The sequence below is a fragment of the Phoenix dactylifera genome, chromosome 14, assembly GCF_051530095.1.
Source record: "Phoenix dactylifera cultivar Ajwa chromosome 14, Ajwa_hap1_PhDact_Kaust_v1.1, whole genome shotgun sequence".
Classification (NCBI taxonomy): Eukaryota; Viridiplantae; Streptophyta; class Magnoliopsida; order Arecales; family Arecaceae; genus Phoenix; species Phoenix dactylifera.
Window position 1 is genome coordinate 25865772 of NC_143203.1, and position 72089 is coordinate 25937860.

General features: G+C 38.9%; 4 protein-coding genes across 5 annotated transcripts; 1 reads left to right on the forward strand and 3 right to left on the reverse strand.

Annotated features, from left to right (window-relative positions):
• The first annotated feature begins 618 nt into the window (after window positions 1-618).
• Window positions 619-5825, forward strand: LOC103718137 (pyruvate decarboxylase 1-like). Its single transcript, XM_039132421.2, has 6 exons — window positions 619-1247; window positions 1400-1563; window positions 3776-4426; window positions 4525-4642; window positions 4741-4929; window positions 5047-5825. Exons 1-6 carry the CDS (start codon window positions 726-728, stop codon window positions 5215-5217), a joined length of 1815 nt encoding a protein of 604 aa, XP_038988349.1. The 5' UTR covers window positions 619-725; the 3' UTR covers window positions 5218-5825.
• Window positions 5826-9067: 3242 nt separating this feature from the next.
• On the reverse strand, window positions 9068-13318 carry LOC103718111 (transcription factor bHLH51-like). Its single transcript, XM_039132423.3, has 2 exons — window positions 12600-13318; window positions 9068-9923 (listed from the first exon to the last, which is right to left on the reverse strand). Exons 1-2 carry the CDS (start codon window positions 12864-12866, stop codon window positions 9447-9449), a joined length of 744 nt encoding a protein of 247 aa, XP_038988351.1. The 5' UTR covers window positions 12867-13318; the 3' UTR covers window positions 9068-9446.
• Window positions 13319-17860: 4542 nt separating this feature from the next.
• Window positions 17861-26199, reverse strand: LOC103718110 (ERBB-3 BINDING PROTEIN 1). Of its 2 annotated transcripts, none has more exons than XM_008806782.4 (10): window positions 25977-26199; window positions 25787-25896; window positions 25545-25629; window positions 25275-25424; window positions 25034-25187; window positions 19549-19764; window positions 19274-19410; window positions 19073-19164; window positions 18625-18807; window positions 17861-18253 (listed from the first exon to the last, which is right to left on the reverse strand). In XM_008806782.4, exons 2-10 carry the CDS (start codon window positions 25875-25877, stop codon window positions 18171-18173), a joined length of 1191 nt encoding a protein of 396 aa, XP_008805004.1. In that variant the 5' UTR covers window positions 25878-25896; window positions 25977-26199; the 3' UTR covers window positions 17861-18170. The 2 variants fall into 2 exon arrangements, with proteins under 2 accessions (XP_008805004.1, XP_088567238.1); XM_088711112.1 differs by having other exon boundaries at window positions 25787-25881; window positions 25977-26172.
• Window positions 26200-41728: 15529 nt separating this feature from the next.
• On the reverse strand, window positions 41729-59745 carry LOC103718112 (clathrin heavy chain 1-like). Its single transcript, XM_008806786.5, has 30 exons — window positions 59434-59745; window positions 58851-59055; window positions 55815-55903; window positions 55628-55706; window positions 55377-55504; window positions 52129-52227; window positions 51914-52022; window positions 51392-51471; window positions 51079-51306; window positions 50927-50992; window positions 49887-50003; window positions 49368-49565; window positions 49113-49229; window positions 48892-48951; window positions 48618-48704; window positions 48320-48403; window positions 48100-48234; window positions 47951-48013; window positions 47772-47876; window positions 47582-47694; window positions 47224-47476; window positions 46926-47062; window positions 46558-46836; window positions 45439-46441; window positions 44828-45313; window positions 44510-44680; window positions 44246-44431; window positions 42636-42758; window positions 42415-42525; window positions 41729-42328 (listed from the first exon to the last, which is right to left on the reverse strand). Exons 1-30 carry the CDS (start codon window positions 59476-59478, stop codon window positions 42164-42166), a joined length of 5121 nt encoding a protein of 1706 aa, XP_008805008.2. The 5' UTR covers window positions 59479-59745; the 3' UTR covers window positions 41729-42163.
• Window positions 59746-72089: the final 12344 nt, after the last annotated feature.

Consider the following 72089-nt stretch of genomic DNA (forward strand, 5'->3'; position numbering starts at 1 on the left):
TCGTAGGAGGTGTCTCTCCCCGTCTTCTTCTGCACTCCGACAGCTTTCTTGACTCCTCCGACGTGGTCACCCTCTGGCAAGATTTGAACCACAACAATTATATATATTATATAGATATGTTATATTATATATAGTAACATATCATATAATATAATATTATTATATAATGTATTATATTATTAATATATTATATTCAAATATAATATACTCTAATGAAATATATTGTAATATACTATACTATTATATTATATTATATATTATTATTATAATAAAATATTATAAACCTAATATAATATACTATACATAATAATTATGTTATTTTATGCTATATTATTATTAGTATCATTATTTATTATTATTATATTATAGAGTTAGGGGTATTTTAGAAATAAAATAAAAGATTATTTTTTTGACTCCCCGGTCCAAAATTGATTTACCCATCTTCTTGATAGATGAGATTTTTTCTCTATTTCATAATAAATACTATTTTGGGAAAAATAACTTACTCATGTTAAAAAGTTATAAGATTATGGATAAATTAGACAATTGATTAACTTTTCGATAATATTTACCGATCAAAAAACGGGCTATAAATGGATACCTTGCCTTCGTTCCATCTCCAGTCACTCGTCCAAGCCTGAAAGACTCTTCAGAAAACTTCTACTCTTGTTTCTATAAGCAAAACAACCGCTCCCAATTAAAGCTCCCGCCCTTTACTTCCTCCGATGGACACCTCGATCGGAACCGTGGACGGGGTCGCCAAGCCCGTGTGCAACGACGTGGGCTCCCTCCCCGCTGCTGCCTGCCACCCCACCAGCCCCGCCGCCGCTCCCATGTGCGCCGCTGAAGCCACCCTCGGCCGCCACCTCGCCCGCCGCCTCGTCCAGGTGGGCGTCAACGACGTCTTCTCCGTCCCCGGCGACTTCAACCTCACCCTCCTCGACCACCTCCTCGCCGAGCCCGGCCTCAACCTCGTCGGGTGCTGCAACGAGCTCAACGCCGGCTACGCCGCAGACGGCTACGCTCGCTCCCGCGGCGTCGGCGCCTGCGTCGTCACCTTCACCGTCGGCGGTCTCAGCGTCCTCAACGCCATCGCCGGCGCATACAGCGAGAACCTCCCCGTTATTTGCATCGTCGGCGGCCCCAACTCCAACGACTACGGCACCAACCGCATCCTTCATCACACCATCGGCCTCCCCGACTTCTCCCAGGAGCACCGCTGCTTCCAGACTGTCACCGGTTACCAGGTAAACGACCAACGCTACGCTCTCATCTCTCGATTTGAGTCCTTTTCTCCCTTCAAGGTTGAATCTTGGGTCCTTTTCTCGCTTAAAGATTGAATCTTGGGTCCTTATCTCGCTTAAACATTGAATCTTGAGGCTCTTCTGTGTGTTCATAGGCGGTGGTGACTAACCTGGAGAATGCCCACGAGCTGATCGACACCGCGATCTCCACTGCTTTAAGGGAAAGCAAACCCGTATATATTAGCATCAGTTGCAATCTGCCGGCCATTCCTCATCCCACCTTCAGCCGGGAGCCCGTTCCGTTCTTCCTCGCTCCCAGGTACGGGTTGAAACGGCCTCCTCTGTTTCTTCTCTATTTTTTTTTTTTTTTGGTAAATGCGGCAATTTATATAGCTCTAACTTGAGTACATCCTGCCAAATCACGAGAAAGCAAAGAGTACAAAGAAGAAGGAATATCTCCTATAGATGTCCATAGAAAATCTCCGGAGTGCCGGGCGACGAAAGAGGCGACCCAGTCTGCTGCTCTGTTCGCCTCCCGAAATACATGTGCTGCCTGCAGACCACCCATCTCCTGAACCAGCCTGCGAGAGTCTCTGATGAGAGGATGGCCATCACCATACCTGTCCACGCCTTGGACCCAGTCAATCACCACCGCAGAGTCCCCCTCGAGATACACCCTCTCAGCTCCGAGGGACCTCCTCGCATATAACAACCCCTCCCATGCAGCCCGAAGCTCTGCTCCTACAACAGTAATCCCCTGCGTGCGCCGACCCCCGGCTGCTACCAGCCTACCAGAAGAATCTCTGATCACGAATCCAACACCACCAGATGCACCATCCATCGACATACTACCATCGAAGTTCACTTTGAGATGACCAAGGGGTGGGGGTACCCAAGAAACATAGGCGAACCTGGGCGCTACAACAGCGGAGAGAGTGCCCCAGATGTCCCTGGCCATCTCAGTAGAGAACAACGTGGTAACTGCAGTAGCCTCCCTAGCCTGCGCTACAGCTCTATCCGCCACCATCCTCGGCGACAACCTCCTACCATCAAATATGCCGGCATTCCTGTCCAACCAAATATGATAGGCCAGGTATGCCCTGAGGATCCCCCCTCCCAAAATCTGGGGCTCCGCATAGAAACTCTCAGCAGATGGATCAAATCCTGTGTCGACTCCATCACCTGGGGTAAGGGTGCAGGTGAACTACTCCAAATCTCCCTCGCCCTAGGACACTGCAGAAGGGCATGATCGATGGTCTCCTCAATCTCCATGCACACCTGACAAAACTGGGTAACCCGTACTCCTCGCCGAGCTAGCACGCTTCTGGTCGGTAGGCACCCCCATGCCATCTTCCAGATGAAAAGCGCCACTCGCGGGTGAACCCGCATCCTCCAGATCCATCCTCCCTCAATCTGTCGGGCTGGCTCCCTACTGCACAAAACATGAAGATTCCTAGCTCGTACCCGCGTCCGGCCTGATGGCATCCATACTAGCCTGTCAGGCTCCTTCCGGGCTGGTACCGGAAGAGCCAAAACCAACTCTGCCAACTGCTCCCCAAGAACCTCCCGAATCAGCCCAGCCCTCCACTGACCCCCCAACAGGGTCCAGCAAGTCACAAACTCTGTATCCACTCAACCTCGCCGAATCCACCATGGTCGGCAAATAACTGATCGGCAACTCAGTCACCCAGCAGTCCTCCAAAACATCAATAGATCGCCCGTCCCCAATGGCCCATCTGATCTCCGGAAACACCAACATGGCTCTGGCACACATCTCCCTCCAGACCGGTGAATGGTGACTGCCAGCTCGTGTCCCAGGCAGCAATGGACCATACTTGGCCCTCATCAGCGAGAACCACATACTGTCGGGCTCTAGCATGAATCTGGCTACGTGACGTGCCGCTAGAGCCTCCCGTCTCACCACCAAAGACTGCAACCCCAAACCCCCCAATCTAGTCGACTGACACACAACCTCCCATGCTAATAAGTGAATACCTCAGGACCGCCACTGGAATGAAAGAGTTGGAGAGAAAGTAAGTGGGAATCAAAGAGAGAACTGACCGAACCAAGGTGATCCTCCCCATCATCGATAATGTGTGCATTTGCCATCCCTCCAGTCTATGTCTGATACTAAGCTCCAGAGAGGAACAATCCCTGCTACGTAGCCGCCGACCTGAGAGTGGAATCCCCAAGTATCTCAATGTGCCCTCCTGCTCACCCACCCCCAAAATCCCCAGAATAGAATTCTTCACTGCCAATGTTTCTTCTCTATTTCATTGAATCTCCGGAGTGCTTCAAAAATCGGTTCTTTATTTAAATCTCTGTTTCTATATGTTATTTTGTTTATATAAGTACGTTTTTAGTACTGGAATCATTAGAGCGAACAGAACCTATGTAGTGCTTTCTAGATAGTTTCTGAGATCACATCATCATTTAAAAATCGTTTCTTTTTCTTCCTTGGTGAATTTAAACAAGCTGCTCAATGGAATATATGTAGTTTTTAGTGTTCTGTGACTCGTTATCGTCAGCAGATTGAGCAACAAGTTAGGTCTAGAGGCGGCTGTCGAAGCCACGGCGGAGTTCCTGAACAAGGCGGTGAAACCGGTCTTGATCGGAGGCCCCAAGATCAGGGTGGCCAAGGCTTGCGAGGCCTTTGTGGAGCTGGCGGATGCTTGTGGTTACCCCATAGCTGTGCTTCCGTCAGCCAAGGGACTCGTGCCGGAGCACCACCCCCACTTCATTGGAACCTACTGGGGTGCCGTTAGCACCGCCTTCTGCGCTGAGATCGTGGAGTCGGCCGACGCTTACCTCTTTGCAGGGCCCATCTTCAATGAGTTCACCACGGTCGGCTACTCCCTCCCCCTCAAGAAGGAGAAGTCCGTTATCGTGCAGCCTGACCGTGTGGTGTTTGCCAATGGGCCTGCTTTTGGGTGTGTCCTGATGAAGGACCTCCTCCGGGAGCTCGCCAAGCGGCTCAATCGCAACACAGCTGCCTACGATAGCTACCGCCGGATCTTCGTGCCCGATGGAGTCCCGCTTGAATGCAAGCCCAAGGAGCCTTTGAAGGTGAACGTGCTCTTCAAGCACATCCAGAATATGCTTACGCGCGACACTGCTGTGATCGCGGAGACCGGCGATTCGTGGTTTAACTGCCAGAAGCTTAAACTGCCACAGGGTTGCGGGTAAGGCCTTCGTCCGAAACTCAGATGCTTTCCACATATAGCAGTTCTCTGATCATTCTGTGTTGTTTGATGGTTAAGAACTAGTTGGTATGTTTCAGATATGAGTTCCAACTGCAATATGGTTCTATTGGATGGTCTGTGGGAGCGACTCTGGGGTATGCCCAAGCAGCAAAGGATAAGCGTGTCCTTGCCTGCATTGGTGATGGAAGCTTTCAGGTATCATCTGAGTCAGATCATGCACGAAAATCTTAAAATATTGTGTGTTCTTCCGAAGAAGTACAACTCTGATGACTTGATCCTCTCGTTCAATTCAGATGACTGCTCAAGATATTTCAACGATGATGCGGTGCGAGCAGAACAGCATCATTTTCCTAATAAACAATGGGGGATACACCATCGAGGCGGCGATCCATGATGGGCCTTACAATGTCATCAAGAACTGGAACTACACTGCGCTGGCGGACGCTATCCACAATGGCGAGGGCAAATGCTGGACGACGAAGGTACGTAGGAGTCTATTTATAATGCCAGAAACTCAGTACATGGCCATGCAAAAAGGCTTTAGTTAGATGTTTACATTTGCGAAGTATTAACCAGAAGGTATTGATATCTTGATGTAGGTTCGATGCGAGGAGGAGCTTAAGGAGGCGATTCAGACAGCACTGGGGCCGAAAGAGAACTGCTTGTGCTTCATAGAGGTTATTGTGCACAAGGATGATACCAGCAAAGAGTTGCTGGAGTGGACTTCGAGGGTTACTGCTGCTAGCGGTAAGCCACGAAATCCCCAGTGATCTCGATCTAAGGACATGAGCGCAGCCACATACAATTGCCTGTGTCGTCGCTTAGACCTGGTTGAACGCTGAGTTCTGGGCCTTCTTCTCCGTCTTCTCCGTGCCGTTCATGTGGTTCTTGGCTTTGCTCATTTCCACCGAGTCCTCCTCCCCGGTGGCTGCTCTCTTGTGGTTCCTGTAGATGGCGTACAAGTATGGCACCTGCACGAGTAAAAACCATTAGGGTTAAATTTAATTAAGCAGGGCTTGTGTGACTTCGAGGCATGGTTCAACATTTTTTTTTCCTTCTTCGACAATACTTACATTCACATATTGCCAACGGTGCATATTTATATTAGTTATATATGTGCACAGCTGTGCAAGCCACCAATCACAACCACTCATTTTTATAGTGGTGCATCAAGATATATGCCTAATGAAGGAGGCCTACAGAAATGAGCGGTTATGATTGGTGGAGTCTATGGCCATATGGTGTATACAATGTAGCATAACTTTTCACTCCTTACTCTGTGCAGTAAAAAATTATTGGTTGGATCAGGTTCACTAGCTCAGCAGCAGCAGATCAATCCAACTACGGAGTAACATGTGCAAACATGCTTGTTTTGCTTCATTTTTTTTCTCCTCTTTCTTCTTCTCGCCATAATTTCAAGTGCTGCTTCAAGGTGATCGGATGGGATGAACTTCTTGGCGAGCGTCATAAAGCACTTCCCGTCAATAATTTTTGAATTGTTTTATTACAATCACTTGGCCCGGTTATGTTAGTGAACCTTTGATGGTGGACCACTACAGAGAGAAAGAGAAAAAGAGGAAGAAGAAGGGAAGGAGAAGGAAGAAGAGGTTATAGAAATGCAGGAAGAAGAGAAGAGGAGGAGAACGAAGAAGAAGAACAAGGAGACTAAGATTTTTTCATTCAACCATCAATTGCCTCATACATGAGAGGGGTGGTCTTTATATAGATCTTACATCTTGACCAAGTCAAGTTATCAATTCATCAAATCAATTAATTGACACTGACTAAACTTGGACCCTTACCAAAATTGGTACACTAAATTGACCCAATTACATAAACCCAATTGACTAGTCTAATAACAAAACAACTGACCAAATTCATTTGACTAAGACAAAAGCAAATAATGCAATAAAAGAAAATGATTCGGATTCAAATAGACCCAATCCGGGTCTGACACAATCTAGGGGCTCAGAATCATCTGAATGAAGGTCTCTGATGTCCCCATCAACCTCCAAATAGTAATTGTTTTAAAATGGACTTACGCATTATAACCAATTGGTTTTAAACCTTTCGCCGCCTCTACCGTTGAAACAAGGGTAAAAAAATACAATCCAAACTGATACCGCTTGGATCGATTTGCAATCCAATGAAAGTGAGAAAAAAGATAAAAATAATTTCTTTGCAAGGAGGAAGATAACTTTCATTCAAAACCTGGATGCCTCCTCATTACAATTCATTACTATTTATAGGCAAGTCATGGGTAACATAAAAAGACAAAGGAAAATGAAAGGTCAAGAGTTGCTTTAATACGGGTAACTCAGAAAATAAAAGGTCAAAAGTTACCTTGATTAGGTAACTCACACAATAAAAGATATCAAAATTAAAATCAAATTCTCTTAGAGAATTTAAAAGATCAAAAGACATCTGACTCTTAAAATATCTATAACTTTCCAACCATAATGCTGATTTTAATGTTCTTAGACTTGTTGGAAAAAAGAGAAAGAGACCTAGAACTTTCATTTTAATAACTTTTCCAAATTCAGCCATTTAATACCCTGTAAAATGGCATGCAAATTGTATGGCGCACCTGCATCACAAACTTGGACTCAACAACCATTCATTATAGATTCCGTGGGATCATCTCTTCTTTTTGAAGGGAGCTAAAAATTTCAACACCCCAACATGCCACGCCGTTAACTAGGCGCCTTTAGTTCCATTGCCCGTTGGTGTGGTAAAGGATGCCGTTCATCCGCGCCTCTGCGACCCAATGGGGAATCCTCTGATTGTTCTTGGTTTCATGCTTATGAATCAATGTATGTACGTATTAGATAAAACATTTCATAATTTAGATTCAGAAATTCGAAAACCAATGTTCTAAGAGCAAAGGTTTCTAATATATGTTTTTGTCTGTTTTTCATTAACTATGAGGACCTTCTTGACAGATCCAACTTTGTTCTTTACATTTCAGGGATATTTTTTCATAGTTTTGTTATACCACGAATAATTATTTAAATTGTTTGGTCACAATTTCTAGAATAACTGTAGTCTGAGTGCTTTCGTTCATCAAAAGAAAAGATGGATATAAATAGTGGCATTGTGCTGGAAATACTATTTTTATTACAATAATTATACTCGGTATAACCATGTTATTGGCTCTACTCTTAAAACATTGATGGTTCGGGAGCATAAAACTTAATCCGAGGTTTATTTGTAACTTTCTTCAAGAACTACAATAGACAATTATCCAAATTATGAAATTATTGAAAAGAAGGAAGGGTGCCAACCCACCCAAATTAATTAAAGAACAGAGGAGACAGAATATTCAAATAATTAGATATTTAAAAGCAATTTAAAAGGTAGGTATAAGTTTTTAATGACTAGATCTAATAGAGGCATTTTGGAAATTTAAATATACTACCTACAAGTTGAATTAAAAGTTCTTTTTTAAAAAAAAATACCCATCACATATTGTTGGGATTCCTTAAGTTCTTTTGGCCGCGCAGAATCAAGGACTTCTAGTTTGACTCACATAAAGCAAGTAGGTGTTTTGGAAATTTCAAGTTTTGCAGTACACATACATACTAATCACATGAACCTTTACTTCCATTGCAACACCATCTTTGTGATTTTACAGTTATTGCATTCCCATCCAAGTGATATATTTTCCTTGTTAATTGGTTACAAATGTTTCCCGAAATTCTTCCAACCAACATTTTTATAAACCCAATATTCTCTCTTCCATGTATAACCATCCTAGCCATTTTAATGAGCAGAAACATCTAGAAATTAGTAAATATTGCATCCTTCATCTCGTCAAGCCAAAGCTCTCTTACCTCAAACCCTTCTTTTTTTGGAGATTAAAACCATTATATCATCTCAAGCCATATCATAATTGATCTAGGCCATCCATGGGGAATCCTCTATAACTTAGGAGTACTAAACACACTAGCCATCATCACTCCAGATATACTATTTGGCTGGGGGAGAGGGAGTTGCCCGGTGTGCTCCGAAAAGTGTTATTTTTTGACTTTTTTGTTTGTATCCGCACTCGGCCTGTATGATACATCCGTCTTAGCCAAAAAAAAAAAAAAAAAAAATACTGGCCATCCCATTCCATTTCCACAATTCCTTTGCTGTTCTCCTCTTTTACAACTTCCAAATTCTAGCCCTGGCCTCTTCCATTCTGTTTAACTCATCATACCACCTATTAGCCTCAGCTAGCTCCTTTTGAAGCCTTTGAAGAGAAGAAAGACCCACAGATACTACCTTCCTTAGCTGTAGACCTTCAAAATGACAAGTTTTAAGGAAGAATATATTTCATAAGTTGGATTCTACCATGAGTAAATCAATATCATTGCATCTATACATAGTGAGGGATATCTGGAAATCAATACCAACACATCTATCTATATGAAAGAATACAGGTGAGCGTATGGAGTACAAACAAAGGGTTCTGCTAGATGATTAACAGTTTTACATGTGAAGCCAGAGCACTTTTCAAGTTCTAGTATCATACATTAAGTACATCGCATTCAATGAAAAGAATTGAAGTTGGCATGACAAGAAAAAGCTTAGATTTACAAATGTAACACCAAATCACATGAAGAATCAGGAAGAAAATAGATAACAAGCATTGCTTTTTCTTTCATAGATAAATGTTTTATGAAAGATAAATCGATGGCATCGTCGATTCTCTAAGGGTGGATGATTTTTTCTGATATGAGGAATCCACCATATTTCCAAAAGCAAAAACATTTTTAGCTGAGAAACATTCAATATTAAAGATAAACTGTTAAACTTCCAGAAAATTTGGCACTTTCGCTTCAAGCTCACTGTCTTCTTTGAATTATTCAGAGAAATTAAGAAAGAGGCAGTTATATATATGCACATACACATGATCTTTGGCCTAAAGCGCTTCTCATGACTCTCAGTAAGCAACTTTTCTAACAAAATATGATGACCAAGGAAACAAGCAAGCAAACGAAATGCAGGATATATCCTATAAGGATATATTGGAGGAAGGGAATCGTGGTTGCAAAAGCCTCTGCCTCTTACTTATAAAGGCATTGGAGGGAACCATGTCAACGGAGGCTACTCTGTCCAAAGCTTCTTTAATGGACTCCTTGAGAGAGTTCAAGCACACACTTCCGGTGCTATCCTTCCGACATAGCAGGAAGACATTCCGAATTCTTCCCCCCAAAGATGACGAGTCTACTCTAATCGTCCTCAGTCTCAGCCTACGGAATGCTTCAATGAGCTCTGCAAACAAGTCTGGCCGGTCGTCGCAGCAAAGAGAAGCCTTTATGTAGAGGTTATCATCATTCAAAGAAAATGTGTTCTGATAGCCAGCATCACTTTCCACGGTCACCACATTTGCTTCTGTTGGGATCATCGAAATCGTGCTAGCATCAACTGCCTTTCTCTTCAGATCTTTTACATGCTCGATCACTCGTCCTAGAAGAGATGCCTTGTCCATCTGCAATCACATAGTTTGAGATTAGATGACGCTGTCCATTTAGCAGCCTCAAAGAATTCTATGATAAACAACCATTCATTGGAAGATCTAATGGCAAGCTCCAATAGTTTCAGTATAATTTGAACTTTTTCAGAAAAAAAAAATATACAAAATAATTCAAACATTCTTTTATCTATCTAGTACATTTGGAGCCACGATTGTGGGGGTGACTTTGGAGTCTCATGTCAAACAGTAGAAGCATTGAGTTTGGATTTTATATGGTACGTATTTCATGCATAGCTGCTATATCATCCATCTTGAAAATAGATGATTGTTGCTCTTATCATATAGCACCATGTTGAGTATCCAATGTGATGCTCTCTATCTCTATTTCTGAGATGAGCAACGGTTTCTGAGGTGCATAACATGATGGTGGTTATCCAGGCATGTAAAGCTCTTCGTGGCGCAAAACTTGCACCGCGGAGGATCCCAACTCTAGAGAATTGGTATGTGAATTCTGTGGTGCCCATGGATAGTTAAATGAGTCATGTCAATATAGGAGCAAGAAGCATATATTTCCATTTACAGCGTTTTACATTGTCCCTTCATATTTACTTTGATACAGAAGGTATAATGCTTCACCCCGTCCTCCACTTGAGTGATGTAAAGTAGTAAGTCCTTGGAGGTGTTTAATTTAGATATTTTATCATCATTTTCTAAAAACAATTGATGGTATTTCAAATGTTATTTTTAAACATATATATAAATGTATTCATATACATATGTAAATAAAGTTATTTGATCGGGACGGATATGCCACACTAATGACCATAATTTTATACTTTATATGAGATAACAAGGGGCTATTGGTTAGTACAACGAAAAAAAAGTTTGGGTTGATAATTAAGTGCGAAGCACAGTCGGGACAATCACTTTGCGGAGAAAAAAAAATTTACGAATGATGGTCGTCAAAGCGATGGTAGTGATGGTGAAGATAGTGGAGGCCATATAAGTAGTGGTGATGGCTTCGTAAAAAAAAAGGCCAATCGTGAGCACGATGAAGGCGGCCAAGGCGGTGATAGTGGAAATAGAGATAGTGAAAACCTAGAGACAGTGGTGACGATGGTGGGGAGATGCTAGCGATATGGGGGCGATGACAAAAGCAATAGGACATGAATAAAGTGGCAGTAGCGGTGATGATGGTGGTACAGAGATTGTAGTGGTGACAACAATGTGGTGGAAGTGATGGTTGTGGTTGTGGCAATAATAGAATAACAATGGCGATGGTAGTAGCGATGGTCATGGCGGAGGTGGCAATGGTGGAGATGATAATAGCATTGATAGCGTCGATTTGTTTGTGGTAGAGGCAACATGGTGGCGTTGATTTGTTTGTGGTAAAGACAATGATAGGTAGCAACAATTAGGGTGGCGCCGATGAGGGTGCTAAAACATATAAATTTCTTATTAAGAGAAATAAAATTATCTTTTTTCCCTCTTTCTAAAAATTTTAAAAAATAAAAAAATAAAAATAAAAACCATAGTACCAAATATATTTTTTTATGTCAATTATTGGAGTTGCATTCTTAAAAATTAAAAATAGAAACGATGCCAAGAATCAAAAAGTCTTGAAGTCTGCTCACATGCACATAAAGTCTAATCTTATAGGTTAGATTACTTTGTCAAAAAACTCCAAATTTTGCTGTCATGTGATCTTAATGAATTAATTTTATTTCCTGTCTGCTAGGACTTATTTAAACCACGGCCTAATCAGACTTTCTGATTCGTCCCCTCATACCAAACTATACCACTTTTAATTCTGATTCTGCATTCAAAAAACTGATTCTCTCCTATCCTTTGCACAGCTAAATTATTTGCAGAAAAGAAGACTTAGTTGAATATGACCCACTTAACCAAGCATATATCATAAAAATTTCCAAGATACTGTTAGATCTACAGAACCGAACAGTAAGTGACAACTTAGTCCATTAGCAATGAATTTAATATCAACATTATTACTGTTTGCGTGAGGATCGAATCTTAGGAAAACAACAAAGGCATTTGCTTCTTTGCCAAGAAAATAAACTTGTTTCCAGAGGATAAGCTAAATCCTACTCAGACCTGACTTGACGGGATGCATCATGATTTGGACTTATCTTTCTGACCTTTAACGGGTTTAGGAGGTTTGAATAAACCAGCATCCCAAGCTGGTTTGGCCCAAAAGATTCCCTCTGCAAGCAGATCAGAATACGGACTGAACTTAGACACTCTTACTTACGCAAGACAATTCATGAACTGTGGAGTGCTCGTTTGGACCCAAAATTAGCACGCTGAGCTCAATAGACACGGTAATGGATTCATATTGGGTCATATGAGCCAGCTAACTTAGAGCAAGCTAACCTAGAAAGATCTGGCCAAGGGAAATTCCGGAACAGCAGAGTGTTTGCACATGACAGTGGCGTAACAAATTCGGTGAATCCTATTTGCGAGAGTCCATGTTAAAAGCCTTGTAATGACATTATGATAGTAATCTTGCTGGCAAAAAGCAAGGTTCTAAATGGCCTCAAACGGTAACAATTTGTTCATGCTAAGCTAGTCAGTGGCTAGTAGACACCAAAAGGTGTGTGTGTGTGTGTCTCTGTGTGTGTGTGTGTGTGTGTTTGTGTCTCAGAGAGAGAGAGAGAGAGAGAGAGAGAGTACCTTGTTGGAGTTGGGGATCATACGCCTAAGAGTAGATAGATGTGAGTTAATCCTCTCTCTGCGCCTCTTCTCAGCCTGGCTATGGATTCTTAGAGTTATGGCTCTCTCATCCTCAGACGAGGAAGGGTAGAAGGACCCCTGGCCTAGAAACGGAGGAGCCGAGCTGGAAGGCCGGGGGCGCAGCAAAGAGCCCTTGCTTGGAGTGGGGAAGGTGCTACGCTTCCCCTCCTCTGCCCAACCAGTTGGTCGACCATAGCGTGCAGCCATGGATGAAACCCAAACCAGCAACACCACCACTCTTCTCTAATCACTGACTCCAAGCTTCTTCTCTTCTTCTCATCCACTCATACCACACAGTCTAATTTTCAAAAGGAAGGGCCGAAATTTTAGACCTTGGACTTCCTGAACGTTTCTGAGACTTGCACTCGCTCCCAAGCGCCACCAGAGAGAGTTCATTTCACATCCACCCCAGTATTTGCTACGAAAGCTTTTCCCACCTAGAGAAAAAAAATAAAGAGGAGGTTTAAGTCACATCGATCCTTTGGCACCAAGTGAAACCATGATGCGATGTGGAAAAGACGGCCTCGTTTGGGAGCACTTCCAAGTTCCAATCCGTGTGCTTTAAAGCTACAAACAGTGCAACAGTTCTAAGAGACGCTGGTTTTACCGCATCCTCGCATGGCTGGTACTCAAGGGACACTCCTTGGGGGACTGTTTTTCTTGCTGAGAGCGGATTTCCTATAATGGATATATAATAGCCTTTTTTTTTTACCTTCATCATTCATTTTATTATTTTGATATATTTTATATTTGTATCTACCAACTCTGCTCGTCAGTTGGAAATATTAAGATTTTATTTCATGAAGTAGTGCTTTGAGATTGAAGTGCAGTTTATTTGTTGCATCCCTGATGATGGTCATCCAGTGATGCACACGTACTGCAGAGAATTCTGGTTGATTGGCATGAAACTTGTTACGAGAGCATTTTGTATGTGTTGGCTATAGCAATAGCATGCAGGCCTTGGTACACAAACAAATTGTAAGTACAATATGGTGCTCAAAATACCGTGCATGCAACAGAGAAATAACAGTCCGTAAATCTGACCAGGAGATTAATCTATTTTGGTGACGGATCATAGATTGCTAGTTCAAGAGTTATAGTTGGGTTTGTTGGCTTGCTCAAAATACGTCAAAAATCCCAAAACCCACTTAAATAGAACGAACTGCTCGAACAAGGCTGTTAGAGCATCTGAGCTAACTCGGATTAACAATTTACTTGATTTTTTGAGGAAAAAACTTGCTGATCCATTGCGGCAATGGCTAAACGTTTCAAGCATTTGCTATCAACAGTGATTATCAAATAACATCGTTATCTTATTATTTATTCACTTTTCTAATACTTGTGCTTCTCTTTTTCTTGATAGAGAAAACATAACTACGAGCAAGAACTAATTAGGCACCTCGCGGAGGGCAGTAGGTCGCCAGAGTGGTTGGTGGTGGACAGGGCGATGCGTCAGACTAGGAAGGTCATTTCAGCTACCATCTCGTTCTCTTCTGGATTGATCAGGGGCATATAGGGTACTCTATTCATTATTTCAGCGCTCAGATTTGCTCTTGTTTCTTGGGTGCCCCCACCTCCTGATCATCTCAAAATAAACTTTGATGGTAGTATGTCGGTGGATGGAGTGTCTGAAGGTGTTGGTTTTGTCATTCGAGATCATATCGGCAGACTAATTGCAGCTGGAGGTCGACGAACACCTGGTCTCACAGCCCTTGGGACAAAGCTTCGAGCAGCATGGGAGGGGATCTCTTATGTTAGGAGGATGTTGGCCGCAGAGTGTGTGCACCTTGAGGGTGACTCATCGATCTTGATTGATTGGATTCGAGGAGTGAACAGATACGGTGATGGCCATCCTCTCATCCGAGAGTGCTACAGACTGGTCTAGGAGTTCAGGAAGGCTCATATATCACATGTGTTAGGGAGGCGAACAGTGCTATGGACTGGGTCGCCTCTTTCATTGCCCGACACTCTGTAGAGTTTTTGTGGACATCGGTGAGGGGCATACCCCAATCTTATACTTTTTACTTTCTCTTAACTTGACAGAATATATTCACGTTAGCATTATATGATTTGCCATTTAAAAAAAAAAAAAAAAAAAAAAAAACATAACTACGAACGCTAATGTATACCACGACAGCTTGACATTCTTGGTGAACAATCTTTTAGCCGATCTCCCGTGAATCCGCAGTGGCGGAAGGAGCCAAGCACGGTGAAATATGGAATAGAATAGAACAGAACGCGAGGAGCAGAGTCCATTCATCTACAGACAGCTTGACAGAGTCCAAATTATTGACGGTACGAGCGAACAGTGGAGGGGGAAGCAATCACCATGAAATCCTCCGTTGGGACTGTCAAATTCATTGTCAGTCCAAAATTATTTAGTCCCAGTTCATTTGTTCTTCTTGAGCTTTTGAGAACAAAAACAGAAAAATAAAAGCAAACACCAAACGGGCCCCTCCTCCACGACAAATCATGCATCTCGGACGGCAAACTGAGTTAAAAAGTATGAATCCATCCACTCGAATACTGAATTCAATATATTTTTTCGTCGGATAAGCATTCCCATCATTCATCAGTGCACAACGTGCGCATTACTATTCCACTTATGAAATGTCGTCGAGATGTAAGGAAGGATACAGCAACTGGTTTGCACGATAGGCATACGAAACATCGGTGAATAGATCTCGCGAATCTCAGAACATTTCTTAACCCGACTATATAGAAATTATCACGCTAGCGGATGCGGATCCCGCTTCAATGCTTCTGCATCAAAACCAAAAACGATGAGTTCCTTTGCGGATCAGAGACATTTGACATCCCATTTAATGAACCAACTGCTGGATCAGAGACATTTGACACGGGAATTCTTCGTTGCAAGTATCCAGCACTTCAAAATTAACGTGCTAAGAATGCATTGGGACAATGGCAATGATCGGCCAGCGTGTAAACACTCCATCAGGCTAAGAAATTAACGTGCTAAGAAATGGACACTGTTTCATCTTCCTTCACGTATGCTGCAGAAGAAGGTGCACTGTTCGTGACCTCGCTTGTACTTTCACGAACACTAAGATAGGCTCATAACATAAACTCGAAGATGTTAGAAAAGTACACTTAACGTAGTTCATCAGGTTGTTCAGAGACTCCTTCCTACCTCGTGGAGAACTACTTCAGCGATAAAATCCTAATCCAACAGTAAAATCCTCTACGAGCCTAGCAGCAGCTGAGACGCCCGTGCTCTCTCTCTCTCTCTCTTCATTCTTTCTAGGGGACTCGACAATACCTTCAACCATCTCCATGAACTTCTTGCAGTCTGAGACAAAAGACAGGAAACATCAAGGCTTTAAACAAGCAATCATCTCATAATGGATCTACCACCATGTCTAGATATATGCTGAAATATATAGGATGTCACCAACTGTGCTTACACATCCTGTTAAACAACTATAGGCTGGTCCTTGGGTGATCAGCACATCATAATAAATATAGTGAAAGCACAATATCACCAACATCAAAATTGACGCAGAGTAAAATATCATAAAAAATAAATAAATCATACAGTGTATGAACCAAACTTTTTACGTAATTCTTTTTTTTTTTTTGAATTTTATATACCACCGCACAAATATGGCATTTCCCATTTTACTGCTGAGTTTGACCCAAATAACAAGAAAAGCATTTATTAACTCATCCAGAATTGAGCTCTACATTGACCGCTTTGAAAAATGAACTCCTCAGTTCCTAGTATATCAAAAGTTGTTTTGGTCAAAAAGCAAACATTTTTATCAAGACAGAAGACAGCGGAGACCTCTCTTTTCTAGCCTCCACCAATAATAATATCCAAGATTTCTCCTGAAGGGAATGAAACCTTGATGCATCCTTTCAATTTCTATCAGAGATTTCTCTAAAAGTCATATCTCTGTAACTTTAAGAACATCAACTCTAATGAGTGTATATAACCACTAGCCTGCAAATCGATTAAGTAGAACAATTAAAAAAGGGCCCAACTTAATGAGCTACAAGGACAAGCAATTGGAGAGAGTTTGCATGTTAGCATGTGTCAGTGGCCTAGCAAGATTTAGTCAGATCATGCTAATTATAACCCATACCCGAAGAACTAGTTTATAGGACAATTCTCAAAATTTTGTTCTGCTCCCATGAAAGGCACAGACAAACAAATATGTCTAGTTGCCCTTCTTTCATATGAAGGATACCTTACCAGTTACCAAGTCTTATACACTGGAATAAAAGTCCATTTTATATCGCAATGATAAAAGACCATTATCATGCAGGTGGACTAAAAGCCGAAAATCAAGCATCCCATAAAACTAGAAACATGCATGCATCAGTTGGAGTATGTCATTAATTTGCAAACATAGTTACATGTTCCTCTAACAGATATTTTCATGAATTTCAAAGTTCTGTGTATTTTATATACAATAGTTACACTAATATTGATGACAGATTACATGAAAATATTCAGGTATCAAAACAGTCAACATAGATTCAAATCGTTCATATTTTATATTTCTAAATGCCAAGATCCCATAAAAACAAAAATTACTTGGGATTCTTCTTCCATTTGTTCTTTGGTTGATCCCAAAAAAACTTGATGTAATTCTTGATGTACCACTACACCACACAGGTATTATCAAACAAACTCAAATTCCTCTCTTCGTCTCCAATAATTAATAATATTATAATTTTTTCTTAGAATTACTCTAAAATTCAAAATAGAGAGTAGAAAAAGAATGAATGATTGCGCATGAGATTTTTTTCTTACTTTTGACAGATAAAATCAACTTTCATATTCATAAACAATTCTTTTACTAATTGCTTGCGAATATATACTACTTAGGAGGCTTCGAATTTATTTAACCACCCTACTCCCTCCAAAAGTGAACTTCAATTATCTACCAACCAATTAAAAGAAAACTTTTTTTGATGGAAAATAAAATTTAAATAAAACTAAATATCATATTCAACACATTAATGGATTAACGGCTCCAAGGTTAGAAAATACATCAGATAGAACAAGCTCAACGGAGTTGTAAAGGAGATTAGAAAGCTTCAGAAAAATAGTGGCCAATAAAAATCACTCTCCTCATCAATCCCATTGTCTCATGCGAATTGATTTAATTCTCTTTCATGCCGACTTAGTTTTTTTTGGATTACCCCGCATTTCACACACAAGATACTCTAGGTTGAATGTATAAAAAAAAATGCATTTCCAAAAACCAAATCCACATAAATTCCTCCAAGCATCCTTGCATGGATGGATCATCAGATACATCTTATATTTCAATATCCATCTCTTCCATCCTAATACATCCAAATGCCCAAAGCTTTAGCAACTTAACGAATTAATTTGCCCTAATATCACCTTGCAAAAGCTATAAAGATTTTCCTCATAAGATTTCTGTGCGTTCATGCTTTGCTAAACAAAAATTGCATGAAAATCTCAACATGCTCAGGGGCCACCAGCAACAAATGCAAAAAGAGCACCAAAACTTCTCAATCTTGAGCAGGGGCACCATTTGATGTTGCATCCATTGGTTCAGTTTCGGCTGTGTCATCCCGAGCTCCGCCTTTCTTCCCTGCAAAGTGACACAAAAACAGTGAAGACAAGTCGGCAGTTGGCACCGCTGTGCTTCTCCATGTTCTTCATTAAATTGAAGTTCCCGCCAGGGACAACACTGAAGACAGGTGAGGCACAGAATTTTCCCTGGGTTGGCTGAATAGGTTAAATATTCAACTTGTCTAGTTTATCATATGTCACTACAGAAAATCCATAACTCCATCTATTTGGCGTCTGCATAACTTTTAGTGAGATGGCATAGAGCAATAAAGGCCATACACTGTAACTGCTAAATTATTCCTGGAATTCTAAATCAACTGTTTGCATAGCAATACAGAGAAACTTGTGAGGACCATGCATGGTCAAAAGGATAATATGCACTTGGAATACCTTTCTTCTTCTTTCCTCCACCCTTCTTTTTTGTCTTTGTTCCCAAAGATAGCCATGCCTTAATTTCAGGATCATTATCAATGGTTTTTGTAGGCTGCAACTGTTGCAATGGATGGGAGGTAATCCTGTCCGACCCATTTGGCATTAGCAACACAGTGAACTTAATGTGAGCAACAAGATCGCCTGAAATACAGCAAGGTAATTGGTCAACCCACTGGATGGAGACGATCTGCAAGCAGGTAATGTTCTGCAGGTATTTGCAATATGCCATAGGTGTTAACCCAGATAACAAATAGTAGTAGTTTACAGGACACTCGGAGTAGCTAAAGTTAAAAATTTTGTTTCATTATTCAGTAAATCCAGTACATTTGCTTACTGCAACAGAAAATGGAAAACAATGAAAAAATTATGCACAGATGCAACATTTCTTGAGCAAATAGTTTCTCACCGGGCTTCTCATGCAAAACAGGGTATGGTTGCAAAAGCTCATGATTTACACATTCTACTAGACCAAGCCGAGCTCGTTTCTCTTCCAAAGCCCTGATAAATGCACCCAAACAACCCCCAACCCACAAAAACAAGGAAAAAGGAATTATGATAAATAGAACCCAGGTTAAGTTTAACATAATGAATGGATGATATAATGTACCTTGCAGTAAATGGCATGATTGGAAATTTCTGGTTTATTTCACTAAAGATGAATCTTGATGACTTCATTTTCAGGTGATAGTTTTTGTCCACAGCTCTCTTATAGATAGTGGTTTGCTTCTCGTCTAAGAGTTTAGGCTGCAAAGTGAGGGCATTATCAGCTGCATCCATGATTTGGATAATAACCAGAGGATGGTACAAACACAGGAGAGAATTACTGTAGAATTCAATTAGATTTCTGGAACTTCAATGAGTCAGGTTGGAAGAACTTCTTACCTTGCCTTCACCTGTGCTGGTGACTATATCGACTGCATATACTTCGTTTTCCTCAAATTCTGCTTCATCAACTCTAGCCTCAGAGTTGCTTACACTAAGCACGACTTTGTTACCATCAATCACGAACTGTTTTAGCTGATGACTAAGAACCCCTTCAACAATTTTGCAATCATAGGTAGCGGCTACCTTCTGAATAGCTTCTGTGACATCCTTATTCTGTCACGAGAATAATCATGGAACAAATGAATTAGTAGGCTAGTGGAAGGATTGCATGAGAACAAGAAGATCTGCAAGAAAGTGGAGAAAAAGATTTAAATATCTGTTTAGGATAAGTGCTCATATTCATAGAAAATTGGACAAACAACATTAGAACAACAATATTAAAAAAAAATCACAAGTCCCGATATGCTGTTTTAGTGTTCCATTCAAGTGCCCAACTGTACAAGCAGTATTGAGTTTAAAGAAAACAAACAAGAACAGATGATACAAAAAAAAAACTTAGAAATAGGGTAGTAGACCATCTCCAGAAGACCAGAAAAAGTAAGTTGATAACACAAAAAATCAGGGTTAAGTTGCCAAGGCACCTGTTTTTTTTGTGCAAATTACTAATAAACAGTCTCTACAGCTGTACTGGTTATGGTTTGGTAGAATCTTATTTAGCAGAAACCAAGGTTGAAAATTACAGATTCATAGGGTCTAATATAGATTTAGAAATAGGATGCAATCTACAAATCATAAAAAATCAATGCCAAATACATAAACCATACATCAGGAGTTAGGCTGAACAACTGTGATCGCGCAGTATTATATTAAATGTTGGCTACAGAATGATATATAGAATTTCAAAGACAAATGTAAAAGCAAATTCCATCCACATATGCAAGTAGCCAATGATGATGTAGGCAACCGCGAAAAGAGGAAACCAACTAAAGAATGGTCTGTCTTGATAAAGTTGCCTCATTTTATAGAATCGGCTTGAAATTGCAATAAATCAGTTGCTATCAAGCCTCATTTACTAACATGGATAATAGCTAGAAAAAGATACCATGGAACCAGAGGATCAAAGTACTGGCATCAGTACCCACACCAGTACCTTACAGATATGCTATGATACATAGCAACAATATACATTTCATGGTAATCAAGGTTAAAAAATTACAAAGAACTGATAGGGTCTACATAGATTTAGAAATAGGATGCAATCTACAAATCATAAAATCGATGCCAAATATAAAACTATCAGGAGTTAGACTTAACAACTGTGATTGAATTGTGTTAAATTAAATGTTGGCTACAGAATGATGTTTGGAATTTCAAAAACAAATGGAAAAGCAAATTCTTTTCCACGTATACAAGTAGCCAATGAAGATGTAGGCAACTGCGAAAAGAGGAAACCAATAAGTAAATGGTCCGTCTTGATAAAGTTGCCTAATTTTTTAGAAACAGACTGAAATCATAATAAATCTGTCGCTATCAAGCCTCATTTAATAACATGGATAATAGCTCAAAGAAAATATTGTGGATATGGTATGATACATACTGACAGAATACATTTCATGGTGCCAGCACAACAAAATAAATGAATTACCATGTGTTTGTACAGTACAAGTACGGGAAGTATATCGGTGCAGTACATCACATAGAATCCGGAACTTAAATCCTTGATGGAACTAAAGAGCCATAGGCGTATGTTTCTATACTTACTTGAACCTTGTGCATCTTAATATTATGAAAACCATCATCTTAAATAATCAACATTTAGTAAGAAAAATTTTTAGATCTTTGTTTCTATGTTCAATTGAAATTAGTGCTTCAAGTCTAGAAACAAAGAACCATGTGGAATAGTTGAACTCTGGCAACAACAAAGGCAAACAGGGAAAAAAATATCACCACGAAAGTTAAAAGATGCACAAAATTACCAAACTGCCTATTCACTAATGCTAATTGTCATGCACCACTCATAGGATATTGCATGGGTATAGTGGGCATCTAAATTATGGAGTCAAACAGAATGAGGGTTGCATGGCAAATGATGACCATTCCACATGAAGTCCGCAAAAACAAAACTAACAGACACCTCATGCTTCAGTGGGTCATACAAATTGCTTCTAGAAGATAAAATTACAGTAGTAACAAAATATGGAGTGCTTGGTGTAATATAAATAATTAAAAATAGAAGCTGGAGATATCAACTAAAATTTTCATGCCGCTATAATCACAAACAAACAAAATGCAAGGTTCAAGCACATTAATGAAAATTATTAGCACTAAAATTTTCAAGATGCCATAAACACAAACAAACAAAATGTGGGGTTCACTACCATAAGTAATGAATCAAAGAGAGAAAACATGTGCTTCCAATTGAACATGTCTAGATTAGTTTCTTCTGCCGAAACACCTGAAACATAGGTTGGATTTTATACTATTATCGCCAAGGTCCATAGGACCAAGACCCATGCCGATAGGCCACCAGTACGGTATGATATTGTACCGTTCTGTTTTGGCATGTACAGATGAAGGAATGTCGGAGAGGGTGAAGGAGAGAGAGGGGAGAGGGAGGAAGGGGGAGACAGATGCTGGGAGAGGGAGAAAGGGGGCTTGGAAGCCCTCCTCTCCTTTGCTCGGGCCGCTGAGTGGAGCCCCTGCTTCATTTGAAACACAAGCTTGGGGTGAACAGAGAGAGAGAGGGGGGAGGGAAGGAGGAAGAGAAAGGGAGAGGGAGGCGGAGCATGAAAGATGCTAGGAGTGGGTGAGAGAGGAGGCTCAAAAGCCCTCCTCTCGTCGTCCACTCGTCTGCAAGGGGTGTTGGACAAAGCCCTTATTTCGAATTGGACAGTTCGGGACGGTACAGCAATCCTCTATTATCACATTAATTATGGTTGTCAACACCGTTGGAGGTGTACAATTTAAGCATTAAAGGGAAAGGAGAATGTGTCATGTAGCATGCAGACCATTGTGACTTTAGGATATCTATGGAATGATTGAACATTCATAACCATGTCACAAAATGTCAAGAAATTTTACTACCTCCAAGGACAAAATATCAGAAACCGGAAGCAAAATGAATAAAACTCAAATTTAATATCATAAGCCAAATAATACTCGTTGCAACCCTTGACAGAGGATAGTCATTTTCACTGGAATGCAATTTGCAAATGGTTCTTATTTAGTAATAACCAATAAAAGATAAGCATATGAAAATACTTAGAAAATCAAAGAAACCATGACATGCATACCATATGCATGTCACAATAGCAACAAATAATAAGTCGTCATCCAATGATACTTGTTCCACTCAATGAAACACTACAGGGGGGGAATCTATAAAGCAAGCTACAATTGGATGCTGGATAAAACAAGCTCCTTGCAACTTACACTGACAAGTACTGGTGATTTTTCCTTTTTCCTCTTTTTTTATTGTCAAGAAACTTTGTTTTCAAACTACCAAAAAAAGTTACAGAAAGCAGCAAAAAGAAAGCTTGAATCCCATGAAGAGAAGCAAAAAAGGTAAACAGCAACCATTCCTTAAGAAACTAATGGAGTAAAATCTATAGCCAAAGAGAAGGAAAAATAAACTTGAGGCACAAAAAAAACAAGCCAAATTAAAGTCTAATAAAAATTTAAAGTATGCATTCATAATGCAGTCTAAGTGAAAGAATGTTTTACAAATGCAAAACAATAATTTACATTCCGAATCATTGAATGGAAAAAGTTCAATACAAAGTCAAAGCAAAATTCATAAATATTCACATTAAATAAAGATAGAAGGAATGCCCTATCAGAGTAACTATGACAAAAGCATCCTTGGATGTAACTCCATAGCTTTCAAAAATTATTCCTCATTTAGGGACTAATTTCGATAAAAGGACAAGGTGGAACATTACAATCAAAACAGTGCTAGCCGATATTTTAGCAAAAAGAAAAATATATGTCAGCAACCAAAACCACATTGTGCTGAAAATCCAGAATGGGTGGCCAGTGGAATATAGTTTAACCAGCACCATCTGCCAGGGAGATATAAATTTATATTAAATCTATACAAATCAAGTCATACATACCATTGACTCCATCAAAATTACCTCCAAGGTAGGGGTGAAAGTGGATCGGATAATGGATCCATTTTCTTATTTAAATCTATCCGGATATGGATAGAAATTTGAGCATCCGACATATCCATATCCATATCTGTCAAAGAAAAATGGATATGAATATGAACAGACAACTATCTGATCCATATCCAAATAGATGATTCTACTTACAACCCTATTTAATTTTATATAGCACTCATAAACTTTTACAGAAAATGAATAATCATATTAACATGCTATTAACTTAATATATTATCCACTTAATAATATTTTCGATTCCATGATCATAAAATTTAATTATTTGAATTATATCCTAATTTATATCCATGCCCTCAATATCTAATCTGTATCCATATCCATATCTGTTTAAAACAAATATAGATATGAATTTTTGTACCTGACTAACATCTATATCCATATCAATATTCGTCAAACAAAACAAATATAGATATAGATATACTAGTATTAGAACCGATACAATTTCAGCCCTACTCTAAGGTGATGTTCTTTTGGAGTGAAGAGAAATGAGGCATCCACAAATCAAAAATCTAATGCGAGCATAAACTCGATGCACATCAACTACTAAAAAGTCATCAACTCTACTATAACCTATTTCACAAGACCCTTGTGCATGTTAGTCAAGCGTTGTTCCATTAATCAAGGGCCACCTCCTCTCTAAAATACATAGCAAGAAATAGCTTAAGGTGGCATAACAGAGAAGCATATCCTAATAACTTGAAAGGGAAATCAGCAGGCTTTCATATAGCACCCTGATGGGAGAATGCATTTTCTATTTATATTTGTTTCTTAACAACTGCCTCAAAATTATGGAGAGATAGTCATAATGCATGCCAATTAATGAACAAGAGGAGTATAGTTATAAATGCTAAGTATACGACTATGAAAGAGAGGACCCATGATTTTGTCTGAAGTTTGCCTCCTCATTAACCAGCAATCAAAGCATCACATTCATTTGTGTGCCAATGCTAGTGTCCACCATAACAATGTAATTACATATTGAGATCTATAATAATTGCATAATATCTAAATTATCTAAAGCGGAATTGGGTGCATGAAAGTTCCGAGTGCAAGTCCAGAGAAGCAGGGTTTTCTTTTTCTTTTTAAGAAAAAATGGAAGGTGTTTAAGAAGCAGATGCAAGCAGGTTGCTGGAGAGAAGCAAGCACAGAACCTAGGTAGAAGTTTCCTACGACTAAGCTCAGTACACAGCTACCCACCCATGACACATGTTACACCAACTTATATCCATACAAAACAGATGTCATCCTAAATATTCTGTGCCTTTCAATGTAGCTACAACAATCCAATTTTTTCCAACTTAATATGCATTAGCAAAAAACTGAAAAAACATTCCAATTCCAGTAAAAGAAAAGGATACCTTTTTTCCAGGCCTCACAAGCCTCAATGCTACTTCCGCTGCAGTGTTAGAAGCTGCAATTACATCTGCAGCCCTTCCCGTCACCGGCCCTTCCTGGAGGACATGAGTGTGCGCCACTACTGCAATAAACCCATCTATATGGCATCCAATATCACTGCAACACAAAGAAAAAGCAGAGATGACTCAATATGCTTCTCATTAAGTTGTTCAAATAAGTACAACTATCATGATTAATTCATACATTTTCACAATGTCATTCTCCTCCAAAACCGTCTCATCTCCTGCCAGGGGTGAGAAATGGCACACGGTGTTATTCACAGAGATGCATGTTGGGAACGCCACACCCCTCTCTATCTTCTTCTTCACATTTTTGTACATGTTTCCCGCTTGCCTAATGCCACCATCGACAACCCAACCTTCTTATAAATTTATCAACTCTACTTTGTAAACAACAAAATGACAGTAAATAGATGTTTTAGAAAAAAATAACCAGTAGATAATAGAGAATTACTCTCGGATAAAGGCATCGCCTTTCTCACAAATATCTACGATCTTCGCCTTGGGCTTGCACTCGGACAGAACCAGCTGGAGAGCCTCTGTTTCCACACCAAAAAATCATAATTTTCGTAAAACTTTAGATAACAAAGACCCCAATAATCATCCGAAACTAAAAATAAAAATAAAAAAGAGAATACTAGGGTATCGATCACGAATCGAACGGGAAGCAAAGAGGGAACGATATGAGATCCTTACTGTTGACGATCTCTGCCGCGCTCTTGTACTTGGTGACAACGTCACTGGACGTGAGATCGAGCTCCTCCTCCTTCGCTTCGTCGTCCGACATCTCTCTAAACCCAAAACCCCTAAAATTTCAAAAATCGACAAAAAATAAAAATTCTTGATACAGAGGAGAATCAGCGGAAGATAAAGAACAGATCATTACCGGAGAAATCGAATGGACAAATTTATTTTCTAAATTAGGGTTTGGTGAGAAAGAGGAGAGAAACCAAACCGCCCCCTCAAGGTCTGAGGTTACGTCAAGGGGCTATCAGGGGTGAGAGAGAGAGGATTAGGGCTTTACGAAACCCGGTCGGGGGGAGGTGGCGCCGTAAGCGATGGAGAGCGCTTTTAGGGCATCACCCACCGTTCATCCTAATTTATAGGTCTGCGCACGTGCAATGCACGTGCTACATCGGGCAAATGCATTTTGTGATGAAATTTCCTTTTTCTTTTTAAATTTTTCCTAAGCCTTGAGCACGTTTTCCATAAAGGGATTACCCAAAAATATAGTAGGTTTTTTTTTTATTTTTTTGGTACATCGGCAATTTACACTAGTCTTGCATAAGCATTACCATTAGAATCAAGAGATAAATACTCTAAAGAGGTAGAGAAACAAATACAAAGTTAAACTCCACTTTTATAATTGACAAATTTATTAGAAATACATAGTAAACTAGTACTGCAGTGTTGTCGTAACTATTGCACAAACAGGTGAGTGAGGGTGACGATTAATTATGATCATTCTCCTAAATGATTAGCTCAACGAAGCACACCTTCAAATACAAATTGGTATTGAAATATCATAATCTTATAGACAAGTATCACAAATTTGCTGGTTTTACTAAATTAACTATCTTATGTTGGAATTTTCAAGGAAATCACAAAACAAAAATGCTTGTCATGCTAAAAAAATGGAGAAACTTGGAAGCTTCTAACTTCATCAATTATAAAAGTTATAAATAACAAAACTTGGCAATGCTTTGACGGACACCATGCTGGATCAAAAAGAATAATAAGAAGACTACAAAGCTCTGGAATAAACATAACAAATGACAACATTTAGTTAGGATATCTTGAGAGGGCTAGTTAACTACTATCTGATCAATATTACGTCCTCATCATATGTGAAGAACCCAGTTGACTCAACGCAGTGAGCCATGTCTACCCAGGCTTCCGAGTGTGGAAAGCAGGCTGTGTCGAAGGTCGACAGACTGGCAGGAAATCGCATGTGAGAGAGGGAAGAGAAGACTGGAATCGTTGATTCCGCGCGCGTTCTTCTTTTCCAACGAGATTTCTCGTTGTCGATTGCGAGAAAACTAGATTGATCAGGTGGCCTCCTCCCCCCAGTTTCTTCTCCTTTATCGGTTGCCATGGCCACACGACCTTCTCCTCCATCTTCCTCTCTCTTCTCCTATTCTTCCATCTTTATCTTTCTCCGTGCATCTTCCTTTCTCTGCTTCGAGCTCGTCGTGGCCCATCTCTGTCTGATTCATGGTTGGAGTGCATCGTTGGAGTAAGGCAATAGCCCCGACCTCCTCCCACATGCTCCTCTCTGTTGTTCTTCTCTTTGCCAGCACTGCCACCTCCATTGGTGGCCGTTTCCCCACCGTCGGGCTCCTGCAACCGGCGCCCTCGCTGTGCCCAACCCTACTGGGCCATCGTGCCCTTCCCCCTCTTCCCCCATTCTAGTGAGGGTGCTCCCCTATTTTGCCGAAGAAAAAAAAAAAGTAAGGAGAGAGAGAGAGAGAGAGAAGGAGGGGGAAAAAAAAGAAACAAATTGGAGAGATCCCATCCTGGTTGAATCTCTCTCCATCTAGCCGCCTGTACGTCTCACTTGAGGATCTTATTTTTCTCTGTGTACCTACCGGGTGGATCCGTAACAGGATCCGAGACCAGTGTCGTGGCGACCGCTTGGGCCGGCCTTTTCTGCCTCTTTTCTCCGGTCAAGATACAACGTCAGATCAAGTCCATTTCGATCCCATAGAGCTTTTTATTTTGCATTTAAATTTTTAAATAATTCAATGCAAATTAATTTATCTTTTTAAATGATTTTGAAAAGTGCAGCAGATTTGCTAATGATCTTTAGGCAACCAGAAGCAAGTAACCTTAAGACAAGCCTTACTGTTGTTGATGTACCGATCAACTTCAAAAATGAAGATATAGATTATGTTTGATATGACTGTCTCCATATTTTTTTAAAAATTTAGAATCATGATTGTAAATGATTTATGTATAAATTATGGACTTTAAATTATGAAAAATTACATTTTTATTTAATAATGAAAAAACTTTGGACCATTTTTATTATTGTATTTTATGAGATAAAATTTCATACGGTGTTTTTTTATAAGCTTTGTGTTATTGCGGGCGATACCGTACAGTAGCACCAACACATCATATTCCAAATTTAGGGCGTGACAGCATGACCTATTAGTAGAGACAAAGCTGGAGTTGATAATTGGCTGAGTGGGGTGTGGACGTGTGATCTGCGGCAATACTCGTTGGTAAATGATATAGTTGAGATCCAAGGAAGTTGAAGGATGAAAGATGATCCGCTCTAGGTGGTCTATTTAATGTTTGATAGCTGAATGAAATGCTATTCTAACTATGTTCTGTTCTTGTGTGGTTTCAATAATTCAATCTTAGGAAGTTTTCTTTTTATACTCTTGTACATAATCTCTCTTGTATTGTACGTTGTGATTCTGCAGTGTGCTCTATGAGATTTATCCAGAGAATCTTCCTCCCCAGGTGGTGCAAGGGCTCAATGTGTTTGCTGAAGATGCTATTGTTTTTGCAGCTGACACATGGCATAGTGTATAGGTCTTTTTCTCATTCTATATTTACTTCTGATCGTGAGAATTACGTGAGGATGGAAATAATTTATTGCTGACGCTGCATCATTGTAGAGACTTCTACATAGTTAGCGGCACATTCCTAGTTCTTGCACTTAGCATAAATCCATTTTAAATGATGAGAGTAATGCAGTGCCCATGCATTTGGGGCCTAAGACGAAATCACTTAAAGAGACCTTTTTTTTTGAAAAATGATGAAAAACATTTAATAAGTGCAAGGGAGCAAGGATCTGGACAAATTTCACCAGAGTTTATTAGCTTAAATTCAAGATTATAAAAAAATGAAGAACCAAAGAAAAACTTAAGAAATAAATTAGCTTAAGAAAAAACCAAATATTTTCTATCAAAGCAATAAATTCAAGATTAGAATACCTTCACATGTATAAAACTTGAAAAAGTGTTGACCCAGAGAGGCCCATACAACATGATAAAATGCTTACCGCTTTACCTTGTCATTATAGTAAAGATCACAAAGTAAGTTAACCAAACTGGCTTCGCTAATTCCATTGTTTGAATGCTCGGCATATAATTAGCTTGGCTCTGCAAAATAAATCCAAGTCCATAATTAAGTTATATTTGGTGCTTGAACGTAATGCTTTCATAATTATTATGTCAAAAGTTGCAACAGAATATACCTGTTATAATATATCTATTATGAGCATTATATATCTAATAATCATATACCTGCATTGGGATATAATATATCGTACATATCAACTGCTTGACAAAACAATAATAGATAATTGATAGTGACTAAGAAAAGTAAGAAAGCTATCATTGAAAAAATTTACTTAATCAGTTAATTGTAGAGATATTCTTAAATAAACTAAGCATATACTCCTTGTTACATGATCTGTTCCTCTTGGGTTATTCCATATATGATGGATTTAATGCCTCAAATGTTAAGAGAGAAAAGAAGGCAGTTCACTTTGACCTTTTTATTTTGGTGGAGTTTAAACATTTTATCAGATCATGCATGAAAAGAGAAAAGTCCAGCTAAATAAAATGTTCAAAATAAATGGCTACAATCGGTATCCAGCAGTACAGTCTTGCCTTGCCATTTCCAAAACCAATCGAGCCTCACAATAAAAAAAGAAGCAACTTAAAATTGTCACAAAGCCTGATCAGCTCCTCAGCTAGTGGCATTAGAAGGGCAGTGCCTGAGAAATCTGCTAACGGAACAGGACTGTACAGCAACATACATCTAAAAGATAGCGTTAGATATTTTTCCAGTTGTCTTATATGTCATCATTGGTCATAAAAATGAAGGAAGAGAATAGACAGTAGGGGAGGAAAGAGGAATCTCTACAGGAGCAAAACCTTTGCTATTGAAGTTAAAAAAAAGAACCAGAAAAGATGAGTGAAAAAAATTGAAAATATGTGGCCACAAGGGAGTAGATTCAAAACCTTTAAAAATGTAATAAACCCTTATCCCAGCATACGATCCCCAATCTTGAACAACCAAAATAGAAGATTTGAAATTTGGGTTCTCACAACCTGAGCAACCATCAATGCAAGATCCCCACCCCAATCTTCCAAAGGTCTCCAAATTATATGACTTGTGGGGGAGACAAAGAACAAATAATCTGAAGAAATTAATTATAGTAAAGACATTAGAGAAACCATGAAAAAGCTGAATCTTTGAAGGGAAACAAAAAGGAATTTCAAAGCAAAGAAGGGGAGAAAGAGGCTCAGATTCACCACTTAATCCAGCATTGAGTTAGCATTCAAGTCTCTGAAACTACAAGCCTAAGCGGCTGCATAAGTTGCCTGTAGAATGGTAGCAGCAGAACTTCCAAGATTGCCTTAGCCATTTCTACTTCGCAATGCAGCAAGACCCTTGCCTAGGAATCATCACAGCCCTCTTCATATAAAACTAAAACAGGTGCCGCTTGCCCAATCTGGGGAACAAAAAATGAAGAAGAAAAGAAAAGAAAGAAAGAGAAAAAGATGCTAAGGAGGAAGAAGAAGACCTAAGGCTCAGCGATGCGGTGGAATTCTTGAATGGATGAGACCGAAAGATCCCCCACTTTGTCTACTCGAGTGACCTCTCCATCCAACAATGGTTGTACACTGGTTGTCTGCAGAACAGCAAGCCTTCCGAAGTTGCCTCGCCCATCGGTCAAGAAGGAACACAGAGAGGAGAGATGAGATGGGGGTCAATTTCAAGAACAGCTTTAAGCTGCAGAAAGGCTATGTCTGGTTCAAGAATTAAGATGACAAGTGATAGGAATAAGACAAAGATAAGGTAAAAGAAGAAGATGAGAGAAGCAGCATTACGGTAACAAAAAAAACCTTCCTAGATGCCAAAAGCCTCATATTAAAAACAACCAAATGCTTTGAAGGCACCTTTGTTTCCACATATAACAATACTATCAGGCATACAATCCCTAATCTTGAACAACCAAAATAGAAGATTTGAAAATTTAGGTTCTCAATTTCCGAGCAACCATCAATGCAAGATCCCCACCCCAATCTTCCAAAGGTCTCCGTATTGTATGGATTCTTGGGGAGCCAAAGAAAAATTTATCTGAAGAAAACTAAATATAGAGAAGGATGTTGAAAAAAAAAAAACTTAAATGCGCACGCGGCCAAAATCTCGGGCCGCGTGCGCGTTTGAGAAAAGGTAACGCGCAGCGGGCGTTACGCATTTGAAAACGGACGCGTTTGAAAACGCGTCCGCAAATGACCAAACGGCCCCTGTAAAAATTCCTATTTAAACCCCTTGATTTCATCTCTTTGGAAGCACGAAAAATTTCAGAAAAATAGTGGAAAAATTCTGGAAAAATTCTTCTCCCTCTTAGCCACTTCCAAATTTTATTTTTACATTTTATTCAGTTTATTTAGTTCTTTTCATTCCGTTCTTTGCTGGATCTGCAAGTTCGATCGGGTTCGCTTTGACTTCTTCCGAGACGTGCCGAAGAAGAAGTTGTAGGGTCGTCGTATCTCCGAGAAGGATTGCCGGGTGACCCGTACGTGGGGGCAAATACTTCTTTGGGACAGCATCTACGCGCTTCGACCTGCCTTCAATCAGGCTACTTTCTTCTACTTTTATTTTTAATTTAATATTAGTAGATTTGTAGGATTTGAAATTCTATAATATAAATTTATTAAATGCATAGATTTATTTTGTGCTAGAATAGATTTATTTTGCATTAAAATAGAATTATTTGGATGCCGAATGATATGCATGTATATTATTCCCTTTAAGATTTTCCATTAATTGAATTAATAGAATTATTGTTTATTTATATGATATATTGCTAACAATCCAAAGAAGTATTTGCTTTTGTTAGTAATATATAATTAATTAAATTTTTTATTACAATTGTGGCATATTAGATTTTAATTGCAATAATTATTTTTGCTAGCACATCATTAATAATAAATTATTCTAAAGAGGTAATAATTTGGTTAACCTCCAAGAGGTTTATTATACCTCCATTTGGACTCCTCAAGGAGTAATTTCCAGATCCCATTCAAACGGAAAATTCGAAAATTGGTTGATACATAATAATTAATCTATTGAATTGACCTATTAGATCTCAATCAATTATTTTAATAAAGAAATAAATCTTTTAATTCATTGAATTGACTTATTAGATCTCAATCAATTATTCTAATAAAGAAATAAATCTTTTAATTCATTGAATTGACATCTTAATTACATAATTGATTTGCTACAAAATTAGTAATTAATTATTCTAATAAGAAAATAAATCAATTCTAATATATATAATTTATTGAATTGATAAATTAGATTTCAATTACAATAATTGTTTTGCTAGAATTAAATTTAGTAATCAATCGTTACTAATTCGGAAAGGTCAAACGAAAAATTCAAAAATTAGTTAATTCGTTTAAATTTGCATTTAGGTTATTTTAAATATTGAATTTGTGTGATTTCTAGTGATTATATCCACTAACTAATAGTGTCTAAGAAAAGCTTGTCAAAAAGGCATACGTGCCTAAGAAAGGCTGGTACTTAAGTGAGCCTAGTGCTCCACCACTGATCTGGAGCTGATCTGGCTATTAGTTTTTTGAATATATCAATTAGACATCCAAAGTTCAATATAAATATTAGTGCAACCTTTTGACATAGATTTTTTGCCTTCAATCAGGTTTCTGTCACTATTCTGTAACCCTGATCCTATGGCCTCAAACACTAGTGACCATCTTAGTGCCAAACCTGAAAAATTTGATGGCCATAACTTTAGGAGGTGGCAGAATCAAATGCGGTTCTGGCTCACCACATTAGGGTTAATCTCAGCCATAGGTGAAAGTACGACCGAAGTTGATAATGGGTCCAACCCAACTACCTCTTCCAACACTGAACATTCTGCCTCCACTAGCACACCCTCTAGGACACCTGATGAGATAGATTATCATTGTATCCATAGAATTCTAGGTGCTCTTTCTGAGAGGCTGTATGATATCTATTACACAGCCAAGAGTGCCAAAGAACTCTGGGACACCCTAGATAGCAAATATGGTCTTGATGATGCTGGGGTAAAGAGGTTCAAGGCCTCCGATTTCAATAAGTTTAGGATGGTGGACTCAAAGCCTATGAATAACCAAATTCATGAATTTGAAACCCTGATCCACCAGCTTAGGGCTAATGGAACCAATTTGGATGAATCATTCCAGGTAGCCTGTCTGATAGATAAACTACCTACTTCCTGGTCTGATTTTGCCAAGACCCTGAGCCATACCCAAGGAGTTTTCACCCTAACCCAAGTCTTAAACTCCATTAGGATTGAAGAGCAACATAGGCTCAGAAATAATACCTCTACTGGACCCAAAAATAATGCATATAATGTAGAAGCTCCTCCTAAGAAAAATCAGAACCGACCCTTCCGTAAGAATTTCAAGAAGAAACCCTACAACCCTAGAAACCCTAACCACCACTACAATGGGAAGCCTATTCAATCCCAGGAGCAGAAGAAGAAAAAAGAGGAAGGTGGTGCTCGTTTCTGTTATGTGTGTGGTCGGACCAACCATTTGTCTCCCCAGTGCTTCTATAAGAAAACTGCACCTCTTCAATCTAAGAAGAAGGGTCCACACACATCCAGTGCTCAAGTCAACATGGTGACTTCCGGCGCTGGCTCCTCTGAGACAGCTTTCAGGTCTGTTTCCTTCACTCCTGAAGTTAACATGACTTTACAAGCACTTGATTGGTGGATTGATACCGGAGCTGGTATTCATATTTGTTCGGATCGCTCCTGGTTTTCTTCTTACCAGATCTCAAGTGGAGGAGCTGTGATCATGGCAAACAGCTCGGAGGCGCGTGTGTTAGGAGTAGGACGTGTGGACTTAAAGCTTACATCTGGAAAAGTCCTGTCCCTGCACGGCGTCCAACATGTTCCAGTTGTTAGGAGAAATCTCATTAGTGGTTCCTTGCTTGTCCAGCAAGGCTTTCGTCTTGTTTTTGAGTCCAATAAGGTTGTAATTTCTCATGGTGTAATGTTTATTGGAAAAGGATTCCTTAGTGAAGGATTGTTCAAGTTGAATGTAATAGCTCCTTTAATAAATGAAAATCATTTGATTATGAATATAGAACCCCCTTCTATTTGGCATGGTAGATTAGGTCATGTAAATTATAATTCAATTAAGCAACTTATGAACCTAAATCTAATACCAAAAAGTGATCTTAAGAACCATGAGAAATGTTAAATTTGTGTAGAAGCTAAACTCCCTAGGAAGCCTTTTAAATCCGTTAATAGGGATTCAGATCTATTAGAGTTGATCCATAGTGATGTTTGTGACTCTGGTAGAACTTCTAGAGGAGGTAACAAATATTTTGTGACCTTCATAGATGATCTATCCAAATTCTGTTATATCTATCTAATTAAAACCAAGGATGAGGTGCTCAGCAAATTTAAAATATTTAAGATCGAAGCTGAGAACCAACAAGAAAAGAAAATTAAAATTCTGAGATCAGATCGGGGAGGTGAATATACATCCAATGATATAACTCAATTTTGTGAAGATCATGGAATCATTCATGAAGTGACTGCACCCTATTCTCCCCAATCAAATGGAGTAGCAGAAAGGAAGAATAGGACTTTAATGGATATGGTGAACTCCATGCTTATAAGCTCAGGAGTGCCAGAAAATTTGTGGGGGGAAGCTCTTGTTTCAGCCTGTTATATCCTTAATAGGATTCCCTCTAAAAATAATGATCTAACACCATATGAAGTTTGGAAACATAGAAAACCTAATCTTAGCTATTTGAAAGTGTGGGGGTGCTTGGCAAAAGTTAAAATACCTGATTTTAAGAGAAAGAAAATAGGGCCTAAAACAGTGGATGCCATATTCATAGGTTATGCAGCCAATAGTAATGCCAATAGATTTCTAGTGATAAATTCAGAAGAAAGTGATATTAGTAACAACACCATCATAGAAGCCAGAGATGCAACATATTTTGAAGGCACCTTTCCACTTAAGACTAGAGTAGATAGTGGTATAGCTAGTAGCTCTAGTAAAGTAAGGACAAGTGAAGTAGAAGTAGAAGCAGATCCTAGAAGGAGTAAGAGATCCAGGGTAGAGAAAACATTTGGAGATGACTTCTATACTTTTCTTATAGAGGACTCTCCAACTACCTTTGAGGACGCAATGAAATCCTTGGATTCACCTTTTTGGAGAGAAGCTGTGGATAATGAGATGCAGTCAATTATCCAAAATCATACTTGGGAATTGACTGATCTTCCTCCTGGTTGTAAAACTATAGGGTGCAAATGGATCTTTAAGAAGAAACTTAGGCCTGATGGCTCTGTAGATAAATTTAAGGCTAGATTAGTTGCCAAGGGCTTTACTCAGAGACCTGGGGTAGATTTCTTTGATGTTTATGCACCTGTAGCTAGGATTACTACTATTAGAGTCCTTATAGCATTAGCCTCCATTCATAAATTAGTGATTCATCAGATGGATGTTAAGACAGCTTTTCTAAATGGAGACTTAAATGAAGAAATTTATATGGACCAGCCAGAGGGATTTAAAATTCCAGGCCAAGAAAATAAAGTTTGCAGACTAGTCAGATCTCTTTATGGTCTTAAACAAGCACCCAAGCAATGGCACTTGAAATTTGATGAAACCATACTGACATTTGGATTTAAAATCAATAGTACAGACGAATGTGTATACCACAAGAGAGTTGGACACAAATTTGTGATCTTGTGCCTCTATGTAGATGATATACTGATCTTTGGGACAGATCTTCAGATAATTGATGAAGTAAAACAATTTTTAAGTCATAAGTTTGATATGAAAGACTTGGGACAAGCTGACTTAATTTTAAATACCAAAATAATTAGAAGTGCAAATGGAATTGAGTTATCCCAAAGTCATTATGTTGACAAGATACTCAACAAATTTAATTATTCGGATTGTCAGCCTGTCTCTACTCCCTTTGATCCCTCTACACATCTTAAGAAGAACTTAGGAACTCCTATCCTTCAAAGCCTATATGCTCAAATCATAGGCTCACTAGGATTCCTAACTAACTACACTAGGCCAGACATAGCATATGCTGTAAATAGACTTAGTAGATATACTGTTAATCCAAATAGAGATCATTGGACAGCATTAGAGAGAATTCTTAGGTATCTTAAGGGTACCAAGTCCTATAGTTTGCACTTTAGTGGGTTTCCTGCTGTTCTAGAAGGCTATAGTGATGCCAACTGGATCAGCGATACCTTAGATGTTAAATCCACCACAGGATACGTCTTTCTCCTAGGAGGTGCTGCTGTGTCTTGGAAATCCACCAAACAAACCTTAATATCTAGGAGTACCATGGAATCTGAACTGATAGCTTTAGACACTACTAGCACTGAGGCTGAGTGGCTCAGAGATCTACTTATAGACCTTCCTATAGATGAGTCACCTTTACCACCTGTCTCCTTACATTGTGACTGTAAATCTGCAATAGATAAGTGCAACCAAGAAAATGCCAATGTAAAAATGAACAGGCACTTAAAAGTACGTCATAAATCATTGAGATATAAATTGAAAAATAATGTTATTGCCTTGAATTTTGTAAAATCAGAAAATAATTTGGCTGATCAGCTTACAAAAGGTTTATCTAGAATAGTGGTTCTAGAGTCGTCGAGGGGGATGGGGCTTAGCCCATAAAGATAGATCACCACGGTGGGAACCCAACCTTAAAAGGTTCAATGGGTAGAAACAAACCGGAGTGTGACTAAGAGGAGCACTATTTCATGTTTTCCTCATCCCTATGGCGCTAGTGCTCATAAAAGCAAGCGGTAGGATGAGTTCGTTTGTATAACTCTTAATGAGTCCGAGACCCAAGAGGCAGGAGCTTCCTTGCTAGCTTCCTTATTAGGACTCACCTATATGTGCAGTCGTGAGGCCGCGATTATGGAAAATGGGCGATTCCCTAAAAAGCACATGATAGATATCTGCGCATGGCCATAACAGCGCAACCCGCTTAGAACCCAGATCGGGCTATATTATGTGTGTTGTTGATTTAATCTGAGCCATGGACCGAGGTTCAAGGTTAAGACCACCTTGGCTCCACAGATGTAATCAATTGTCACTAAGTGAAGGTTCAAACCGAAAGGTACCTACACCTATTACATAATATAAGATATCCAGCATTTTATTTTGATTTTAAAATTATTTAAGTTTTTTTTTGTGGGGGATTGTTGAAAAAAAAAAAAACTTAAATGCGCACGCGGCCAAAATCTCGGGCCGCGTGCGCGTTTGAGAAAAGGTAACGCCCAGCGGGCGTTACGCATTTGAAAACGGACGCGTTTGAAAACGCGTCCGCAAATGACCAAACGGCCCCTGTAAAAATCCCTATTTAAACCCCTTGATTTCATCTCTTTGGAAGCACGAAAAATTTCAGAAAAATAGTGGAAAAATTCTGGAAAAATTCTTCTCCCTCTTAGCCACTTCCAAATTTTATTTTTACATTTTATTCAGTTTATTTAGTTCTTTTCATTCCGTTCTTTGCTGGATCTGCAAGTTCGATCGGGTTCGCTTTGACTTCTTCCGAGACGTGCCGAAGAAGAAGTTGTAGGGTCGTCGTATCTCCGAGAAGGATTGCCGGGTGATCCGTACGTGGGGGCAAATACTTCTTTGGGACAGCATCTACGCGCTTCGACCTGCCTTCAATCAGGCTACTTTCTTCTACTTTTATTTTTAATTTAATATTAGTAGATTTGTAGGATTTGAAATTCTATAATATAAATTTATTAAATGCATAGATTTATTTTGTGCTAGAATAGATTTATTTTGCATTAAAATAGAATTATTTGGATGCCGAATGATATGCATGTATATTATTTCCTTTAAGATTTTCCATTAATTGAATTAATAGAATTATTGTTTATTTATATGATATATTGCTAACAAAGGAATTAAAGAAATCTTGGGAAAAGAAAATGCCAAACGAAGCGGAGGAAGAGTCCCAGATTCACCACTTAATCCAGAATTGCGTTGTAAGTCTTCAAGATGACTAAGCTGCTGCATCCAGTTGCCTTCAGAACATCCGCAGAGGGTCCAAGATTGCCTTGCTGTCAGAAATAGCTGTTTTCTACTTCGCGATGCCGCAAAAAAACCCCTATATCGATGCCAGTTTCCCAGTTTGGGGAACAAAAAATGAAGAAGAAAAGCAAGAAAGAAGAAAGGAAAGAAAGAGAAAAAGAAGCTAAGAAGAAGAAAGAGAAACAGACCTTGGGCTCAGAGGTTCCGGGATTCTTGAATGGATGAGACCGAAACCGAAATATCCCCCCTCCCTTCTACAATGGCTGCATACTGGTTGCCTGCGGAACAGCAGGCCTTCCAGAGCTGCCTCGCCCATCGTTCAAGAAGAGAACAGAAGACAAGCCGAGGAGATGAGAGACGAGTTGAACAACCAAAACAGAAGATTTAAGAATTTGAATTCTCCAAACCCTAGCGACCATCGACGCAAGATCATTCAGCAGTCTCCAAATTGTATGAATTCTTGGGTTGCCAAAGAAAAAATTATTTAAAGAAAATAAGTATATCGAAGAAATTAAAATTAAAAAGCGGAGGAGGAGGACGGAGAAGAAAAGAAAGAAAGAGAAAAAGAAGCTAAGAAGAAGGAGGAGGAGAAACAGAAGGAGACCCAGGGCTCAGAGGCTCCGTGGGATTCTTGAATGGATGAGACCGAAACCGAAAGATACCTCCATAGATGCCAAGAGCCGTCCTGGTATCAAGAGAGCCGGAGAGAGAACAACGATCGGTAGCACTGCGACTCCCTTTATAGCCGCAGGTCTTACAGCCGTTACAAAGTCTCCGAGGCAAACATCTTACACGTGTTAAAGAGCACGCGCCCGTCCGTGTTGGTTTGGCCCGCGGGGCGGGGCACGCACGATAGCAACGGTGTCACAGATGCCTGCATTCGTTATTGGCACTGCCTTGTGTTTTACAGTGTAGGCTTGCTGTGCTGGGCTAGCCTGGTGCAACTAGAAACACGAGAAAGCTTGGCTGGGCTAAGGCTAAATTTATCTCCCAAAATAGAATCGGAATTTAGCCCTTTTTTTTATGAGAAGGAAAATCGAGCCACATTTAATAAAAATGTTATTTACATGGTATATTTATGGAAAAAGAAAGTAGGAACAGAAGCAAAAGGATAGAAGCGGAGATGCGGACACACAGAAAATCCAGCACAACATTGACAGTTGATGAGCCTCCAGGTTCGGCAGTGCAGAAGGGGCAATCTTTTATATACATTCAAATTACTTCTGTGCTGTTGTAAGGAAACAAGAAACAGACCACCTTTTGCTCAGAAAAAAAGAAAAAGAAAAAAAAGGAAACGAGTCACTTGGTTAGGGTTCCATATATACAGTTGAGAATCATCTGCATGCAGCATCGACCCCATTTACATCACCTGTGTCAAGTATTAACCCCCATCACGGATTCATACGATTGTAAATCTGCATTGCACTCAGGAGCGGTCCAATACATTTGGAGGCCTAAAACAGATTCAGCGAATGAGCCTTTTTTTTTAAATAATAAAAATTTTTAAGAAGACAAAATATTAAAAAAAGATATAAAAATAGATAGCCATTAAGTACATTATTTCAACAAAAATGCATGTATGCAATAAAGACAGATAAAGAGTCTTGCCTTTTTCAATTTAATATAATTATGCTTTTAAAAGGGCCCATGAAACTGATTAAATAACTGAGATAATGCTTGATAGTACTGTTTACAATGTCAAGCAAGGTAAAGGAAAGAATTTGTCCAGAAAGGAACCGCTCTCTAAGAGAATGTAGGGGCATTATGGGAAATTCACTCCATCTAATTAATAAATGTCCCATCCCACTATCTCCCCTTCAAGTGAGTACCCAAGGGGCAACTGCAAGTCTGCAACATCACAGCACGGCAGCCATTCAGCGCCCCCTCTCCCTCCTTTTCTCTCTCTACCACCCAAGAGGGGGAGAAGAAACAGAGAGGAGAAAATTAAAAGAATCTCCACCCTCCAAGAAGTCCCTCTCCAATCCCCCTATCTTCCTTCCTGATGGCCCAGCTGGATCAGAAGTAATGTGAGGGAAGGAAAACCAAGGCCGAAACCAAAAAAGAGAAGGGACTTCTTCTCCTTCTTCTTCTTCTTCTCCTTATAATTCTAACGTGAGTACATCCAGCCATATCAAAAGAAAGTAAAGAGTACATAGTAAAAGGTATCTCTCCTACATATATTCAAATGATCTTCCCAGAATGCCGGACAACAAATGAGGCAACTCAGTCTGCTACTCTGGTCGCCTCCCTAAACACGTGTAAAGCCTGAAAATCGATCAGCTCCTAAGCCAACCTACGAGTATCATGGATAAGGAGATGACCATTACTATATCTATCCACTCCCCTAACCCAATCAATCACAACAGAGGAGTCCCCCTCGAGGCATATATGCTCAGCACCAAGTATCCGTCTCGCATAGGATATCCCCTTCCAAGCTGCCCGCAGCTCCGTGCCAACAACAGAAAGTCCAGACGTATAACGGCCACCAGCTGCTATCATCCTTCCGAAATGAACTCTGATCACAAAACCAAAACCTCCGGACAACCCGTCCACCGACATACTACCATCGAAGTTCACTTTGAGATAACCAAGAGGTGGGAGTACCCAAGAAACAAGAGCGAACCTTCTCTTTCTTTCTCTCCACCCAAAACAAAACTACCGTCCCCAACTTCGCAAATTGCCCCTATGCAGGCCAGGAAACTCACCTCCCTTCCATGAAGGGGGAAGAAGACTCGTAGCCGGCTCCTGTTCCCATTTTATATGGGGCCTTTGCTTTCTTTTGGTCAGCCTCCCGAAGGCCTTCCATTGATCCGAGGCCTTACTAATACTCAAATTTTAATCAATGAATTATTTATTTCTTGGGTGGATTTTCGGTATTTCTTTTTTTTGTGTGGTGGATTCAAATGTACTCTAGTGGATTCTAGAAGCAAGTCGTGGAAAATTTCGCAAAACATCAACAGGGAGTTCGTGGATATCACTGAGTCACAATAAACTTAGAAGTACGTTCGTAGATTTCGAACTCGACAAAGACCTCCTTTTTTGTGCGGAGAAGTTCACAAAGACCGGAAAAATAAAGCGACCAATTGAATCAACTCGTACTTCATTCAGAGCATAAGCCGATCCCTTGACAATACACCAGAATTTCATCATTCAATGACATGTACCTCCCACTAAATTCGCATGGCCCAAGAAGCAATTTACCATCACTTATGGAACGAACCAGAAGTTCAGAGACATCGATTCAGTATGGCGCCTGTAATGCTTTCAAAAATAATCTATTTGCCAAAATCATCCGGTCAGCCGTTTCGGCACGGACACCAGCCACCTACAGGTCCTGAGCAGCCTCCACAGATCTCCATTCACGGAAGAGCGATCGCTAATGGTTATAAAATTGGTACCCATACTACTTTTTGTATTTTACTCTAGTAGCTTGCGCGGTTCGAATTGCTGCATCAGATAAACCATCTCAACAGCTAAATTTCATTATACTCAAACCAAGTCAATTATTTCAAAAGTTGAATTCTCTCTTGAAGGCTTGACTTCAGTGTACTGCAAATTTCTAACAGCAGACCAGCTGCTTCAAGGCTTTAATTGCAACAAGAATATAAATAACATACAAAACCAATCTATCCAATACACTGGGAAATGAAAGCAACAACACAGCAAAAGAATACAGCCGATGACGGAGGATTCAAAGAAAAACTGCCTATTGAATATATCAAGCAAACCTATGCACATGGCATGCAGCCATTGTTCACAACAAATCTAACCACACTATTTTCTGATCATGTGACATTTAGCCTCCACACAGAATCCTCAACTCGGCCTAAACAACAGCAAATGATCGCCTGCTACCAAAAGAATAATAATGGCAACTGGTGTTAGCTACATTATGATAACTAGTGGCCACTGCTGCTTCAACCAACTGCACCACCAGGAGAGAGAAAAATATCTCGAACCTTCTCCAACTGGCATCAACCTCTGAAGACTATCAGTAGCTCCCCACTGGGGGCATACCAAATGGAGGCATTGGAGGCATGCCCATCCCACCCACTGGCGGTTGTGGGGCTGAAAAAGGTCCGCCCATGCTAGGTCCTCCCATGCCTGGCATCGTTGGAGCTGGCAATGCAAGTGGCAGCAACTGTGCGTACATATTCTGCAAAATAACACACCCATTGTCAAACAAGCAAGACAAAAAAATGCCAAGAAACAAAACTGCATTTACGAAGGGATTGCAAGCACCTGCTGTGCAACCAAATCCTTCTCATCCTTCTCTTTAGATTTGACTTCACTTTGTGCTTCAATTTTGTCTTTTATGAGTTCATCTACTTTGCCACTGTACTCACGAATATACTGCACAGACACCAGATGTTTGTCATAGTGACAAATTAAGATTGTCAAAAGATAAAAAGGACGATATGAAGGTTAACTACACTAGCACAACCACTCTAGTAAAAGATCACCTGCAAGAGGTACGGGAAAGCAAAGTCAATCATGTTGTTCATCCAGGCAAGCTCAAGGGCAACATCAGGCCGAATCAAGTCATAACATATGAAGAGACATGAAGCAAAGCATTCCTTCTTTCCCTGCAACACAAAACAGGACCTCAGATACATTTCCTAATTGACAATTATAACACCCTAGAGAAAGGAAATAGTAGAGCTATCACTTATTAAACAATCAAGTAAAAGAAATGAATGATAACATGTGTTTCTTAATAACTGATGATCAGGATTCTCCTTTTAAGAAGGCAAAAAGCTTCTAAAATCGTTCAAAGTTAAAAATATCTAATTATTGCTCATCTCGCTATCGCACACTATATGCCTCGAGCAAAGAGGATACAAACGATTCAGGTTATTAAGAACCAAGATTTGCCGTACCGGTACCGGAGCCATACCAGTGCCATACTAGCATAGTATCGATACGGTACAGTATGAGATTTTTTTTTACATATCAAAGGTGGTACGCTATCTGTACCGATACCAGTATGGTACGCCCGGTACCATCCGGTACGCCATACCATGTTGAGAACGGTATATTAGATTGAGAATCAAAAACCACCATATGGCTACAAACATAAAGAATTTCCTCATTTTCACTAAAATTTATATAAAATGCAATTAGGAATTACTTTAAGCAATTATACCATCATAAGATGAAGTTACTAGCAAATTTAATAACAAATCTTAAGTTGCTTTATATGATTATATCATCTACGAGTTTGTCAAATACTACATTTTTTTATTAAAAAATCCATGAATTACATTCAAGATACACATAGATATAGTATCTCAAAGAATTCTGTGCGCAAAAAATACTTCTAATAATATACTTAATTATTGAAAAGGCTTTATCAACTTTTACAAGAAAAAAAATTCTCCTGAGTATTCAAAAAAATTATATAGCTTTTGCTAATTACATGTGCAATATAATATCAATAATCACTTCTCATACAAATGCTATCATACGTATAACTCACTAATGCTTAAATCTACAATGCTCATATATTGAGACATTTGTACTCCTTGGCCAAAATGCTATCTTGGGTTATCCTTGCATATCTGAATAGGCATGGCTTCCCATGTTTGTGCCAAGAAAATGCATAGAAATAATCACAGAATTAGTGCCCAAAGGAACATGGTGGCACCACACATCACTTCAATCAGCAGCTAGAAAAGAAACTCGGTTACATATGTCTAAAATGGTAAATTACATATGACTGGCCCATATACAAAATATTGAAAAAAAATAAAATCCTTGTGGCATAGATAACATAAAGCAGTTGAATACATTACCTTTCCAAGTTTAACAAGCAAGCAAAGAATGAGATTTTAATGTTGCATAAGGTGTTATAAAGCAAGAGAAAGAATAGTATATCACTCAATCAAGGAAAATCCTAACAAGGAATTCATATAATGAATAACAAAAAATCTGATTAGTGAGTTTTGCGCATTTAATTTAACTGGTGAAAAAAACAGCTGCCATATTTATAGTGGAGTTAACTACAAAAAAACAATAGTGCAACATAATAAACAGTAGATAGGTAAGCATTCTGCGTCCACAAGCCCATCACCTGCTCAATGAAATAAACAAGCAACTCTTCCGAGAGCTCACGGTCACCAGACTGTGAGCATGTCTCCATGGCATCTTTGTACAGGTTGTCCTTCTTGGACAGAGCAATGGACTGCTTCCACCTCCCTGCTTTCTTATAGATATATGCAGCAATCCTCCTCATCTCCAGAAGCTCATGCTTCTCAATCTAGTCAATGACATGACATTCATCAGCCAAAAACTCCACAAATGCATGCTTCAAGTCTAAAACATGCAACAATTTTACCTTCTGTGCTAGACCTATCTGATCAAAGTTGTCATGCATATCAACTGATTCCCGTAACCTGTCATAGTCCTCCTCCTCAATATAAATTCCATTCAATGCTTCATTAACAGCAGCTACATTGTTACTTTGTACTGCAACCATGTACGGTTTCACAAGATGCAAGTGACCAGCCTGAAACAAGGTAAAAGGAAGTTAAGAACAAGATTTCCTTACAATACAAATGGCTACCATCTGGCACCAACAAGACCTTTCAAACTTTTCTTCATTTCACTAAACAAACCAGAAAGGGAAGAAGATAGTGAATGTTAGTATATACACCTTCCGCATTATGTCAACTACACGTGTGTGATCCACACGAAGGGCAAGTACATTAAGGATATCGTTAATCAGGTCGGGATGTTCTTGCAGATAGAAATGCACTGCCTTGTAATAGAGCTCAACATTTGCAACCTTGACTACAACATCCTTGAACTGCATGTGATCCCATGCATCGGGAGAATGGTTCATTATAGTGGTGGCAGCATTGTCAAACTCATCATACTGTATATACAGATAGGTGAGCTCTTTCCAGTGCTGCTGCTCATCACATACACGGATAAGCTTGGGAATGTTGAGACGGGTAGAGAAAAGTCTAATATGCTCCATCAGTTTTTCTGGTCGGTATCTTGCATACAGCACTCCCAACTCTGTAAAAATACCCATGTGTGCACGTTCCAATCCAAGGCCACTCTCCATAAGTGAAATTAGCTCATTGAAGCATCCCCTGTTCTGGTAATATTCACTGACTTCTTCCAAGTCATCCACCTGAACCATTAAAATAAATAGATCATGATGATTTTTATATAGAATATAAAGCTTCTAAAATGACTGAGCAGTGATATTCTAAAATACTAGGCAGAGATATTGTTTTCTTCATGAAGGATGATTACCTGTATAATGATATTCAGACCACAAATTTGGGCCAGGCGGAATTCCTCAGCATCAACACAGGCAAAACAAACCTCCTTCCATGTCTTTGAGCTGTTTGCTTTGCGAGCAGCATCAACTGCACCTTGGAACTGCTTCAGCTTGACTAATGTACTAGCCAGCTTAGCCCAGTTGGAAATGAAGGCAAATATTATCTTAGCAGCTTCATAAAGGGCATTATCAAATAAACGATCACCAACATTTTGGAGATTAGCAACATTTGGCATAAGAATGAATTCTTCTATTTCACCTAGTCTATCTATCTTCGCATATGCATAAATAAGTTCGCCATCCACCTTTGGCTCTTTGGCCTTTTGTCTCACCATCAGCAAGTACTTCACTAAGTCATGATACACGTTACCTGCCTCAGCAGCCCTAATAACATCAAGGAATTGGGTTGCATCATCCGCACGGATGAATGATTCAATGGCATCACTTACTAACCCTTCCCTTAACTGAGCCTTAGCAACCTGGCTCCAAACAGCATCTTCTTCAACTCGATATGCAAATTCTACAGCCCGCTCTATGCTTTGGATGTTATCCAGGAGAACATTAACTGCTTGTACATTTAGGTTGAATTTCTTAAAGATGGCAAAGGCTTCCTCATATAATTGTGCTTCAACAGCTACCTCTCCAACCGCAGGGCCATCAAAGTTGTCCAACCTATTAATGTAATCCATGACCCTGGATGCATCCGCTTTAATGGCCGTTAAGATAAGCAGGTTTTGCAAATTGAAGTTCCCACTGAATGCAGAATTTTGAAGCACAATCTTTTCAAGCAGTTCAATCAGTTCATGTGGAAGATCAGCAGTCATGAAAGCTTTAACAGCTGCAGAAACTTGCTCCGGACTCTTGCTTTCAGGCAATGCAGTAGAAACAACTTGGTCAATAAGCTGTCTTCTATACTCATTATCAGGTTGAAGAACCTTCTCCCATAGATCACCATCCATCCTTTCCACCACATATCTGTTATCAACAGGATAACATCATCAACTAAATGCAGAGGAAAGATTGAAAGGGAAACAAGAGAGTCACTTTTCAGATGATTAGCTGCAGATTTTTTCTTCAAAAAAGAAAGATACCTGGCCTGCAGTTTGAAAAGAGAGTTTTTATTTGTGACATTTATCAGCTCATCATCACATTGTCCACGTCTATATGCAACAACTGCAAGGGTGGGATCCCGTTTTTCACAGTATTTACCCACGACACGTGAATCATAATATGGATTAGTCGTGAGAAAATGCTCAGGATTATTGTTGCTGTCTATAATGATCTTTCCCAGAGCATTGTGAACATGCACATCCTGGCTTCCCTCGCTCACCAGATGTTCCAAAAATTGCGTGAGTAACCGTAGACGATTCCTATTTTACACAAGGCAGCAGACAAGTAACATATTAGGCAAGAATGAAAACGTTGATTTGGAGGCATAGAAAGGGGAGATGTGGTATACCTCTTTTCACATTCAGCAACAAGAGGCTCAACTGGAAGCAGGGAACGGACAGAAAGAATGAGACCTTTTATGAAATCTTCAGGACACTCATCGTCTAGAAGTTGTCCAACCACCAAAGGAGCATTGCTTGGGTTCACCTATTATAAAATAATACAAACAATTCCAAGTTAGCTGCTGTTAAAGTCTCTGAAACTGTTCATAAAAACCCATCCCATTTTAATTGCGCATTTACTATAAAACAAGTCAGAGTCAGTCTTGCAGCAGATAAAAGTAGCTTATGTTAAAAAGAGAATCTTACTTTCTGCACATAGCCTTCAATATACCGAAGCATGTTGTTTGTATACAAGTAGTGAGTCAAATCAGGAATAAATCCAAAACGATCACAGACATTTATCAGGGGGCGTGCATCTGGTAGTTTGGATTCCATCAGGAAATTCTTTGTTTTCTGTGGGTCGTAGAAGTTAGATTCTCTTGTTACACGCTCAACTTCCTTGATTTGGCCAGTTTTGGCTGCTGCCTCGATATATTTGAAGTGTATATCTGGATCTTCACTGTTCCGGATAAAAAGAAGGGGGGGAAAAAAAGAGAAACCAAAGCATCAATAATAGTGTTATCTTTACCAGTGCCCACAAAATACTTAGTATTCAAATAAGTACCTGGAACTCAGATATGAACCCAAAAAGAAGTAAAGACCTTCATAGGACTTAAATTGCTCAAACAGTTTTATGCATGCTTCCACACCTAACTGCTCGGAATATTCTTTTGCCGCCTGCAAATATATGATTGTTATATACCTCCAACAACTGAACTCACCAAATTATTCAAACAGGGGAAAAGAAAAATTACCTGCACAATTATCTGAAGATTTCCTCTCAGATTGGCCAGCAAAAGATCCTTCATGCACTCTAATGCCCACTCTTTAGAAAGTGTCCCAAAGAATTCCACTAGTGCCTGAAAAGAAGGGTGATCTGGTATAGTATCAAAACAGTTAATCAGATCAAACAACAGAGCCCAAGATAACATACCTGGGGCTCAATGGCATGAGTATTCACAATAACACGTTTAATATCAGGCAACTCTGTATAATGCTGCAACACAAAATTGGATATGATTTAATAAATTACAACAAAAACCAAAAGAATCATTTGCACATAACTTACGAACAGCATTCAACCTGAAGGGCTCTCATATATAACCCAGCCTTCTCACACAGTTGAGCTATTCGGGGGCGATCATAATGACTGAACATTCCATTAGCTAATATAGCATCTGCAACATTTGGATACGCCACCAGGTTGATCTCTAAGACCTGCATCAAAGATAAAAGGTTAAAGAAATTATCCATACCCGGGATGAAAAATATATAGCATGCTTATTCAAAGTGAAAAGACTACCTTTGTTTGAAGGAAAGCATGCTCAGGTAGATTCTGCTTTAAAACATCCAACAGAAAAGCTGTTGCCTCTCGGATCATGTTCCTCTGCAATAAATAACACCATGAGCCAAAAAAAAAAATCTAGCAAGCAAATAGAAATCTCTGAAAGAGGATAAAAGATGAAAACATAAGATATAAAAGAGTTTCCATTGCATTTTCTTGACAACTAAACAGGGGCATGTTTCATATATACAGATACACACACACACAAACATACATACATACATACATAATCGTAGAGTAAAGAGAGTGACTGAACCTGAAGGAAGAGATCTGTGACTGTATTATAATCCACTGGACAGCCACCCTCCATTTGTGACATCATAAGAGCAAAATTAACTGCTCCCTGTCATAAAAACTTTATGTTAAACAAATAATTCAAAATGAGGGCACCGGGAATTGAATGAATTTACAAAAAAACAATCCCCAAAAGAACTCTCGAGCCATGTAACCTCTCAAGTGTCACAGTATACCTAAAGCATCCAAATTATTGAAAAATTTACATCATGCCTATTCAATAAACTAAAGCTTACCTGGGGATCTGACCGTAGAATTGTCTGCAGAAGGAAAAGATAATCTGGTGTGTATCCAACCTGTATCCAAGAACAATAACTATCATCATAACAGCCCATAATTCCAGGTATGACTCTTGTTATGTGTAAATATTTATGATGCAGTCCTGCAAGAACTGGTGGAAAAAGGAAAAAAACTGCTTTTATATTGAAGATGATGCAGAAGAATTTGCAACAATTACCTGTTTGGAGTATATGAGAATCTTGTCAAACTCCCTTCGTTCTGCAAAAGCGGCAACAACCTTTGGTGTAGCCCTCGCTTTTATATATATTTTCAGTGCGAGATCATTGTCCACAGTCTACAGAAAAAACAGGAAGTAAGGTCTCCACAGCAAAAATAACAAGTCTAACCAATGACAGAGTGATAAAACAGTAAATAACAATTTTTAATTATTAGGAAGATGCTCAACAAAGTAGCAGTAACTTTACAATCCTACCTTCACAAGATCCCCAAGTTCTTCACTGCACTCAAGCTTGTCCTCAGCCAACCAATTTTCCAATAGAGACTTTTTGTTCTGATTCACAACTAGGCGAGACAATTCCAAAGACTCGAATGCATTGAGTTTTCCTTTAGTTAGCAATGTTCCAAAATACTGCAACAAGGGTGGTGTTTGCCCAGCTTGCACAGGAACACTCTGTATAAATACACAAAAGTTTGAAAGTAAATAATATGACTCCTCAAGATTGAACGGCATCACTTACCCAAAAAAAAAGATTGAAGGGCACAAAAAACTGAAAAGAGAAAATATAACTTCTTTTTCAGCCAAGAATACAACCATAAAATAACAAGCACGGAGGCAAAAGGGACAGCTCTAAAGAAATTAAAAGATGCAGTTAAAGGAACTGCCAATTAAATACTGGAAACATAATAATTGCCAATAACAACAATACATATGATATACAAGTTGCAATTATCTCAAAAGCAAAAAATTAGAAACGAAGGAAGAGCTCAAGACCTGAAATTTTGCAACAGTCTCAGGTGTTCGCAGAATGCCTTGCGGAGAGTCTGCAGCCAGTTCGGCAGCTTCCTTGTATTTTGTTTGAGAGAATAGCTCCTGGAACCTCTGCACAACCTGGTCACACACACGAAAGGAGGGTTGGATGAGAAAGATTATGTGAATGAAACTATATGTAATACAAGAAAGGAAAGTGCATGAAATTGTTGCTGTAAGCAAAAAAAAAAAAAATTAAAACAGTCTTCCCTGACAGTCAGAAAAAAAGGGGGTACAGAACAGGAGAAGAAATGCCGTCGAAAAGAATTTTATTCCCATAAATAACATATTTCCCTTTTGTTTCAGTCATTTTTCATGAGGGAAAAATAAGAAGAAATCCTGCTTTTCCACCAAACTTGCATAATGTGGAGGGAAATCCTTCTTTTTATTCTCTAAGCATTTCCCATACATTGGAGACACTCAAATAACAAAATTTTTGTTCTTTATGAGAACCTGGTTAAGAATACCAATCCAAAGAATCAAAAAGGTGATAGATTAAAAGAGGTTCTTCTAAATAACTAAGGAAAAGATTTCTGCATATGGCAGGAGAAGCTACATTGAAAAAATATGAAATGGGGAGGGAATTTTTTTGGACAGAACCCAGAAATTAGTAATCACAATCTATTTAGCAACATATGAAATTATTCATCATCTCGATGTGAATCACTAAAACGATTGAAAACTCAAGTTGCAGAAATTAGTGATATGCAGATAAAAAGCAGCAAGCTTCCATCCATTTGTACATGCTTTGCAACCTTTCCAAAACTATACGATAATAATGTGATAAAAAACATCAAATCATGATTCGCCATACCGGCCCGAATCAGGCGATATGCAGCATACTGCACCGTAACGATTCAATACTGGTATCTGGTACGGGTGGCGTACTAACACTCGGTACACCAAAAAAATTCTGTACCATACCGTATCGATATAGTACTAGTGTGGCACCGGTCCAAAGTCCGGTACCGAAAAAGCGAACCTTGCATCAAATTATAATTTACCAAATTCTCTGCCCCTGGAAGGTTTCCTCGTTTGGCAAGATTAACAGCTAGCTCCAGATTGTTCAACTGTAAAGTTACCAAATAGTAATTGTCAGTTAAACGTTAATGCTTACATAATAATTCAACAAAGAAATTCCAGGATACAATCATACTTGACCACTGACGAAGGGCACAATAGTTGCCTCGTTAACAGTGGCAAGCAAAACCTGCCCCCGTCTATTAATAGCATAAAAACCACCATTAGACGAAGCCTCTGTTGTCAGAAATATAGGATCTGGACTAATTCGATTTCTATAGACTGCTGTTGCCGTCTCCAAATCATACACAAATAACAGACCAAGCTTCGTGATCACATATATCAAACTGTACTTGTGTGAAATCTGCCAGACAAAAAATTCACTTAATCACCATTGTGCAAAATTAGATATATCTTGAAAGTCCAACAAAATAGCCTTAATGTTCTACCTGCATTGCGACAGGGAAGTCATCGGCAAAATCAGGTGGGAAGAACAGATCTGCTTGTTTCTTTGTAAAACCTGGCTTACCTAAGAACAAGGAAAACAAATAAAGGTTTGAAAAGAGCATAGGTTGATTCTAACACTGAAAAATATTCTTTCACAGAAATCAAAGAAGTCAGACTCCAATTGAGTGGAGCACCTCAAAAGTATGGTTGCATGAAGTGGACGTTTCATGACTGCAAGTACTTAGCAAGTCAAATATAGTATAAAAGAAAAATCAGTCAAGCTCGAAAAGTATCCATTTTGGTTCCAAGAAAGAGGAAAGATTCCCACGCAGGGGCAGGGGCGGGGAAAAAGGGGTGGGGGTGGGGGTGTTGGGTTGTGATATATAAATGGAGAGCATGATTGTAGCAGTTTAATAAATGAAATATGGGAGGGTTGTACTATAAATGGAGAGCATGGTTGTAACAGTTTAATAAATGAAATATCTAAACTATAACAAAAGCACATGCAAAGATATGCATCAAACCTGGCTGGGCACCAAGTTCAATAACATGCAGCTTTGACGTAATCTGTCCAGCATTAGTGGTCTTTGAAGCAAAACAAATAAGAATGGAAGGATTTTCATTGCCAGCAACCTGTGTAAGCAACAAGCAAAAAGTCAATAATGACATCATAAGAACAAATACAAGAACGCCAAGCATCTAAGTCACAAACAAACAGCAAAACTCATTATAATATTACCTTAAATGATGCAAAGGATGCAGCATGTGCTTCAAGTGCCTGACTGCGTTGCTGATCCACGGAAAAAAGCTGCATACTTCCCTTGACCAGTTGTGGTCTCTACAACCAAGATTTTGTAAAATGAGGTGTAAATTCGTGAGTTTCTTTTGATAACTTCAACAAGCCAATGTAACTTGGTGGCAAATTTTAATACACTAAAAAAGCTTAATTAACAGGGAAAGGAGGAAAATGAGAAGAAAATGGAGAAATACACAAAAAAAGGGTTGAAGATGAAGGTGAAAAGAGCATGAAAGAAAAGAGGAGTTTCAAACTCTGGCAGGCACATCACATTGATTATCAGTACAGCCAAACCTAAAGGAGGTGGTCGATAAAAATTGATCAGTTGACTCTCCCTTTTGCAAGCTGATCTCTGGCTTCATTGCAAGACCCTTCAACATTACAACTTTATCTTGAGTGCTCGACCATCTTAGATGCTCAATCCACATCATTTTCCAAGGGTGGCTGCTCCCATCTCCAACATCGATATCTGCTCCCATTTAAACTCAGCTTTTCAAGACCATGAAGCTACCGACAGAAGGAATTGTTCATAGGCATGAACATCCACCTCTCCGGTATGATTGGAAGCCCTTTCAAGAAGTGACATTAATCACCAAGGTATAGAAACCCACTGTCAGGCATCTCACGAGTTGTCTTAAAGTTTTCCCATACAATCGTCTCAGTCATTACCTCATTCCAATTTAACATGCCAAACATGTAAGAGAACAATTTGACCACTTAGAACATGGCTTGAAATTTTGTTCATAATATTTCACCTAAAGAATATTTTTTTGACCGTAAAACAAACTTAAATACCAAAGCAGGTTCTACATGCCTTGGCCTGTGTTGGATAAAAATAAGCCGATTTCATCTGAAAGACATAATTACAAACTAGACCATGTTATCACAAGTAATATTAATTCTAACCTATTATTTCCACAATTTTTTATAAATAAGGCTGTGTTTCAGCATAAGTCCTAATTGTTTCTCCAAAATCCACTGGCGAAATTTTAAATACAATGCTAGTATAAAAACAAACCAACTTATGTAGAAAGATGCATTACATGTTTATGAATAATCATAACCGACTCATCACTCCATTTTGCAGTCCCGATTTACTAGTCATTCCAATTGGGTTCTGCCAACAATGTTGCTGCAAGCTTTTCCATAGCTATCTTGTGAAATCTGACCATGCTAGCTTGCCCTCCTCTTTAAAGACCCTTTGACATGGATTTAACTTTTGAGCACCTTTTCTTCACAAAGTGTTGTCTTGCAGGCACATATCATCTCAATCAGTTCTCCATTAACTTGTCCTCAAATAGTAAAACTCCTACATGTAATCTAGTATATCAATTCTCTTTTCTAGTTTTAAGTACTACCACTCATCCATCTCAGCATTCTCCTAAGCATTAACTGCATCTTGCTTGCTTACATCGACATTATTACATGACACTTTAAACCAAACAATAGCTAGCCTTGTCATTATGGTATAGTATTTCTATCATCATGGTATAATATTTCTGTCATCATGGTATAATATTTCTGTTATCGTGGTATTCATCATGGTCAAGGTTTTACCTCCCAATGGAACGAGGGGAGTCTCATCCTGTTCCAGTGAGAAAACATGACCGCGATAGGGTCGGGACTCCCAAACCCATCCACGTGGGGAGAGAGAAAGAATGCAGAAAGAAGAAAAAGAAAGATGAAGAAAAGGAAAAAGTGAAAGGGAAAGAAAAAGAAGAAAAACAAAAGAAAGAAAGGAAATGAGAAGAAAAAGAAAAGAAGGAACAAAGGATAGAGAAAGAAGAAGAAAAAAGGAAAAGAAAGGAAGAAAGGAAGGGATAAGAAAAGAAAGAAAAAGGAAAGGATAGAAAGGAAGGTAGAAGAAAAAGAGAGAAAAGAAGGAAAGAAAAAAGAAAAAAAGAAAGAAAGAAAGGAAAGACAAAGGGGAGAGAGCCGGAGGAAATCTACCGGAATGCATGACCAAGACTACTGTCGAGACGGGATGGGATAGCAGGGTGTTCCATTCCATGGAGAAACCAAGACACCTCCGTCCCATGGAATTTAAAACCTTGATCACGGTATAACACTCTCCTATGTGCTAACCTCATCTTGCTTACTTAGATCGACATTATTGCATAACACTTTGAACCAAACAATAGCTAGCTAGCCTTGTCGTCACGATGTAATATTTCAGTCAAGTCACCATAGGAAGCATCAGTTAACATAGCTGAAAGCACCTTTCCACTTTCTCCACCCATGTTTAGCTCTCTTAGATATATCTCCATCTATCTCTCCATTCTTCCTCTTGTTTTAATTGAAATCTCATTTTATATATATTACAATTAGAACTGCACGGCACATATGTTTCTTCATTTAGTAGAGTTTAAGACCCTTATCCTCTAAGCCAGAATACTACTTTAGCATTTAACCAGGACTACATAGACATCAGTAGTAACCCATCCATGACCAGTGTAAAGATGTGTTATTCAAGAGCAACTTTTGATAACTACAGTACACCTCCAATCATTTAGCATATTTGCAGATCAAGACAGTATCCACTAATCGGACCAATTGGATATTCCTCATGACCATCTCCAACCAATATGTTATACATTTGATCCCAACACCATCATCTATTAGTGGCTTTCTCATAGTTTTTTGTTCTCTTTATAATGTATCACCTTATCTAACATTGTTGTTCAAGTAATCAGATTGTTTTGATAAAGAGAACTCACAATATGCTCATTTAGGGCACACATCACAACCATCTGCCATACCTAAATCTGCCCGTATCAATTTCTAGGTTTTAAACCTCAATTCTTCATGGACTCCTCTTTTGAATATACTCTGCACCTTCAATTACGCTCATCTTCTTCCAACAAAAGCATAGCAGCATCGCTCTTGATGCATATAATTTGGTTTACCCATTTTGGTAACTAATTCTTGTAATCTGATCACCGTACAATACAAGACAATCAGATTTGTTCTATCAAGCTCTCATATATCTTCATACAAAATACTGTAATGGCTCGATAGTGACGGATGGAACTTACTTGAGAATATACTATATGGAAGTATCATTGAATTTCAGTAAATTAATTACAAATTAATTTACACTGTAAACCATCACTCATAAAAAATGGTCCTATTGACAAAGTGGACTTCACTGCTAGTGACATTCAACAGAAGTGCATTTTAAAACAGCATACCTCGGGGGCACCAGGTGCAATACCGATCAGAACTAGCCACTTTTCTGAGGGATCACACCGGTAATTAATGATCTGATTGTTTGTCAAATTAGCTGCTCTGTCAAACATCTTAACAGGCTCCGAATCACCTGCATTTGGCAAAAATATTGCATACTGTAACTTGGAGACATAAAAGCACAGGCATGCAATATAGGTCCTTAACGTAATATCTGGAAACATTAACACCACTTGTGTGAAAATTGGTGGCTTACCATCTATTGACCAATGATATACTGAAGTTTGAGTAACCAGCCCCAACATCTTTGGGGTGATCCATTTCCAGAAGACGACCTGTGCATATTAAAAATATTGAACTGAGCTAAATGAGTACAAAGAACAAAGAAAATTGATACAGCCAGAGTTGAAAACCATCTGTTTTAAATCATTAGCATTGTTTACCTGCTCAGGCATCTGATGAGATTTCATTTTAGTCTTCATCTCAATATTGAATATCTGAAGGTGATCCTGAGTAGTTCCTGCTATTTGAGCTACAATTTTCACAAAGAAAATCATGGTCAAACTATATGAAGCTTTGGCAACCTAAAAAAAAGGCAGATCATCTCCTTTAGCTGGAAACTGTGTAGAATAACAGATACATTTCCGATTTTCTATATCTTAGTCGCACATCCAAGGAACTCTACTTAAATGTATTGACAAGGTCTAACAAAAGGCAAAATAAATTGTTGTTGCTAGCCATAGGCCAATATAGAAATAGCAAAGACACGCCGAAAAAACAGTTGATTGTGAAATATAAGAACTATGGAGAACTATGGATCTTAATTCATTTTTATTAACAAAATGACCACAAAATATATTAAAAACATTAATTTCATTGCAGTTATAGTGGCTGAAAACACACGTGAAATTTTTACGCAGCACAATAAACATGAGTGCCAGCATAAAAGCTAGGATAAAAAATACATGTGCTAGCAAGGAGCAGAAACCTGTGCTCATAGCAAAATGATTTATTAGCATCATGCAACATCAAAAAGACATGCAGTCTAATGTAAGGAAACATTTGGAGAGTAAAATAGAAAAAAAAGATTTTGAAGGATTACAAATGACCTTACTTTTAAATAGTAAATTAATTCATTACATAGTATAAGGCTTGACTGAAGTTTGTACTTGGAAAATTGCATGTAGCTTGAACTTCTATGGGAACTTGTGAGCTAAAGTCCTCTATTTTTCAAGTAATATTGACCATCAGTATGTTAAAATTCACCTCAATTCAAGAGCGTGCTGTTTCAGATAATACCAACTTAGCACAGGCTGCACCTAAGAATCCTCAAGTGGTATGAGTCAAAAATGCAAACTGTGAAAGTAATCAGTTGAGTTTAAAATTTCCTGGCCTCATCAGGATCATTTTAAAGCAAGATGTTTCAAACATCCAGCTGAAATTTGATTTGGTGAAGTTTCTTCGACTAAAGGACAATCCTTTGTATATATCCCAGGTATATATTTTGGTTAGTGTTGCGCTGGGAATTCAAAAGACTTTTAAAGTTAGAACAATAAGGAATTGTTTTCAGGAGTTCAATTTAGTAGTTCGTACTCTCCAATATTCACTCATTTCCAAGCCCATTATCATCTGTATTATAGCATATCGGAAGATATATCACTAAATACAATGACATGCAGCAGATAATCTTAATCATTAATTATCTCTACTCGTAGTGTGTGGTGCAATGCAACAATGTTTAAATGGTGGCTATGATATGCAGGTGCTTTGCTGTTAAAATCTTATGATTCACGATTCAGATTGTACGAACCAGATCAAAATGGCACTAAAGCAATCTGGATCTCATCCTGGATCAAGATCAATTAGGAACATGGGATCTAGATCCGCATAACACACAGTCTCTTGGATAACAAAATCCAACTTGGTTATGTGATTTAATTAGTAAATCATGTGTGAATCCACAATTTGTTTGATTGTATGACTTCTAATTACTCATCACTTGCATATCTTGCTTAGTAAAGTTAGCAAACTTATCATTGGAGTTTAAGAGGCAAATTTTGTATTTTTAAAACCAAACATTAAAATCTTATCCTTTTCTTCTAAAACATTACAACTAAAATGATATTGAATTAATCAGTAATCTATAAATGTCTCGAATTGCTAGAAACAGTGTTTGTTTCATTAAACATGCTATATATGGTCTAACGTCTGGGGAAACAAGATCTATTACATGTATGGCATTTTTTTATTGCATACACATATGGCTTTTTACTCTCCATTAAAATAATCTACATTTGACCCATATTTCAATTTTTATATTTATTTTAAAATCAGGAAAATCTTATGATTTGCACCCTAATCCAACCCACTCGATGACTTACATCTCACTCTCAATCTCAACAACATTGCAGCAGTCAAGGGACCACATAGCGAATGTGTTATGCAGGCCACATATGCAGGTGCATATCCAATTAGTATTTTAGATATTTAAAAATAAACACAATACACTATATACAATAATAAGACTAGCAATATTTTATAAATAATAGCAATATTAATAACAATGACACCTAACGTTTAGTGCTAACTACTTACCACTTGATCCTCAGTAGCAATAATTATAGTATAATTAACATATTAACATTGTTAATATACATGTACCTGGTTCACTTGAAACCTGCATCCAACCAAACAATTAGCTTGAGCATGCTTCATTTGCATGGCCTCTGAAAGAGTGGCCATATATATGATCATACAATAGTAACAATACTAAACGGACCAGACATGCAGTCGTGTGATGATAAATAGGCTACGTATGCAATTGCATAATGTTAATCCCACCATATATGTATCTACAAAAAGTGCGAAACAAACCTACTTTTGGCCCATAACGGCCTGACTGCCGTATAGCAGCCACATACAAGGTATGTGGTCCAGTCAAGGGACCCCATATGCGTACATGGATGCATATGTGGCTTTATGCACCACATTTTCAGAACAGTGACATGCAATTACAATATACTGCAAGTATATCATCCGAAACCACAAAAATCAGTCCTGCACTGGAATGCTATCTGACAAGACTAAAATAATTCTGCTAGTAAATCATATGTTATCTAATGTTACGTAGCGGCATAAGTAATCAATTCTGGATTAAAACAAGGTAACAAAACATATATGAATTGTTCCATGTCTTCTTCAGTTACAATTGTGAGCATATAAATGAAAAAGAAATGGAATAAAATAAAACAGTATTGGAGAAGAAGCATTAACTTTGTGCATTATATGTATCCAAGAGAAAGGAAATCACAGAACATATAGATCAAGAAACTATATGAACCCTACCACCTCTTAAGTCCCAGCAGGAAAGCAAAAATAATCAAAAAGAATCGAAGAGGTATTATATAACTAGCAGCAATAAATGCAACCCCCATAGCAAATTTGGCAGCTTTAAATAATCAGAGGAGATCAGTCGAAACCTTTAAGAGCAAGAATCCTGCTGTTAGGATTCATCAGAGCTGAGTCCGCGGTAATAGGTCTCCTCAACGGCTGCGTCGGCATGTTCATGTCAATGATAACTACACTGTTCTGCGGAGACGTCTCCCTGACACAAATATACTTCTCCGATTCCATCGTTACATGCGTAAAAGTGATGAATTGCGGATTGACTCCAAGACTCGGAAGCTGAAATCAACAAAAAAAAAAAGTTCAAACCAAGAACCATCAGAAACAAGAAAAAACCGCGGAAAGAAACATCCATGCCTCCGACAGCTCAAGAAACAATCTTTTAGCTGAACCAGTAACCGGAATGTCCGATCACTGCGATCATCCCAAACCAGATCGCAATCTCCTCCCACAGATCAGAGCAGATCCGTGATCTATCCACCACAAAAAAAGAAAAGAATTCGAGATCGATACTATTCGAGAAACAACAAACCAGGTCGCGACAGTTCACTTCAAAACCCAAACTGTACAGCCCGAATCGGATTGGAAACAATTCAAAAAATGATAAAAAGACAGACAGAAATGGAGAAAGATGGCGGCGAAAGGGATAGGGCTCACCGTCAAGGCTTCCCGCATGGCTATAGGAGCGTTGGCCGCGGCCATGGCGCCTGGATCGGGGCCTCCCTACGATTCTTGGCTAGGGTTCCGGCAGCGCGAGAGAAGCCGGAAAAGATCTATGGAGATTCCCCTGGATCCTGGAGCGGCGGAACCCCTTCCGAGAGAGAGAGAGAGGTGGAGAGGAGGTGGAGTGGATCTGGCGGAGAAAAATATAAATAAAGATGGTGGGAGCGAAGTGGCCTTGGCTTCGGTTTACTTCCCGTTCCGTTCACCGTCGTCAAAGAGCATCGATCGCGAGCGTGGATGAGCGAGCTGGTAATGTTAAAGAAAAAACAATTAGTAATTTCCATGGTTGAGAGTGTCGATCAGGACCGTGGAAATGGGATCCGATGGATGTGTCTGATTGTGTTGGGTTTTCTCACGCGAAGTACGGAGTAGTAGTTTGTGATGGAGGCACACGGTGCTGCAAGAATTTCTTTATGGCGAAGAAAGTGGATGCGGTCACCTCAGGTGAGACTTTTTTACGCGGAGCCCCTGCAGTTGGTTGGGTGGATTTTTTTCGTTTTCTTTTTTCTTTTTTTTTCGGATTTGGTAGATCGGCATGGACTTTATAATTCAGATGGATGATGGCTTCTTCACCCTGAGGCCAGGAATGGGATTCCAATGGATGTGGGAGAAAGTCCAGGAGTAGAACAATCATGCATTCCTTGGCTATTCAGAAAATGATATTGTTATGGAAATGATTGTTGTGGTACAATTCTGCAAGAAATAAAATTCTTTATAATTCAAAAAAATAGAATTATAATTCCATTTTTGCATTCCGGACATTTCTGTTTGCGAGTTTGCACGCTAAAATTTGAAAAACATATATATTGCAAACGAGTTAGGCATTACAAGGTGTAAGAATCTATGCGGACGTATATTTAGTCCTACATCAATTATTCGCCGAAAATATCTTGAGTATTTATACAAGATCAAGAAATTCAAATAATATTTTATAGCTAACTATTTTAGATGAGATCCTAAATTGTGACAAATAATATCAGAGCAAACTTGGCCTATAGCCTATGTGGACTAGAAAACACTGTAACAGAAGTTTATAAAAGTTAACCACGGGCTGATCGTGGTGCTTGTGATTAGATTTGAATAGATTTAATAGTTTCATATCGGTTATTCGTCGAGACTACCATTTTAGGTGAGGTCTTGAGTTGTTACACAAGAAGTACAATTAAAAAAGATGAGTGTGATAATGTAGCAGCCGATGAACCCCATTGCCATGACTAGAGGAATGTTGGTGGGTGGAGATGGCAATGAAAAGCAAATATGGGAACATTTTGATTCTTGCAACAAAGAAGATGCTAAAGAGAGGTGACGGAAAGAAGGGCATAAAGAGTTTTCTTGGATTTGATAGTGGAATTATTCGCGTAAGGATGTGCATTACATTATGACCCAAAGCAGAAAGCAATTCCCACTATAAGATTTATAATGAGGGATTAACCTTCAATAGCTATTTGTCTCTCCAAGAATGCATATAAAATGATTGCATTATCCCTACATCAACAAAATAATAAATGAATATGAAATAAGCACAACACTACCGATTGCATTAGCTGAAATGCGGCAGTGATTCGTGCTTTAGAGTGCCGAGAACAAAATGACATTGCATTTGGTTACTTGTTCAATGATTAAACTGATGGCAAAGTCTATCAAGCATGAAAATCGTCCAATAACTTTAAGAATTAAATTTGTCATATTACAAAGAATGAGCCGGCTTAATGCCTCAATTATCTTTTTTTAATAACCAATATTGTGATTAATTGTTATAGATAAAAATTCAATTGGAGAAAAATAGTCATAAGTTATATTAGTATAAAAATTATCACATAGTCACATAACCTGCTCTCCTACACTTCTCTTTGGTCGATATTATCTCTACCAAAACTACCATAACCATTTATATTTATTGTTAAATTTTTAACAATTATTATCTATTATTTACATATATGGAAGCCTAAGGAAGCTGGAGTGCCAATGAAGAAAGGAAAGGCATTACCAATTCATTAACTCTAGGACGGCTTGCGAATTTTCTATTATCTTGCAAAATTTAGACAGTATTTTCTTGAATGTAAATAAATGCAAGGCATCTTATTATCATTAAAAAAACAGTATTAGTACAATCAAAGATGCGTCTTCGCATCTCCCATCTATTTTGCCTTCAAGAAAAGATTTATTTCTATTTGAAATCAAAAGAAAAGGAAAGAAAACTTGCATAATTTTCATGGAGGTTTTTGCAAGTCTAAGTTCCCACTCTTAATTTAACCATCAGCTTCTCTGACCCCTCTATTATTTATAACGAAGCATTGAAAATCATGAAACTAAAAGCTTCCGTTTCTGGTAAAAATTTCTTAATTCACATTTTGACTCTTTGGCATGTATTGCTTTCTTCCCTTTTTTTTTTTTTTTTTTTTTGAGAATTTAAAGTCCTATAAAAAATCTTGGAGATCAAGACTCGAGAAATAACAATCATAATGTAGTATAGAAATTGAAAACCTTCAAAGTGATGGAAGTGAAACTGTGAGGACACGTGTGGGCGTGCGTTTAGTTCCACACCAGTTATTCGCTCGGTAGATCTTGAATACTTATATAGAATCAAAAAATCTAAATAATATCTTTTGACTAGCTTTTTTAGATGAGGTTTTGGATCGTGACAGATGGTATCAGAGCAAACTCAACCCATAGCCTATGTGGACTAGGAGACACTGTAATACGAGTTTCATAGAGGCTAATCACGAGCCTATCGTGATATTTGTGATTAGATTTTAATGAATTTCAATCCGAGGACGTCAGTACGTCACGCAAGGGATAACGCATGGTGCCCGTCCTCTTACTCAGAGGATGGAGGAGGCCATCTCCTTCCTCTCCTACCAACCCCCTCCCTGCCTCCCTCATAAATACCGCCAACTCATTTTGCTACGTCCGGCAGCGCAGACCGAACAAAGGAGGAGTTAAAGAAGAGAGTCGAGCAAAGAATGGCTGCGGAACACAAGAGAGACGAGCTCTACGATAAGGAGAGGCAGGACTCCCTCCCTGTTGCCGGTCAGGACGAGCAAAGACGCATGTTAATCCGTTAATGACTGTTTCTAGTTTCCATTCGCTGGCTTTCTCATAGTTCTTTGTTTGCCTTCTGGCGTCCACTTTCTCCGGTTTTGTACGCGTATTCAGGGAATGGGTGGAGTACAAGGTGGCGGAGAGCCAACTGTGGGAATTAACAAGGGGGAACAGAGTGATGGAAAATAAGGGCGGGATGAGCTCTGCAAGCATCACTCTGGAGAGAATGAGCCCCAACTACAGCCTCATTTTCCCCTCAGACCCCAACTACGGCCTTCTCTATTATTAGAAAAGGTTAGACCATGAAAGCCGGCCACCAGCAAAACCAGTGACAGTATTCTAGCTAGTATTCTTTTCAGATGATACAGGTTGTGATCTCGTTTGAATTTTTCATCCACTCTGTTTTGTTGCTGCTGCTTATACGAAAGGATTCAGGTGGATGGAAAATCCAGTGTTTGTCATTGTTAAGCCTCCCTAAACCACATATATTTACGTTGCTCCGTTCCTTTAATGTCATATAATAAAGAAAAACGTGTGGCTGTCTGGTAACTCTATGATGCCTCGCTCTAAGTCCGCACTGTGATGGGTAAAGTAGGAGAAATTATATCCTACACAAGAAGAAATCATTAGATGGACCAGTAAGGCTAATCCAAATCCCAAGGCACGTATGATGAATTCTCACCCCTGCATTGATCTTGGATTGTTTAAATAAAATGGGGGTTAACATGGCGAGTGACTATTAGATTGGTCCATTTAATAATTTTCCCGATCACGAATCCTCATTTATATGGAGAAATTATGTCACAGGGATGTGCATGCAACGCAACATGGCTGCTTATTTCTATGGGCTCCATTCATAAGCACTTGTCTCACCACACCACTACAGAAACAAGCGGCTGTAATTATTGGCATATATGGCCATATGGAGCATGCAACATGATGTATAATTTCTCCGTTCATATAGATTCTATTCATCAATCACTCATCTCAGCAATTGACTCAGAGGAACAAGCATATGTGATTGGTTTGGTGCACTACTACATAGTACATGTGGTGCAAAATATAATTTTTTGTTCATCGTGCGCACTGCTAAGTCGAAATCCCGAGATTAAAAATTAATTATAGCAGTTATGATTTTTTTTTTCCCTGGCAAACCGGTTGTTGAATTGGGGAGGCCTAAGGAGACCGGACTCTACCGATAGGAAGTGAAGAGATTTGAGGAAGATGTATTGAATTTACTGTAGCTGATGCATTCCTTGATATTACTGGCACGGCACTGAAACTATGCTAATACAGTGAAATATTCAGATGGCAGTAAACTAGGGAGAAGAGTCTGAATGTCATCTTATTCATTACATCAAGACTTTACAATGTATGTATTTATAGCTAATTATCCAAGGTTCAACTGTTGATTAACTGGAAACAGTTACAACAGTTTGAAATGAACTGAATTCGGTTGGGATAAACTGAATTCAGATGCTGCTAGAAACTTATAGATCTTTCAGAAGGCTTCTGGAATAACTGGCAGCTGACACCCCCCTTCAAGCTGAAGGTAGGGAAGAGACCTGCAGCTTGGAACAGAGGAGCGAATGCCTTCTAGCAGTGAGGGATTTGGTAAAAATATCTGCAGTTTGATCAGCACTAGAGACATGAGCAATATGAAGTTCTTTGGAAAGCACCTTCTCCCTAATAAAATGATAGTCGACTTCGATATGCTTCGTTCTTGCATGAAATACAGGATTTGAAGCAAGGGCAATGGCAGAAATGTTGTCACAGTAAATCTCAGTAGGTGTATCAATTGAAATGCCAAGTTCTCGAAGTAGGCGACGTAGCCAAATTAACTCAGAAGCAGTGAGAGCCAAGGCCCTGTACTCAGCCTCAGTAGACGATCGAGCAACAGTCGGCTGTTTCTTGGCACACCAAGAAATCAAATTAGAACCCAAAAAGATACAAAAATCGGAGGTAGAACGACGATCAAATGAATCGCCAGCCCAGTCTGAATCACAAAATGCAGAGAGAACCAGAGGACCAGACTGAAAATGAAGGGAATGATGCAAGGTTCCTTTAATGTACCGAAGCACCCTCTTTAGCAGCTGAAAATGAGAGATCTTTGGAGAATGCATGAACTGGCATAGGTAATTGACAGCATAGGAAATGTCAGGACGTGTGACTGTTAAATATTGAAGAGAACCTGCCAAACTTCGATACAACTCAGGGGAATGAAACAGAACATCAGGCTGACAGAAGGCTTCAAGCTTAAGTGGCAGCGGAGAAGAAACTGGCTTGCAAGTCAGCATCCCAGCCCGGTTTAATAAAGCAGTTGCATAGGTAGCCTGACTGAGATAAACACCATTAGCAGTAAAGGATGTTGTGATGCCCAGGAAATGAGAACAGGAACCAAGATCTTTCATTTTGAATCTACTTTGCAGCTGAAGAAAAAGAGAAGACATAGCACTGGTATTGTTACCAGTAAGCAGAATGTCATCGACATAAACCAAGAGATATAGAACAACACCATCACGTTTGAAAAACAAAAGAGAAGGATCAGCTGAACTGCTCTGAAAACCCTGCTCAATGAGAAAACTAGTGAACGTAGCAAACCATTGTCGTGGGGCTTGTTTTAAACCATAGATCGCCTTCTTAAGACGACAAACATAATCCGGATACTGAGGATCAACAAAACCCTTGGGCTGTTCCATAAACACTTGATCATCCAGTTTACCATGCAAAAAGGCATTTGAAACATCCAATTGACGAATATCCCAGCCGGAAGTTAATGCAAGAGAAAGAAACACTTGAATTGTTGGAAACTTGGCCACAGGACTGAAGGTTTCTGTGAAATCAACTCCATATTCTTGTTTAAATCCTTGTGCCACAACACGAGCTTTGTATCGGGCCACAGAACCATCAGCATGCCGTTTGATCCGAAAAATCCAACGACAGCCAAGAATATGTTGGGAAGAACACCTAGGAACCAGCTCCCAGGTTTGCTGATCAATTAAAGCATTGAATTCTTGTGACATAGCAGCACGCCAACGAGGATCAGCAATAGCAGTAGTATAGCAAGAGGGCTCAGCTGGAATAGGTGCAGTGCTAAGTAAAGACAAGATGCGCCGAGGTTTAAGGGAACCAGTCTGAAAACGAGTGACCATAGGGTGACGAGCAGGCTTTGGAGAAGAAGGCAGTAAAGGAGAAGCTGATAGTGAAGTAGAAGAAGAAGACTGGGAAGCAGGAACACAAGCAGAAGATTTCTGTGAAGGTGTTGGGGAATGTAAAGTAGAAGACTGTGAAGATGATTCGGAAGAATGTGAGAATGGAATAAAAACAGAATAAGGAAGAGATGTGGACTGAGACGAGGAAAGTGAAATCTGTTGAGAAAATGGAAACACAGCCTCATGAAATTCAACATGCCGAGAAATGAAAACTTTCCCTGATTGCAAGTTAAAACATCGATATCCTTTATGTTGTGTAGAATAGCCAATGAAAACACAAGGAGTAGATCATGGAGAGAATTTATTCAAGGCTTGTGGCCGAAGCCAAGGAAAACATTGGCATCCAAATACTTTTAAAAAACTGTAGTCAGGAACACGATGAAACAAAAGTTCAAAAGGAGATTTATTCTTCAATAGTGGTGTAGGCAGACGATTGATAAGGTAAGTGGCAGTCAAAAGCGCTTCAACCCAGAATTTTGAAGGAAGAGAAGCATGAATAAGAAGACTGCGAACAACTTCCAAGAGATGACGATGCTTTCTCTCAGCCATGCCATTTTGTTCAGGAGTATATGGTGAGGACATTTGATGTACAATACCAGCTTGGGAAAAAAGACTGTGAAATCTTGCATTGTTAAACTCACCCCCTCCATCAGACCGAAACACTTTAATAGTAGATGAAAACTGATTTTCAACTAAGGATTTGAATTGCATGAAATGCTGAAAGACATCAGACTTACATCGAAGAGGATAAACCCAACAAAAACGAGTAAAATCATCAACAAAGAGCACATAGTAACGAATACCCCCTGAAGATGCAACAGGTGACGGTCCCCAAACGTCAGAATGTATGAGTTCCAGAGGCTTTGTTGATGCTGTGGTACGTGATTTGAAAGGAAGCTTATGACTCTTTGCCATGCTGCAGGTTGGACAGACAGACGAAGAAGTTGAAGAAGAAAATGGCTGAATATGAGTAGACAATGTGGAAAGCACAGAGGCAGCTGGATGTCCAAGCCGCTGATGCCAGATGGAGGAAGACGGGTTGGAAGCAAAGAATGCATTTGGAGCTGAAGAAGCTGAGACCGATGATGGAACAAAGGTGAAAGGAATTCTATAAAGTCCTTCACTGCAACGTCCCTGAAACAAAGTCTTGTTGGTGTACTTGTCCTTAATAGTACAACCATCCGAATCAAAAATAAGCACACAATGATTGTCAGCTGCTAGTTTATAGACTGATAAAAGATTATGAGAGATTTGTGGAGCATGAAGAAGATGAGATAGTTTGAAGGAATGAGATGGTGTAGGAAGGATACCAGAACCCAGATGATGAATAGGAATAGAAGCTCCATTCCCAAGTGCTACTTGTTCAGACCCACTGTAGGAAACAGGGTGATGAAGAACTGATTGGTCAGGTGTCATATGTGCCGTAGCACCACTGTCAATGATCCAATCTCCAGTTCTTGTTGATGGAGAAGAACCTCCAGATGAAGCTTGAGAAGTTGAATTTGCTAAAAAAGCCTGAGGAGGAGTTGTTGATGATACATTGGAAGAAGAATCCATGCGTGGCCAACCTGGGCTACTGTAAGTTGCATCCATCCTGTGCCAACAATTTACAGCAGAATGACCTCGTTTACTACAAATTTGACATTCCAAGAAATTTCGCTGATCTCTATTTCGACCTGGAAAAGACCCTCCGGATGTTCTTGACCTGCCTCGTCCTCGGTTGGTGAAGAAAAAACGCCCACGACCTCTGCCACGAATTGAAAATAGTGCAAAAGCAGAGTCGACAGAGGACGTTTGTTTGTCCTTGTTAGTCAAGATAATCTCTTCACTACTTAACAATGCATAGAGTTCATCCAAAGAAATAGCTGATGACCGAGTTCTAATGGCAGTAGAGAAGGAATCATAAGCAGCTGGGAGTCCATTCAAAACATATAGCACCACATCCTCTGTATCTAACTTGGATCCAGCTGCTGCAAGAGCATCTACCTTAGTCCTGATTTCATTTAAATACTGCTGCATTGATAGATCTTGCTTCCGAATATTGTGAAGCTCATTCTTTAATTGAATGACATGAGATCTAGTTGAGGAATTTAAACGACAGTCCAATGCAGCCCAAATTTGATAGCAATGCTCAAGATTAATCACATAGGGTAAGATAGAAGAGGAAATAGTTGAATTCAAAGCCACAGCTAAGAACTGATCGGTCAAAAACCAAGCATCAAATTCAGAACTAGATGAAGATTGTTGACAAGTTGATGAACCATCTAGAAATCCAAAAAATCCACTTGCTTTGAACACTCGAGTGATTTGGGATTTCCAGACAAGATAATTTTCAGTGGTAAGTTGATTGGGTATAAGGGATTGAATCCTTGAAGTCAAGAATTTAAGTTTGGGAGATATAACCTGATCTGCAGAAGACTGGAATGCTTCATCGGATCTGGTATGATTTACTGATGCAGGTGATGCCATAGAATCACTTTCAAGAGGAGGGAGTAGTACTACAATGTCATCCGACCTCAAGGACATAAAAAAAAAAAATCACACCTTAAGATCTTTTGATCTTATCAGTAGATCTTAATGAGCTAGTGGATCATGACGAGTTGATCTGGATCCCTGCTCTGATACCATGAAGAGATTTGAGGAAGATGTATTGAATTTACTGTAGCTGATGCATTCCTTGATATTACTGGCACGGCACTGAAACTATGCTAATACAGTGAAATATTCAGATGGCAGTAAACTAGGGAGAAGAGTCTGAATGTCATCTTATTCATTACATCAAGACTTTACAATGTATGTATTTATAGCTAATTATCCAAGGTTCAACTGTTGATTAACTGGAAACAGTTACAACAGTTTGAAATGAACTGAATTCAGTTGGGATAAACTGAATTCAGATGCTGCTAGAAACTTATAGATCTTTCAGAAGGCTTCTGGAATAACTGGCAGCTGACAGGAAGTGTTGTCGTAAAGAATAAGTAACAGCTATCTTCTGACCTATAATATGTGCCATGGAATTGTGACCCTGCAACGTTTTGATGCTCATGGTTGGGGTACGTAGCTCGCAAGCCCGTATTTGGAACGCAAGGACCGGAGGAGGGTAAAGGATTTCCCTTGAAGGGGGACTGATACCAGCTAAACTGGTGCCTTTCAACTGAAAAAGGAGAAACCTAAAAGGTGATCCTTATCTCATTATTGTTGTACTTAAGATCAATTCGAGCTATAAATTTTCAGATGAGAGACTCAAATGGCAGTTTTATTCTGAATAAGAGAACAAGATAATTGATCTCAAATTAAGGTGGAAATTACGTAATGCCAAAACCTTGAGCATCTCATTTGACGTTGTCAAACATTGATGCAGTGGGTAAGTGGTTTAATGGGGATGATGCGTCTAAATTTCCCCATATATATATAGAATTTACCTTTCCACTATCCCACTTCTTATAGGCATTTTTGATGTTTTGCATGAAAAAGCTTGTTATGGATGCTATCCTCCAATTTCTCATGGTATGTTTTAGCTCAAGTATCAAAAATTAATTTTGGCTTGTGAGAGATCTTCTCTTTCCCACTTTCTATATTCCCACCTTCGTCTCCAAGCTGTTAGATGGATTCCCTCGCTTGACGGGTATGGTGGTTTCAAAGCCAAAGAGATTTAATAATGGTTGATCATTAGTTTATGCCTTTAAACATTATAATAAGCGCAACCACCTACTGGATTTTTGGTAGCCTAGGTTGGCACCACTCCTCCCCCTCCCCCTAAGCGCATGCACTAACCAAGAACTTTAGTTCAACTTAGCATGGTGACGTGCTCATTGCATGTCTCAAAACAAGAAAGAAAAAAAATGATAAAGAATAATACATATCAATATTTTTACCAACTTGCTTCCTCACATCACTCGCTAATTTGCACATTGATATGGATAATTTTTGATAGACCAAAGTTTTTATTTACTTTGTTTATTATCGAAGTACACTTCTGCTTTAATCATTGCAGTAAAGAAGCACCATGTCTCCCATTAAAGACCGTTAAAAGATGATTAATATTCATTAGTAATGTGAGTATAATTTCACTGCCGCTAGCTTCGCCACAATTGCATGGTTGAGGAAAGTTGTTACAATGTAGTTATTGCACAACGAGCCATTAACCGTGCAGTTGTTGCTTAATAACTGATCCCATTCTTTAAAATAGGAAAAACCAAGGGATCCTTCATTTCTCTACTTTCTCTCTCTCTCTCTCTTTCCTATTATTTCTCTAGAATTCGATTAACTTGAGTGTCGGAAGGTCCTCATCAAAAAACTTTCAGTAAGAAGATTTTATTTCATATCAAACCTACATCTTGGAAGCAGGGACAACCACATCACCGGCATCTGTACCATCCATTAGCTCAAAGCTTTACTTTGGATCACAGCCGATCTCAATCTCACCTCGGGGTTTAACTAGCCTTTGCTAACGACAGATTCTAGCAGCAACATGCATGTTTTCCTAAACTAATAATGATTATATATTATAGTTAAAGGCCTAATAAACCTGCATTGTAAGTCCACTCTTAGATCCTTCTATCGGTTCAACATTCTAAAGCTCAAAGATGACCAGGGGATCAAATTGCATAGCTATTTAAGCTTTCTAACTCTAATTAAATCCTGGTTTGCTCAATGTGCGAACAGACTCCTGGGTGGAGATTTTGATCCGACCCATGGAAATAGTAATGGGTCTGGCTCGTCTCACTAGTTACAACTGATTCAAGAGCCCAGTTTCCCTCGGCCCCCTGATGTCCAACTAAAACTTATTGGCTTCTATGCCCTCTGGCTTCGGGTTCGGAGATCCTGGGCCAGGAACTGAGCCCATGGCCCGTGAATCAAAGAACCCAAACAAAAGCTTCACTGAAACAAGCTTCTAGTACCAAAAAGGTCAGAACAGTGAGAGGATGGGAAGAAAAGGCCATTAATAAGGTGATAGAGATGAACGAGCTGAGCTTACCTAGATTTACCTGAGCTGGATCACAACAAGGTCAGAACAAACAATGAAATGAAGCTAAAGAGCTCTTTTATATATATAGGAAAAGAAAATTGTGGTGAAGTTCTTTAATATAAGATGTTTTAAAGATACAACTTCTTTTTTTAATGAAATAACCGACATCTTTTAACTACGTGTAAACAACCACATAAATTTGAAATATAAAAATTCAGTGTATTTGTGACTTCTACTAGAATTAAGGAAAAATGAATGCACTCGATATTAAGTAACTGTAATGAATTTTTTTATGTGTGAATTTCAAGGATGAAATATATTATATCATAATATCTTCGCAACAATAAATAGCAATATATTTTCACTCATTTGCAGCATTAAAACAGAAAATACTCAAAAATGTCATCTAACAACTTTCTTGGATTCTTTTATTTTCTCTATTTTTTAAGTTGTTGGAATTTTTTTTTCTTAGTTTTTTGAACAAAACGACCAAACTTGGAGCCAGAACTTGAAACTTTACAAACCTAAACCAAAACTAAGTTTTTAAACCTGGCTCAGAACACATGTATTAAGAGCACTGAAAGTCAGATTGAGAATAAAGACAAGAAAGATAAAAAAAAACAAGAACAATAAAAATAAGATAGAATGCTCTATGCCTTGCCAGGGATTTCTCCGCGACAACAAATTTTACAATGTATTCTTTTTCTCTTGAGAAAATAATTATAATGCTTAAGAAACAAGAGGGAGAAAGTAGCGAATAGTCTAGGGAATAATAACAATTATATTGTTATGTACCATGATAAAAAGTTTAAAGCGCGAGCAATAAGTTTCCTATGTAAGCTCTTTTCGTGTTCCTTTGTCATCTTCCCCTTCCCATTTAGACTCCAATGTATTCCTCGGCTCAACTATTTATATCTGTCCCCACCATTTATCTTTGGGGGACACAACGCATCCTTTCATGTCTATAAGTCTATTTTAACATAGTATTTCCATTTCTTATGACTTGGCTGCAATTTTTTCTTTCGAATATTCAGAAGAGAGTAAATATTCTTTTCATGTATCATTATTTTATAGCACTAAACCAAACCATCCTACCACAATATCCATCCTTGTTGATGTATTCATCGTAACTATTCACTCAATTATAAGCTTAAAGCTCAAATGCGCAAACTAACAATGCAACTTTCTTTGAAAATATGTAATTAAGAATAGATTATGTGAGGATCTGGTGGCATGTTTTTAGTCACATATCGGTTATATACTAGGTAGATCTTAGATATTTATGTAGGACCAAAGAGTATAAATAATATATTCTTAGCTAGCCTTTTTTGGCGAGATTTGGAGTTGTGACAAAGTATTAGAGTAGA

Coding starts and splice junctions, on each gene's coding strand:
- LOC103718137 (XM_039132421.2), top strand. CDS start 726: ATGGACACCTCGATCGGAACCGTGGACGGGGTCGCCAAGCCCGTGTGC. Junction 1,564..3,775: donor CCGTTCTTCCTCGCTCCCAG/GTACGGGTTGAA, acceptor TATCGTCAGCAG/ATTGAGCAACAAGTTAGGTC. Junction 4,643..4,740: donor TTGGTGATGGAAGCTTTCAG/GTATCATCTGAG, acceptor CGTTCAATTCAG/ATGACTGCTCAAGATATTTC.
- LOC103718111 (XM_039132423.3), bottom strand. CDS start 12,866: ATGGCTGCACGCTATGGTCGACCAACTGGTTGGGCAGAGGAGGGGAAG. Junction 9,924..12,599: donor TGATCCCCAACTCCAACAAG/GTACTCTCTCTC, acceptor ATGTGATTGCAG/ATGGACAAGGCATCTCTTCT.
- LOC103718110 (XM_008806782.4), bottom strand. CDS start 25,877: ATGTCGGACGACGAAGCGAAGGAGGAGGAGCTCGATCTCACGTCCAGT. Junction 25,188..25,274: donor GAGAATGACATTGTGAAAAT/GTATGAATTAAT, acceptor TTTGTGTTGCAG/TGATATTGGATGCCATATAG. Junction 19,165..19,273: donor ATCATGCCATTTACTGCAAG/GTACATTATATC, acceptor TGCATTTATCAG/GGCTTTGGAAGAGAAACGAG.
- LOC103718112 (XM_008806786.5), bottom strand. CDS start 59,478: ATGGCCGCGGCCAACGCTCCTATAGCCATGCGGGAAGCCTTGACG. Junction 51,472..51,913: donor TGAACTTGGTGCCCAGCCAG/GTTTGATGCATA, acceptor CCTTGTTCTTAG/GTAAGCCAGGTTTTACAAAG. Junction 51,307..51,391: donor ACTTCCCTGTCGCAATGCAG/GTAGAACATTAA, acceptor TTTGTCTGGCAG/ATTTCACACAAGTACAGTTT.